Source organism: Erythrolamprus reginae, chromosome 3, assembly GCF_031021105.1.
Source record: "Erythrolamprus reginae isolate rEryReg1 chromosome 3, rEryReg1.hap1, whole genome shotgun sequence".
Taxonomy (NCBI): domain Eukaryota; kingdom Metazoa; phylum Chordata; class Lepidosauria; order Squamata; family Dipsadidae; genus Erythrolamprus; species Erythrolamprus reginae.
This window is the reverse complement of record NC_091952.1, coordinates 2,577,846-2,649,934: the sequence shown is the minus strand read 5'-3', so window position 1 is coordinate 2,649,934 and position 72,089 is coordinate 2,577,846. Positions and strand designations below refer to the sequence as shown.

The 72,089-nt window shown below is 43.7% G+C and overlaps 1 protein-coding gene across 2 annotated transcripts; it reads left to right on the top strand.

Moving 5' to 3' along the window:
• Positions 1–17,445: 17,445 nt before the first annotated feature.
• Positions 17,446–38,978, top strand: LOC139165544 (uncharacterized). Of its 2 annotated transcripts, XM_070748729.1 has the most exons (9): positions 17,446–17,523; positions 18,990–19,157; positions 23,166–23,207; positions 23,665–23,826; positions 27,935–28,008; positions 29,594–29,642; positions 32,106–32,163; positions 35,010–35,089; positions 37,951–38,978. In XM_070748729.1, exons 1-9 carry the CDS (start codon positions 17,467–17,469, stop codon positions 37,990–37,992), a joined length of 732 nt encoding a protein of 243 aa, XP_070604830.1. In that variant the 5' UTR covers positions 17,446–17,466; the 3' UTR covers positions 37,993–38,978. The 2 variants fall into 2 exon arrangements, with proteins under 2 accessions (XP_070604830.1, XP_070604831.1); XM_070748730.1 differs by lacking the exons at positions 17,446–17,523; positions 18,990–19,157 and adding an exon at positions 20,706–20,765.
• The last annotated feature ends 33,111 nt before the right edge of the window (positions 38,979–72,089 follow it).

Genomic DNA, 72,089 nt, shown 5'->3' with positions numbered 1-72,089 from the left:
GATTTCCTCTACAGTGAATTTCCTTTACAGTGAGAACAATTAATCAGTGGAACCACTTGCCACTAGAATTTTTTTTAAAATTAAATTTAATAATGTTTTTAAAATTTTTATTAACAAATATACAAAACATAAAATTCAAAACAAAAGACATTTAAGTCTTAGTATGTTATAACAATTTATAAACATAGAAGTTTATGTAAAGAGTGAAAAAGAATGGAATAAAAAAAGAGGGGAAAGGGTGGAAAGAATGAAGGAGATAGAGAAAATAGAAAAGGTAAGGAAAGTAAAGGGGTTGGCGAATATCCAAGGGAGCTGTATTGAAAACGGGAACCAATTCCTAATTTATTAGCTCATTCCCTAGTATCGGGTTAGTCATCTGGGTATTTAAGTGCAAGCGTTGAGTTTATCTAAACATAGAGATTATAAGATTTAGTAAAAAGTATTCTATTAACATATATCTAAAGTCTCTTATCACTATAGCCAAAAAAAATGAGAAAGCTATATATCGGATTTGTATCTGGTTGCGTTTATAACCATCATTTCAATTATGCAACGTGGTGTTCTCTTTTTTTCTCTAGCCAACTGTAGAAAGGATCCCAACAATTGTTGAATGAGGGTGTTGTTTCATTCCTAACTAGTATAGTTAGTTTTGTCATCTCTGCACAGTATTTAATTTTTTTAATTATTGCGTCTTTCGGAGGTATATCCTCGTTTTTCCACCACTGTGCAAAGGTTAGTCTGGCTGCTGTAACTAAGTGGACAATTAAATGTATTAGGATTTTAGGTAGATTTTGTCTAAGAATGCCTAGAAGAAAACATTCAGGGGTTTTTTCAATTTTCAAATTTAATATTTCATCGATCCAGAGTCCAATTATGTTCCAGTACTTCTGAGCTTTTGTGCATTGCCACCATAGGTGGAAATAGGTGCCTGTCTCTTGGTGACACTTCCAACAGTATGGTGAAAGTTTATTGTTTAATTTTGTTAGTTTTATCGGAGTAATGTGCCACCTGTAGAACATTTTAACTAGGTTCTCTTTGTAAGACGTGGCTATGGTTAGTTTGAAATTTCTGCTCCAGAGTAATTGCCATTCATCTTCTTGGATCTCTTTATTAAGGTCCAGATTCCACTGTTTTACATTAATTTTTGTATTGATATTATCCAATTCGTTAAAATTTAAGTAGGAATAAAATTTCTTGATTAATTGTTCCTGGGGTCCTGTACATAGTTTGTCTAATGGAGCATTTTTAACTATTCCAGGTTTACTTTTATCCTTGTTAAATTTAGTTTGGATCTGTAAGTATTCCCACCATTCCGTTTTCTGACCGAGATTTTCTAATTCTGTCCTAGATCTGATTTCACCATTGGGATTTATTATATCTTTGTACCTTATTATGTTATTTTTTTAATGAAAGTTGGGATGTACATATGCTTCTAATGGAGCGTACCATAGAGGGATTCCTTTGTACAGTTTTATCTTAATTTGTTTCCAAGTACATATTAACGATTTCCTAATCAGATGGTTAGTAAAGTATTTGTGGGTCTTGGGCTTTTCATCCCATAAATAATAGTGCCATCCTAAATGGAGATCGTGACCTTCTAGATTGAGTAGTCTGGTATTAGACAGGCTCATCCATTCTCTCATCCATGATAGGGATGCGGCAATATACTGTAGTAGTCTTTCCAGATTGGAAGTGCCAAGCCTCCTCCTTCTTTCCTATCCTGTAGATATTTTAAGCGAATTCTTGGGCGCTTGTTCTGCCAAATAAAATTACTGGTAATTTTGTTCAATTTTATAAAAAATTCTTGGTTCAATTGAATTGGAATCGTTTGGAATAGGAATAGTATTTTAGGCAGGATGTTAAGTTTTATGGCCGCTATTCTACCTAGCAAAGAGAGTTGTAGTTTCTTCCATTTTGTCAAATCGGATTGTATTTTGTCTATTAGTTTATTATAGTTATTTTCTTTTAGGCTAGATACTTTATTCGTCAAATTAATGCCAAGGTATTTAATTTTTTTTACTATCTGGATGTCTAGTTTGGCCTTTAAAATGGCTTTCTGTGGTTCTCTCATATTTTTGGTTAAAATTTGAGTTTTGGTTTTGTTTATTTTGAGTCCTGCTACCGTGCCATATTCTTCTAGGGTGGCAAGTAATTTAGGTCCTGATTCTAGTGGGTCCTCTAAAATAAATACAAGATCGTCCGCAAATGCCTGTAGTTTATAGATTTTTGCACTTTAGGCCTTTTATGTCTTCCTTTTTTCTAATGATTATTGTTAGGACTTCTAATGTTAAGGTGAAAAGTAGTGGAGACAATGGGCAACCTTGTCTAGTTCCTTTATGTAAAAAGATTTTTGTTGAAATGTCTCCATTGAGGATAATATAAGCTGATTGATAAGTATATATAGCTTTTATTGTGTTTATGAATTTAGGGCCGAATTCCATATATTCAAGTTGTTTAAGTATAAATTTCCAGGACACGTTATCGAAAGCCTTCTGGGCATCAAGGAATATAAATGCCACTTGTTTTTGAATGCTCCAACTCTGGCAGTTTTTAAGAATAATTTGGACAACCATTTGTCTGAAATGATGTAAGGTTTCCTGCCTAAGCAGAGGGTTGGACTAGAAGACCTCCAAGATCCCTTCCAACTCTGTTATTCCATTCTATTCATAGTTGTCCTCTCTCAACTCCAGTTCTGATGAAGTTTACTAAGCCGTTGCTCATTCTGCGCTGGCTTTCTTCTCCTCTCTAGTTTACCTGTCCTCCAAGGATCCTATGCAAACAGGGGTGGAAAATTACCTGAAGGGTTTGGGTTCCTTAACCGTGCCTTCACACTTCCTCAGGTGAGTACCACTGTGCTCCCCAAACGCCCAACTACAAAGGGGAGGGCCAAAGGTCAAAGGGCATTTCCATGTGGGGTGAATTTTGAAGTGGGCAGGATTGAATTGATATAAAAGTTACAACTTTCCTAAAGTTTTATACAGCGTGAAACTAATTTGATATTATTATTATTATTATTATTATTATTATTATTATTATTATTATTAGAATATTATTATTAATATTATTATTATTATTATTATTATTTATTCGACTTCTATGCTGCCCCATCCCGAAGGACTCAGGGCAGCTTACAACAATGATAAAATACAATAAAATAGATACAAACGATAAAAGATACAAATGATTTAGCTTTACTAGATAAATGGTCAAAGCAATGGAAACTGCAATTTAATGTTTCCAATTGTAAAATAATGCACTTGGGGAAAAGGAATCCTCAATCTGAGTATTGCATTGGCAGTTCTGTGTTAGCAGAAACTTCAAAAGAGAAGGATTTAGAGGTAGTGATTTCTGACAGTCTCAAAATGGGTGAGCAGTGTGGTCGGGCGGTAGGGAAAGCAAGTAGGATGCTTGGCTGCATAGCTAGAGGTATAACAAGCAGGAAGAGGGAGATTGTGATCCCCTTATATAGAGCGCTGGTGAGACCACATTTGGAATACTGTGTTCAATTCTGGAGACCTCACCTACAAAAAGATATTGACAAAATTGAACGGGTCCAAAGACTGGCTACAAGAATGGTGGAAGGTCTTAAGCATAAAACTTATCAAGAAAGACTTCATGAACTTAAATCTGTCTAGTCTGGAGGACAGAAGGGAAAGGGGGGACATGATCAAAACATTTAAATATGTTAAAGGGGTCAATAAGGTTCAGGAGGGAAGTGTTTTTAATAGGAAAGTGAACCCAAGAACAAGGAAGCACAATCTGAGGTCAGTTGGGGGAAAGATCAGAAGCAACATGAGAAAATATTATTTTACTGAAAGAGTAGTAGATGCTTGGAACAAGCTTCCAGCAGGCACGGTTGGTAAATCCACAGTAACTGAATTTAAACCTGCCTGGGATAAACATAGATCCATCCTAAGATAAAATACAGGAAATAGTATAAGGGCAGACTAGATGGACCATGAGGTCTTTTCCTGCCATTAATCTTCTATGTTTCTAAAGTTGAACATTTCTAAACTAAAACGTTATAAAATGAAAAACCCCATAAAGATAAAAACAGTCACAGTCATACACCATTCATAAATTTGCACACCATTCATAAAATAGTGCACACCATTCATAAAATTGGCCATCTAGAATGTAAAATTTATAGCCCCCAAGCCTGCCGACACAGCGAGGTCTTCAGGCCAGCAGCGTGGGGGTATTATGGACATTGGGTGGAAGCTGGTTCCAAAGAGCCGGGGTAGCCACAGAGAAGGCCCTCCACTGTGGTCCCGTCAACCTGCATTGCTTAGTCGAAGGGACTCGGAGGAGGACAACTCTGTGAGCTCTTATTAGTCTCAGGGAGGTATGCGGCAAGATATGGGTCAACTTTATAGGCTGCCTCTCTCGCTATCGAGCGACTTCCGGTGACTTACCCAAAAGACGAAAGCGACAATTTAAAACTCGTATTTGTTTTATTTAGAATTCTTTATTGGCCAAGTGTGATTGCACACACGTGGAATTTGTCTTTGGTGCAGATGCTCTTAGTGTACATAAAAAGAAAAAGATGCTTTTGTCAAGAATCGTGATGTGCAACACTTAATGATTTGTTATTGCAACATCCTTTTTTCCAGACATTTCATGAGCCAACTAGGTAACGTCATCAGTGCTAGAAAGGAATGACGTTTGCCCTCTTTATATACAAGTAGCTTATCTGAACAATATTGGTGGGAGAGTTCTTGATGGCTCCTTGATTAGGCCGTTGTGTACTTGTTTGACCGTGTGTCTAAGTTTGGTAGTTCCTTGGTTGTGGTATTATTTACTAGGGTTAATTAAGGTTTGTTGGTCTAGGGTTAATCTTGATGTCAATCTCTGGCAAGCAAATGTTTTGATTGTTTTGTTTCCCTTTTGATTGTTTCTGTTGAACAGTATGTCACTGTTGTTTATCTCCATGTGCCTGTTGATGGCTGCTTTGTCCGAGTGCCAGACTTCTAGGAATCCTCTAGTATTTTTGTCCTTGGTTTAGGAAACCTATTTATTTATTTATTTATTTATTTATTTATTTATTCATTCATTCATTCATTCATTCATTCATTCATTCATTCATTCATTCATTCACTTACTTACTTACTTACTTACTTACTTATTTACTTATTTATTTATTTACTTACTTACTTATTTATTTACTTACTTATTTACTTACTTACTTACTTACTTATTTATTTACTTACTTATTTACTTATTTACTTATTTACTTACTTACTTACTTACTTATTTATTTATTTCAACACACAATGAGGGTTTTAGTGGGATATATGTGTATATATCTATATACACATAGTAAAACACATGGTGAAGGTTATAGAGGAGATACTCATAATAAAATATATCTATGAAAGAATAGAAAAGAAGGTATAGTAATAGAACATATCAATGAAAGAATAGAAGAAAAGATATAGGAATAGAAGAAAGGTAGAGGAGATATAGGAGAGCAACAGGACAGGGGACGGAAGGCACTCTAGTGCACTTGTACTCACAATTGGAACTGTGACTTAATCTCTCTCTCTGTGTTGTGCAACGAAGGATTTTCGAACATGTTTATTTATTTGTTTTGTCACATATGTATTGGTCCATGTATTGGTCTGTATTTTATCCATCCTAAGATAAAATACAGAAAAATGTATAAGGGCAGACTAGATGGACCGTGAGGTCTTTTTCTGCCATCAGTCTTCTATGTTTCTATGGTGGTATGCAAAGATATACCGGTAATATTTATATACATGACACAGTGGTACCTCTACCTAAGAACGCCTCTACTTACAAACTTTTCTAGATAAGAACTGGGTGTTCAAGATTTTTTTGCCTCTTCTCAAGAACCATTTTCCACTTACAAAGCCGAGCCTCCAAAATTTGTAATTGGAAACGGCAGGGAGAAGCCTCCGTAGGGCCTCTCTAGGAATCTCCTGGGAGAAAACGGGACCGGAAAAGGTGGAGAGAAGCCTGCATGGGGCCTCTCTAGAAATCTCCTGGGAGGAAACAGGGTTGGAAAAGGTGGGGAGAAGCCTGGATGGGGCCTCTCTAGGAATCTCCTGGGAGGAAACAGGGTCGGAAAAGGCGGGGAGAAGCATACATGGGGCCTTTCTAGGAATATCCTGGAAGGAAACAGGGCCGGAAAAGGCGGGGAGAAGCCTCCATGATGCCTCTGTAGGAATCTCCTGGGAGGAAACAGGGCCTCCACCCTCTCTGTGGTTTTCCCAATCGAATGCATTATTTGCTTTCACATTGATTCCTATGGGAAAAAATTGCTTCTTGTTACAAACTTTTCTACTTAAAAACCTGGTCATGGAACGAATTAAGTTCGTAAGTAGAGGCACCACTGTACTACTAAAAGAGAAACATTAGGACAGGGGACGGAAGACACGCTGGTGCACTTATGCACGCCCCTTACTGACCTCTTAGGAATCGGGAGAGGTCAACAATGGAGAGTCTAAGGGTCAGGTTTTGGGGGTTTGGTGAAGATACTACAGAGTCTGCTAGGGAGTTCCATGCACCAACTACTCAGTTACTATAGTCGTATTTCCTGCAGTCAAGTTTCTGACTGCTGTTATCACTCTCACCCATGTTGGCAGGGCTAATCACCATATTTAAAAAAAAGAATAATCCCCTCTCCTTTCTAGCCAGATATGGGTTCTCCCTGGTTCTCACCGGCTGCTAGCAGTTTGGCAGATCGAATCTCAATAGGCTCCAGGTTGACTCAGCCTTCCATCTTTCCTCCCCCTCCCCCTCCTCCCCCTCCCCCTCCTCCTCTCCCTCCTTCTCTTTCTCCTTCCCCCTCCCCCTCCTCGTCCTCTTCCTCCTCCTCCTGTCTCCTTCCCCACCATACAAACGCCTATCCCCTTTAACACTGATGTTATGATCTATCTGGGTATTGAAACAAGAAAAAACAACGGAATTCAGAAACCACGAAGAAGCCCATCCTCCCATTCTGAACTACAAATATCCTCTTTTATTGGTGTTTTGGGTCAGATATGCCTTAGAAACATAGAAACATAGAAGACTGACGGCAGAAAAAGACCTCCTGGTCCATCTAATCTGCCCTTATACTATTTCCTGTGTTTTCTCTTAGGATGGATATATGTTTATCCCAGGCATGTTTCAATTCAGTTACTGTGGATTTACCAACCACGTCTGCTGGAAGTTTGTTCCAAGCATCTACTACTCTTTCAGTGAAATAACATTTTCTCATATTGCTTTTGATCTTTCCCCCAACTAACTTCAGATTGTGCCCCCTTGTTCTTGTGTTCACTTTTCTATTAAAAACACTTCCCCCCTGAACCTTATTTAACCCTTGAACATATTTAAATGTCTCAATCATGTCCCCCCTTTTCCTTCTGTCCTCCAGACTATACAGATTGAGTTCATGAAGTCTTTCCTGATACGTTTTATGCTTAAGACCTTCCACCATTCTTGTAGCCCGTCTTTGGACCCGTTCAATTTTGTAAATATCTTTTTGTAGGTGAGGTCTCCAGAACTGAACACAGTACTCCAAATGTGGTCTCACCAGCACTCTATATAAGGGGATCACAATCTCCCTCTTCCTGCTTGTTATACCTCTAGCTATGCAGCCAAGCATCCTACTTGCTTTTCCTACCGCCCGACCACACTGCTCACCCATTTGGAGACTGTCAGAAATCACGACCCCTAAATCCTTCTCTTCTGAAGTTTTTGCTAACACAGAACTGCCAATGCAATACTCAGATTGAGGATTCCTTTTCCCCAAGTGCATTATTTTACATTTGGAAACATTAAACTGCAGTTTCCATTGCTTTGACCATTTATCTAGTAAAGCTAAATCATTTACCATATTACAGACGCCTCCAGGAATATCAACCCTATTGCACACTTTAGAGTCATGGGCAAATAGGCAAACCTTCCCTACCAAACCTTCCCCTATGTCACTCACAAACATATTAAAAAGAATAGGACCCAGAACAGACCCTTGTGGCACACCGCTTGTAACCTGACTCTGCTCAGAATACTCGTCATTAACAATAACTCTGTGATGTCTACGCTTCAGCCAGCTGCAAATCCACTGAACTATCCAGGGATTAAGTCTAATCTTCACTAATTTACCTTCTCCAAAGCCCTCTTCCCCAGAACTAAGCTGGGCATCCCCAGGGCTGAGGAAGGGAGGGGGGGAGGATGCATGGAGGGCTGGAGGGCTGAAAAAGGTTTGGTTTTAAACTCCCAATTTCCACGTCTTGCAGGGTCTCCATCACCTCTGTGGGTTTGATCCGAGTGGGACTGACCGTGGTACCTGCTTTGGGCCTGCACGTTAACATCTGTGGATCAATTCATCTCCTTTGTGTGACGTGCGTATCCTTTCCAGGGTTTGTGGGTCCTGCGCAGCCTGGGTTTGGGACCCCCGTGGACCCCTGTGCCACATTGACCTGCAACCTGGGGTGGGGGTGGGGGAAAGGTGTCCGCTGAGTTTGGGCAACAACATTGTGGTGGGCATCCATGTGTGGTCCATCTAACAGGTCATCAGAGTTGGGAGGCACCTTGGAGGTCTTCTAGTCCAGTGGTTCTCAACCTGGGGGTTGGGACCCCTTTGGGGGGGTCGAACGACCATTTCACAGGGGTCACCTAAGACCACGAGAAATGAGAAATTTCCCACAGTGTTAGGAACATATTTTTACAATCTGACCAATAAGGGGTTTACAGTGGGGGTATCCCTCTGACCTTCCTGCCAATCAGCTTAAAGATCTTTTGGGAGAATTGGTGCTAGACTTATGGTTGAGGGTCACCACAACACGAGGAACTGTATTAAGGGGTCGGGGCATTAGAAAGGTTGAGTCCAATTCCTTGCTTCAAGAAGGAGACTCTGTCCCATAAAGATCTCCAGGGATATGGGGCACCTACCACGTCTGCAGGGAAGCTGCTTCATTCATTGCTTGTAACAGACTGAGTTCAAAGGGACCTTGGAGGTCATCTAGTCCAATGCTCTGCTCAAGCAGGAGACCTGATGCTGTTGCAGACCAGTGGCTGTCCTATCTCCTTCACTCCAGCAGTGAAGCACTCGGAATGTCTGGAGGAAAGCCGTTCCACATATTAATTGGAATAGAATAGAATAGAATTCTTTATTGGCCAAGTGTGATTGGACTCACAAGGAATTTGTCTTTGGTGCAGATGCTCTCAGTGTACATAAAAGAATAGAATAGGATAGGGTAGGGTAGGGTAGGGTAGGGTAGAGTAGAGTAGAGTAGAGTAGAGTAGAATAGTAGACTAGAATTGAATCGAATCAAATAGAATAGAACAGAATAGAATTCTTTATTGGCCAAGTGTGGGGGAGGAGGGGGAGGAGGGAGAGGAGGAGGGGGGAGGAGGGGGGAGAATAAAGAATAAAGAATAAAAAGAATAAAAATAAAGAATAAAAATAAAGAATAAAGAATAGAACATAGACAAAGTTAGAATAGAATAGAACTAATAGAATAAAGAATAGAATAGAATAGGATAGAATAGAATTCTTTATTGGCCAAGTGTGATTGCGCACACAAGAAATTATTATCTATCTATCTATCTATCTATCTATCTATCTATCTATCTATCTATCTATCTATCTATCATCTATCTATCTATCTATCTATCTATCTATCTATCTATCTATCTATCTATCTATCTATCTAATCTGTCACCTGTCCTACCTGTTCTATCTAATCTATCTATCTATCTATCTATCTATCTATCTATCTATCTATCTATCTATCTATCTATTTATCTATCTATCTATCTAACTATCTATCTATTTCTATCTATCTCTATCTATCTATCTATCTATCTATCTATCTATCTATCTATCTATCTATCTATCTATCTATCTATCTATTTCTCTCTCTCTCTCTCTTTCTCTCTCTCTCTCTATATCTATCTATCTATCTATCTATCTATCTATCTATCTATCTATCTATCTATCTATCTATCTATCTATCTATCATCTATCTATCTATCTATCTATCTATCTATCTATCTATCTATCTATCTATCTATCTATCTATATCTGTCACCTGTCCTACCTGTTCTATCTAATCTATTCTGCCTCACTTCCACTCCCGGAATGCAGGCTGGGCTCGCTGAGAGTGACTTTGATCGCCGACGTCTGCGTTACCATCAAACTGACAACTGCCCCTCTGGGGCTGCTCGTCGGTGAATGCAGCTCTGTTTTTGGAGACATCCGGCTCGATGGCGCCAGGTTGGTGGCCGTATTTTCTTCTTTCCGTACCTGCCATTGGCTGGTGGGACCCTGTGGATGGCTGAAGGGTGGGAGGGATGTACGAACCATCCTGGCGGACAGTTAGTGGACCCCTGAATGCGAAAGGAAGGGCGGACCACACCTAGAAGACTGCATCCCAAAAAAGAGGTCAAGACTCCAGAACAGACCTGGGCAAGGGATGGGCCGCGGGCTGTTTCTTAGAGTTTTACAGTGATCCCTCGATTAGCGCGGGGGTTACGTTCCAAGACCTCCCGCGCTAATCGATTTTCCGTGTTATAGTGGTGCGGAAGTAAAAACACCATCTGCGCATGCGCGCCCTTTTTTTCCCATGGCCGCACATGCGCAGATGGTGGAGTTTGCGTGTGGGCAGCGGGGAAGACCCAGGGAAGGTTCCTTTGGCCGCCCAACAGCTGATCTGCTACGCAGCGCGGAAGCAGCGAGGAGCCGAAGGTGGAGTTTCCCCGTTGCCCAGGCAAAGGGGAAACCCCATCTTCGGCTCCTCACTGCTGCCACGCTGCGGAGCAGATCAGCTGTTGGGCGGCCAAAGGAACCTTCCCTGGGTCTTCCTGCTGCCCAGGCAAAGGGGAAACCCCAAGAGAGCCAAAAGAGCACCGGGCCGGTTGGTTCCCAACCAAAAGAGTTTACCCTGATTGTCCTCGGTGGGGGAAAACAGCGCGTCGCCAGGCTCCCCATCTTCAAGAGAGGCGCGACGGCTAGCCAGGATCCACGCAGGGGAGAAAAGGCGCGCGCTCCCAGCCGCTGCGCCCCGCTTGGAGAGCAGCGGCGAGCAGAGCACAGAAGACGACGAGGCTTTCGAGGGCTCCAAGGCGGGCGGCGGCGCGTCCGTCGAGCACGCCGGCGGCGACCCCAAGCTGAAGGCGGCCACCACACACACACACGCCGCCGCCGCCATCCACCCCGGCGGGTTCCCCGCTTGCTACCTCTTCGCTTTCTCCCACCTCCGAGGCCGACCAGCCCAAGCCGCAACAGACACACACACACATACACGCACTCCCTCTCTCGCGCTCACACAGACGCACTCAGACAGAAAAGAAAAAAAAATCCCCAAAAGAGAGGGACAAGAGGCAGGCACAAAGCGGGGGCACAAGGGGAGCTGCCCGGCAGAGGTTGCTTTTTTTCTTCTCGTGGGCAAGTGGAGGGGGGGAGAGAGAAGGAAAGAGAGAGAAGGAAAGAAAGAGATGAGAGAGGGAGGAAGAGAGTGTGAGAGAGGAAGAAAGAGAGAGAGAAATGATAGAAAAAAGGGGAGAAAAAAAGAGAAATGAGAAAATGATTGAAGCAGAGAATGACAGGAAAGAAAGAGAAAGAGACAGAGAAGTGACTCTTGGTGATGACGTACGACGTCATCGGGTGGGAAAAACCGTGGTATAGCAAAAAAACCGTGGAGTATTTTTTAATTAATATTTTTTGAAAAACCGTGTTGTAGCGTTTCACACTAATCGAGACCGTGCTAATCGAGGGATCACTGTATATCAAAACATTTCCCAACACCAATCTCTTCCTGGCAAGGCCTGCTTGATTGAAACAAAACTGGTGCACCAGTTGCGAATCTATTTGGTCCGGGAGTCACTGCTCACGGTCACTCATGCCCTCATCACCTCGAGGCTCGACTATTGTAACGCTCTCTACATGGGGCTACCTTTGAAAAGTGTTCGGAAACTTCAGATCGTGCAGAATGCAGCTGCGAGAGCAATCATGGGCTTTCCCAAATATGCTCATGTTACACCAACACTCCGCAGTCTGCATTGGTTGCCGATCAGTTTCCGGTCACAATTCAAAGTGTTGGTTATGACCTATAAAGCCCTTCATGGCATCGGATCAGAATATCTCCGGGACCGCCTTCTGCTGCACGAATCCCAGCGACCAGTTAGGTCCCACAGAGTGGATCTTCTCCGAGTCCCGTCAACTAAACAATGTCATTTGGCGGGACCCAGAGGAAGAGCCTTCTCTGTGGTGGCCCCGGCCCTCTGGAACCAACTCCCCGCAGAGATTAGAATTTCCCCCACCCTCCTTGCCTTTCGAAAGCTCCTTAAAACCCACCTCTGCCACCAGGCATGGGGGAACTGAGATACCCTTTCCCCCTAGGCCGTTACAATTTTATGCATAGTATGTCTGTACGTATGTTTGGTTTTTATATAATGGGTTTATACTGCTTTATTGCTGTTGTTAGCCGCCCCGAGTCTGCAGAGAGGGGCGGCATACAAATCCAATAAATAAATAAATAAAATAAATAAATAAATAAAAAGTTCACAAGTTTAGAAATATAGAGACTTGTTTTTATATAGGCCCTATATTTTTCTAACACACAGGAAGCAAAAATGCTCTGAAATCTTGCGAGTGGATGCACATGTGTGCAGGATTTCAGCAAAACATCACTGCGATCGCTCTCTCTCTCACGCATTCCCTCACAAGATTTTGCTTCTGTGCATGCATGCAAAGGAAAAAATATGAAAAAAGATAGCGGTGTGCATAGGACTGCCACTGGAGCAGTCATGCGCAAATTGCGCAATCTGGCAGCCGCTACTGGCGCGCAGTCTGCTACCACACAGGTAACTCAGGTATCACCCGTGTCTCTCTTTCCTTCCAGCGTATCGATTGTGGTGCCCAGGGCTGCGCTGATTGCTGTTTTAGGTGGTCCGGTGAGTGTTACGAAGGGTTTCTACTTTCTACAGCAATATTTCTCCATTTTAACCACCGTAAGGCAGGCGGACTACAACTCCCAGAATTCCACGGCCAGCCATGTTAGGAAATGACTTCTGGGATTTTCTGAAAATTTTTATTTTTAAAAATATCTTTATTGGTTATTTACATATAAAAAAACAAACAAGCCAAGTAATTAATAATAATAATTTATTAGATTTGTATGCCGCCCCTCCCCGAGGACTCGGAGCGGCTCACAACAAAAGACAATGTCACAAATCCAATATATTAAAAGCACATTAAAAATCCATTATTAAAACCAAACAACTCAGACAAACCATACACAATTCTACCATAGCCTAGGGGCAACTCAGTTACCCCATGCCTGGTGACATAGGTGGGTTTTGAGTAGCTGACAAAAGCAAGGAGGGTGGGGATGGTTCTAATCTCCAGGGGGGAGTTTATTCCAGAGGGCTGGGGCCACCACAGAGAAGGCTCTTCCTCTGGGTCCCGCCAGATGACATTGTTTAGTCGACAGGACCCAGAGAAGGCCAACTCTGTGGGACCTTATTGGACACTGGGATTCATGTGGCAGAAGGTGGTCCCGGAAATATTCTGGCCCGATGCCATGTAGGGCTTTATAGGTCATTACCTATATTAGTCAAAAAGAAGCAAGAGAGACAAATACAAGCAGGGATAAAACAAAAAGGAAAGAGGAAAAAAAAGATAAAAGAAGGAAAGAATGAAAGACTGATAGATTGTTTAGGGAAAAATATATACACAAAACAACTTTAACACAGCGTATGGTGTGAGTAGTAATGGTAATGGACTGTTCAGACACAGAAACCAGTACAATAAATATATATTATATAAAGTAACAAGGTAGAATAATCTCTTTACACTTCTAATCACAAATACAACCTCAATATCCAATACAAACCAGTTAATATCCGCACACAGCTCTAGACATACAGTAACTATCAGGGAAAAGACTCCCACAAACAGGAACTCCATAGCTCCCTCTTATGGCCAACTATGGACCATCTCTTAAAGGTATATCATATAAACATACATTCATAGTTTATATGTGTTCTGCCTGACTGGCTCAGGCAATGCGTAATAGTCCAAGGAAAAGAAATCAAACACACACGTGCTCTGCTAAACAAAAAAGGGTTACTCAAAACAGTTCTTAGTGTCCGAAAACAATGAGAGTGCAAGGCTTACTTCAGCCGCATACAAAAACACAGGAAAAAACAAACAAAGACAACCTGGAATGAGCAAAGACGTTTCAGGAGTCCTTTTGAATCTTTGAAGCAAACAGCAAGTCCCAGAGTTTTCACCTCCCACTTGTCTGAAAAAGCTGGTTTGAAAATTCCAACGGCACGGAACAGAAACTTCAGAGCAGGAACCACAAAATAACACAGATAAACAGCCACAGTTTGCCTTGGCCTTTGTTCCCTTTTATCCATTTAGCCCTCATTAAGGGAACCACACCCAGCCCTCAGTATAAGAACCACACCCAGCCCAGGTGCTACTATGATGACTTGTAATACTCCTTCAGTTGATCCCTTCTCTGCATAGCTCTTCTGCTATGCAGATCAATATATTGAAGAACCCAGGGACGAAAGACTGTCTGAGGGACTGCATGCCAAATCCTGGGCTGTCTGCTGAATCCTGCATCCCAGTGGCCTTGTCCTCCTGGCTGTCTGCCACGTCTTCCTGGATGTCTGCCACATCTTTCTGGCTGTCAGCCAGGCTTTCACATTCCCTTTGTGCCTCGTCTCTCCCATCTGTGGGAGCAACGGCTGGCCCAGGCCCAAACACAACAATATGTATTGTAACCAGAGGTGGGCTGTCTCTGTGCATGATTTCACTCCCTGCCAGAGGTGAAGTTATAATAATAATAATAATAACAATAACAATAATATGCCGTCCCTCTCCAAAGACTCAAAAAAGAACAGTCAACTGATCTGTTGACTATCATTATTACACAGCCTTTAAGTAGCATTTGTAACAAAACAACAACAAATTATTATTATTATTATTATTATTATTATTATTATTATTATTATTAAGATTTATATGCCGCCCCTCTCCGAGGACTTGGGGGGGGGGCCCTCTCTGAGGACTAGTGACCAAAGTCACGACAACACTGAAAAGAAGTGAGTTAGGACCATTTTTCATATTTACGACCGTCACAGTGGGACTATGGTCGCGTAATTTACATTCAAAAGCTTGAAAATTGATTCACATTTCTGACGGACGCAGCCAGCTATGCTGAGGAATTCTGGGAGTTGAAGTCCGCCACTCTTAAAGGGACCAGGTCCTCTTTCCAACATTTGGAAAGTGTTTTCCTCCCTCCCAATTTGCAATGGTTTGATAAACTATTAACATTAAATAGGAAAAAAATGCAACCAAATTAAAATACAAGACCAATGATTCTGTTTTTTTAAAAACTTCTCACAATGAATTTTTTCTCTTTTTGTTTTTTTAAAGACTTACCTTCCTTCTTTCGTTTTACCTTATAATGAGGCTTTAATAAGAATTTTTATATTTTGCAAAGATTGTGTCGTTCGGTTTCTCCTTTTCGGCTTCTCCTGCAGATTTGCCAGGCACATACTGACGTGTGTAGGAGGCTGAATTACCCGTTCCAGGTTGACTTGGGTAAGCGATCCTCTTTTTTGCATCCAGACAAGCATTTCTATCTATTGATATACCTTGGTGGACACCTAATTCCCACAGTACCAAGGATAGCTCACCATTGGGGGCAGAACAAGGGGGCACAATCTGAGGTTAGTTGGGGGAAAGATCAGAAGCAACGTGAGAAAATATCATTTGACTGAAAGAGTAGTAGATGCTTGGAACAAACTCCCAGCAGACGTGGTTGGTAAATCCACAGAAACTGAATTGAAACATGCCTGGGATAAACATATATCCATCTTAAGATAAAATACAGGAAATAGTAGAAGGGCAGACTAGATGGAGCATGAGGTCTTTTTCTGCCGTCAGTCTTCTATGTTTCTATGTTTCTATGAATGAGGAAGGAAGGGAGGAAGGAAAGAAAGAGAAGGAAGGAAGGGAGGGAGGGAGGGAAAGAAGGAAGGAAGGAAGGGAAAGAAAGAAGAAAGGAAGGAAGAGAAAAAAGGAAGGAAGAATTCGCAGGAACTGAATGTAGAAACATAGAAACATAGAAACATAGAAGACTGACGGCAGAAAAAGACCTCTTGGTCCATCTAGTCTGCCCTTTTACTATTTCCTGTATTTTATCTTAGGATGGATATATGTTTATCCCAGGCATGTTTAAATTCAGTTACTGTGGATTTCCCAACCACGTCTGCTGGAAGTTTGTTCCAAGGATCTACTACTCTTTCAGTAAAATAATATTTTCTCATGTTGCCTTTGATCTTTCCCCCAACTAACTTCAGATTGTGTCCCCTTGTTCTTGTAATGTAAACATGCCTGGGATAAACATAGATCCATCCTAAGATAAAATACAGGAAATAGTAGAAGGGCAGACTAGATGGACCAGGAGATCTTTTTCCGCCATAAATCTTCTCTGTTTCTCTGTTTCTATTGTAGTAGGACTCTGTCACTGTTATCCTTTCGATCTTTTACTACGACCTTCTTCTATTGGTGTCTTATGGCTATCACAATGATGATTGTTTCTTATGATTTTTATTTTTTTAAATTTATCACTTTCTTGCTTGGATGTATACACACCGCATTTCGGACATAAACACTCGAGAAAATATCCAGAGATCCTTTACTAGAAGAGCCCTCCACTCCTCCACTCGCAACAGAATCCGCTACGCAACTAGACTCACAATCCTAGGTTTAGAAAGCTTAGAACTACATCGCCTTAAACACAACTTAAGCATAGCCCATAATATCATCTGCTACAATGTCCTTCCTGCCAACGACTCCTTCAGTTTCAACCACAACTACACATGAGCACACAACAGAGGGCAAACTTAATGTAAACCGCTCTAAACTCGACTGCAGGAAATACAACTTTAGTAACCGAGTAGTTGATGTCTGGAACTCACTACCTGACTCTGTAGTATCATCACCTAACTCCCAAAATTTTATCCTTAAACTATCCATTGTTGACCTCTCCCGATTCCTAAGAGGTCAGTATGGGGTGTGCATAAGTGCACCAGCGTGCCTTCTGTCCTCTGTCCTAATGTTTCTCTTTTACTAGTATCATGTATATAATATGTCTTTGTATACCACCAATATGTACTTGAAACCCCAACAAACAAACAAACAAACAAACAAACAAACAAACAAACAAACAAACAAACAAACAAACAATGTCCAATCACACTTGGTCAATAAAGAATATTCTACCCTCTTTTCTTCTGTTCTGTTCTGTTCCATTTTGTTCTGCACCTCTCTGCTCTACTCCATTCTGTTCTGTTCTGTTCCACTCCACTCTGTTATTCCATTCTATTTGGCCAGTGCAGATTGTGGTTGGTTTTAAACCAGGCTGCCACCATTATTTGCATTCATTTTTGTTGGTTTGCTTTGCAGCTCTGATTTCCTTGCCGACGGGCTGCATGTATACTCCGTTCTCTCCCAGGATCACAGCCCTGTCGCTCGAGTTGCCTTTTGTTGTGAGTGATTTGCTGTTTTTTGGGGGTAGGGTTTCCATCCAGCGGTTCCTCCTTGATGGGTGCAAAAGCCTGAAATGTAGGCCAGTGGGTGAGCAACAATGGCAACTTTACAACCTGTGGATTTCCACTCCAAGAATTCCTGAACCAGTGGGATTTAAGGTGGCTGGCTCAGGAATTCTGGGCGTCAAAACCCATCGGTTGCAAATTTCCCATTGTTGTACATCTTTCTCAGTGGGATGTGGGCGTGCTATCCTCTGCATGGACAACGGTGGTGTCCCCTTGTGCCTTTCTTGCATGCACGAGTACGTGTGGGTACGGTCAAGTACACAGAACCAGTAGAAATTTTTGGATTTTTTTTCTTTTTTTCCCTTCTGGGCTCTGGATATGTTTTTCCTATTGCAGTAAAGGAAGTTGAATATTTATAATTTTAGAAGAGCTGTGCACCCATGTGTGTGTACATACACATACATAGATATAGTAGATAAAACGTATCAGGAAATACTTTATGAACTCAATCTGTCTAGTCTGGAGGACAGAAGGGAAAGGGGGGACATGATTGAAACATTTAAATATGTTAAAGGGTTAAATAAAGTTCAGGAGGGAAGTGTTTTTAATAGGAAAGTGAACACAAGAACAAGGGGACACAATCTGAAGTTAGTTGGGGGAAAGATCAAAAGCAACGTGAGGAAATATTATTTCACTGAAAAAGTAGTAGATCCTTGGAACAAACTTCCAGCAGACGTGGTTGGTAAATCCACAGTAACTGAATTTAAACATGCCTGGGATAAACATAGATCCATCCTAAGATAAAACACAGGAAATAGTATAAGGGCAGACTAGATGGACCATGAGGTCTTTTTCTGCCGTCAGTCTTCTATGTTTCTATGTTTCTAGATAATGCATATTTTGGTGTGCCTGTGTGTAATATGTATGTACACATATGGCATATATAGGTAGAATTAAATACAGTAGTATATTTTGGATGTTCAGTAATAGTAAATAGAGAGGGAAAATATCTCTCTTTGAGGCAAACAGAGGCAAGGCACCCTAACCCTAACCCTTGATGTGAGTGACAGTCAAGTTGGCGACCTTTAAGCCAGTCACATGACCTTTAAGCCACCCTCCAGTCACATGATCCTCAAGCCACTCCCACATGGACACATGACTGGCAAGCCACACCTACAAAATAAACCACGCCCACAGTGTGGTAGTAAATTTTTTTCACTGTACAAGACTATTTGCCAAGTACAACAATCTACCAAGTCCACGCTATTTAATCGAGTGCAACAATACTACAAAGTCTATGTTGTACAGCCCTCGAAGGAGAAGAATGGCTTGTAATATTCTGCACACGTGTGTCAGGGAGGCTGACCAAACCTCGCCATGGATGGATGGATGGATGGGGCACTGTTTGCTCAGCCAATCTACACATTGCTGTGGTTTTCATGCCCTGTTGTGTCTTGCAGGCTGCCTGCGACGGGGTCTCCAAATCACAGCCCCCTCTTCTCAGCTGCGGCCACACATACCCTGGAACCCTGGATGACAACATTGTGTATTACACCAGCACAGACGACTGGACTTGTTTGTTGACCACTCTGCTGAACATGAAAGTCTTTGACAGGGAGATGACAATGGTGAGTAGCAAGCAAGCAAGCAATGCAAAATCCAATTCAAGGGGTCTGTTTCTGTGCCTCCAGCCCCCCAGCTGTATGTGTGGGGGGCTCTTGCCCATACTGGTGGGCCACCATTCCTGGTGCTGTAGTATTCCTTGTGTAGCTCAAAGGTCATATGGATGGGCATGCCCAGATGTGCTAGAAGCCTCACATGGGATACTTATTAGTTCACATTATGATGTTAGCATAAGTTAGCATGTATTTTGCTCAGGCTTTGCAATTATAGATTTCTGGGTAGGCCTGGAAAGTTCATGTTCTCAGGAACAGACAGTATTATGTGAGAAAAGATGGGAGTACTGGCTGGCACCATTAACACATTCTTTTACCTAGCTTCTCGCAAGTTTCCTGTAAATTTCTATCGCTATACCTGCAGCGTTATCTACGATGTTGGCAAGCTCATGAATTACAGCATCATGTAAAACTGTACATGTGTATTAGCTGCATTAGGTCATAGAGAACAGAGTATTATAAAAAGGTGCTGTGTTAAATAGGTTTAGGCTTAGTTAGGATAGTTTTAGGCTCAGCTAGCATAAGTTAGGATAAGTTTAGGATTAGTTAGGATAATTTCAGATAAGTTGTTTCTTCTGGTTCTTTTGGCTTCATGGCCTTTTCTACTAATAAAGTAAAACCTTTGGCTTTTTTCACCCTGCAATGATCTTTGTCTATTTCTGAATCTACTGCGATTCAACACAGCACTTCCAAAATGGACCAGGAGCATGGGAGCGGGCATGGGAGCATGTTGCCCAGCATGGGATTCATCTTTTGCACATGAGCAGAAGTTGAATCTCGCGTAAGGGTGTGCGTGCGAGAGATTTCTCAGTTTTTTTGCTTCCATGCCTACACGGAAGCAAAAAAGGCATGAAAATCGGCCAAAATAAAGTGACCACTGCCACTCATCTGCCACCCACCTGCTCAGCCACTGCGCCGCACAGAACCTGTCTGCTTGCCCACTCCACCATGCTGCATGCATGGAAACAAAAGACCCAGTAATTTTTACCGAAATCATGCTGGTTGCGTGTTCACATCTGGCGGTAATGGAGTTGTACATGCAACTCCATTTCTGCTACAGCATGCACAGAAGCAAAAACACACTGGGTCACATGCACGCATGCGCAGGAGAACAGAAGCTGTGCGCGCAACGCAACTTTCACTATTGGTCCTCATCCGTACTGGTCAGCAACCCAATACTGATTTATATGCTTTGCAATCCTCTGGTCATTAGTGTGGTACATACTCTTGATCAGTTGGAGCATGATGAAGATATTGAGGATAGTGTTTATGAAGTAGTGGGGGGCCCGGGGTTACAGGTAGTAGAACAGGTGGGAGGCCAGCCACAGGATGGGGCTATGAGTTCAGGATCTAGTGAGGGAGAATTAGAGGCACGCTGGGTTAATCCTAAATTCAGAAGAATTCAGAAACGTAGAGAGCAAAGGTCTGGAAGAAGATATTAAGGAGATGAATGGGTTAAATAATTGAGTGAGGTAATTGGTACTCATGGGACTAGTGAAGAAGGGTGGAGTTTCAATGTTGCCGAACAAAAAGATGTTGACTTTTTATGCCGCTCTCCAAGTAAGCCAAGAGAACTGTGTGATTAACTGTCTGTCTGCTGTTTTTTAGTGAGCATGCTTTTACAAAATAAATCTTGTCTAGCAGAACAGGAGAAGGAATGTAAGGAATGCAATTAAGAAAGATAACAGAGCCAGGAGAGGTACGCCAGTATGAAATGTGTGTGTAGCTGGAAGAGAAGAGAATAAAATGGAGTTTCTTTATTTATGAAATAATGTGTTTGATAAAAGTTATTTGTGCTTGCTGAATTTCTACCAGAAACCAGAACAATTAATATTCTTTCTGAGAGTCATTGAGGCCCCTTGGATACAGGGTACGGATATACTTCCCCCCCCCTTTGAACATATTTCTCTTCTTTTGCAAGAAGCTTCTTCAGTTCAGATTATGCTCAAGGAAAAAAACAAACAACCCCTCCAAAAAAACTCCACAAAATAGCAACAACAAAAAATAATCTAAGAAAGTCCAGTTTGTCAGTACTGCATACTGCACCGGTTGGGTTTGTCACTATATGAAGTAACCAGCAATGCATGTTTGGAGTAAATAGTATAACGTTACTTTAAGAGCTAGGGCTGCAATTAGCCATAAAAGGGAGACAGATGTGTTGCTCTCTATTTGGGTAGTATTGTATTGTGTTGTTGGTTGTTGTTGGTGGCTATTGCGGTAAGTCTTGTTATTACAGTGTGCTTAGATATTGCCATGTGCTTAATACTGCTGTGTGCTAAGATATTGCTGTTTGTTTAAATACTGCTGTGTGCTAAGATATTGCTGTGTACTAATATAGAGCTGTGTGCTTAATTCTGCTCTGTGTAAGATATTGCTGTGTACTTAAATATTGCTGTGTGTAAGATATTGCTGTTTGCTAAGATATTGAAGTGTACTAATATAGAGCTGTGTGCTTAATTCTGCTGTTAGCTAAGATATTGCTGTTTGTTTAAATACTGCTGTTTGCTAAGATATTGCTGTGTACTAATATAGAGCTGTGTGCTTAATTCTGCTGTGTGTAAGATATTGCTGTGTGCTAATATATTGCTGTGTGCCTAAATACTGCTGTGTGCTAAGATATTGAAGTGTACTAATATAGAGCTGTGTGCTTAATTCTGCTGTGTGTAAGATATTGCCATGTGCTTAATACTGCTGTGTGCTAAGATATTGCTGTTTGTTTAAATACTGCTGTTTGCTAAGATATTGAAGTGTACTAATATAGAGCTGTGTGCTTAATTCTGCTGTGTGTAAGATATTGCTGTGTGCTTAAATACTGCTGTGTGCTAAGATATTGAAGTGTACTAATATAGAGCTGTGTAATTAAATATTGCTGTGTGCTAAGATATTGAAGTGTACTAATATAGAGCTATGTGCTTAATTCTGCTGTGTGCTAAGATATTGCCGTGTGCTTAATTCTCCCTTATGCTAAGATATTACTGTCTGCTTAATACTACTGTGTGTTAATATATTGCTATGTGCTAAATATTGGTCCATGTATTATATTATTGTATGGAACTGTGTGTAATATTAATGGTTAGCTGCTGTGTGTTTAGAACTGTATATGACTGCTGGATTTGGATATGTATGTAGCTAACTGTTTACTGAATAATTTATTGTATACATTGTGAATAATATTTATACTCTACTTATATATTAGTTTGTGTTTCTGGCTGAACAACCACCACTTCCACATACACTCTGCTTCAAGTTCGGTATTCTAACATTGGTAAAAAGCCCAGTGTGGAATGCTAGCACCATCGCCTTTGGGAAAGCACCAGCAAAAGCTCACTGGGCAATTGGCTTCCTCCATGTTTGTTTCTTTGTCTGTCTGTCTGTCTGTCTGTCTGTCTGTCTGTCTGTCTGTCTGTCTGTCTGTCTGTCTGTCTGTCTGTCTAATCTATCTATCTATCTATCTATCTATCTATCTATCTATCTATCTATCTATCTATCTATCCATCCATCCATCCATCCATCCATCCATCCATCCATTTATTTATTTATTTATTGGATTTGTATGCCGCCCCTCCGCAGACTCGGGGCAGCTAACAACAGTGATTAAAAAACAGCATGTAACAATCCAATATTAAACAACTAAAAAAACCCTTATTATAAAACCAAACATACATACAAACATACCATGCGTAAATTGTAAAGCCTAGGGGGAAAGAATATCTCAGTTCCCCCATGCCTGACGGCAGAGGTGGGTTTTAAGAAGGTTAAGATTTATTTATTTATTAGATTTGTATGCTGCCCCTCTCCGAAGACTTGGGTCGGCTAACAACAATGAAAAAGACAATGTAAACAAATCTAATATTAAAAATAATCTAATAGTTATCCTGGTTTCCTCCCTTGGTGGGCCAAATCTCTTGATGGACTCTTGCAACCAAGACCAGAATAACGACCACGTTCCTTTCTTTGCAGGACAATGTGACCACAACCACCATCCTGGAGAACTTCCCAGAGGTACGTCCTCTTTTGGAGCCTTGGCAGGTCAGTTAGATGTTCCTTCTTGGGAAGCAAGCGATGGAGGCCTCCTAGCGTCAGGTCCCTCCCGGTGGTGGGAAAGGGGAAGGGTCTTCTTGTTGTTGAGCTGCCCTGAGTCTGAGGAGAAGGGGGGCATAGAAATACAGTAAGTAGGTAGGTAGGTAAGTAAGTAAGTAAGTAAGTAAGTAAGTAAGTAAGTAAGTAAGTGTCATAGGAAATTTAAAAAAAACAGAGAACAGGTTAGATAACAGAAGCCCAAATTTAAAACGCCCATCATCCTTAGGATGAAATAACCATAAAACAATATTTGTGGTTCACACCAAATTGTACTCCAAAGGGTCTTGGTACAGACCGATGGAACATCTTTGGGTGAGGTTATTTTTGAAGATGCTCAATTTTTACAATCTCCATCACGATTTCTCTCTATCTCCTGCAGGTGAGCTGTCCAAGGGGTTTTCCTGTCGTTGTTCGGATCGTGTGTACAAGCCTTGCAACTCAGATCAGGCCAACTGGTGTCTTTCTTGCTTTCGTCTTCCGGATCACATTTGGATACGTCCAACCAGGGGGAGGATATGTCCCTGTTCTGCATTTTGCTCTGGTAAGCAACGTAACTATTGTAGGATGTAGTGCAGAGCCATATTAACAGCCTCATCTGTCAATTTGTTTGCTCGGTATGCAAATTGCAGGGGGGGGTGTCTAATAGTGGGTCCATGATTTATTTATTTATTTGTTCATTGCATTTATATCCCGCTCACTCCAAAAGGACTCTGAGCGGCTAACAATAGGAAAAAATACAACAACAATAAAAACAGTTAAAACAGTTAAAATTAGCTTGACATCAGTTGTAGTTAAAATGATGGAGACTCTACTCAAAAAGAGGATAAATCAGCACCTAAAAAACAATAACTTATTGGACCCAAATCAGCATGGCTTTACTGAAGGCAAATCATGTCAGACTAATCTCATTGATTTCTTTGACTATGTCACAAAGGTGTTGGATGAAGGTGGTGCCGTGGATATTGCCTACCTGGACTTCAGCAAAGCCTTTGATACGGTTCTACATAAAGAGCTGATAGATAAATTAGGTTTAGGTTTAGGTTTATTGGATTTATATGCCGCCCCTCTCCGCAAACTCGGGGCGGCTCACAACAATAATAAAAAACAGTACAGTACACAATACCAAATCCAATGCCCACCCATCCAGTTCCAATTTAAATTAATAATCTTATAAAAAACAGTATATATAAAAAACAGGCACACAGTCAATCAATCAACAAGACAACATGGGCAAGGGGGAGGTGTTTTAGTTCCCCCATGCCTGACGGCAAAGGTGGGTCTTAAGGAGTTTACGAAAGGCAGGGAGGGTGGGGGCAATCCTAATCTCAGGGGGGAGCTGGTTCCAGAGGGTTGGGGCCCCCACAGAGAAGGCTCTTCCCCTGGGTCCCGCCAGACGACATTGTTTAGTCGACGGGACCCGGAGAAGGCCAACTCTGTGGGACCTAACCGGTCGCTGGGATTCATGCGGCAGGAGGCGGTCCCGAAGATATTCTGGTCCGGTGCCATGAAGGGCTTTATAGGTCATAACCAACACTTTGAATTGTGACCGGAAACTGATCGGCAGCCAATGCAGACTGCGGAGTGTTGGAGTGATATGGGCATACTTGGAGAAGCCCATAATTGCTCTCGCAGCTGCATTCTGTACGATCTGAAGTTTCCGAACACTTTTCAAAGGTATCCCCATGTAGAGAGCGTTACAGTAGTCGAGCCTCGAGGTGATGAGGGCATGAGTGACTGTGAGCAATGACTCCCGGTCCAAATAGGGCCGCAACTGGCGCACCAGGCGAACCTGGGCAAACGCCCCCCTCGCCACAGCTGAAAGGTGTTTTTCTAATGTGAGCTGTGGATCGAGGAGGACGCCCAAGTTGCGGACCCTCTCTGAGGGGGTCAATAATTCCCCCCCCAGGGTAATGGACGGACAGATAGAATTGTCCTTGGGAGGCAAAACCCACAGCCACTCCGTCTTGTCTGGGTTGAGTTTGAGTTTGTTGACACCCATCCAGGCCCCAACAGCCTCCAGGCACCGGCACATCACTTCCACTGCTTCGTTGAAGCAGTGGAAGTGAAGATTGGACTTAATCCCTGGATAGTTCAGTGCTTTTGCAGCTGGCTGAAGTGTAGACATCAGAGAGTTATTGTTAACGGCGAGTATTCTGAGCAGAGCCAGGTTACAAGCGGTGTGCCACAAGGGTCTGTTCTGGGTCCTATTCTTTTTAATATGTTTGTGAGTGACATAGGGGAAGGTTTGGTAGGGAAGGTTTGCCTATTTGTCAATGACACTAAAGTCTGCAATAGGGTTGATATTCCTGGAGGCGTCTGTAATATGGTAAATGATTTACCCTTACTAGATAAATGGTCAAAGCAATGGAAACTGCAGTTTAATGTTTCCAAATGTAAAATAATGTACTTGGGGAAAAGGAATCCTCAATCTGAGTATTGCATTGGCAGTTCTGTGTTAGCAAAAACTTCAGAAGAGAAGGATTTAGGGGTGGAGATTTCTGACAGTATCAAAATGGGTGAGCAGTGTGGTCGGGCAGTAGGAAAGGCAAGTAGGATGCTTGGCTGCAATTCTAGAATACAGCTCACCTGTATGGAACCGGCATTGCATATCAGACATTAATACAATCGAGAGAGTCCAGAAAATTTCACAAGAAGAGTCCTTCACTCCTCCATTCGCAACAAAATACCTTATTGCACCAGACTTGAAATACTGCGATTAGACAATTTACAACTACGTCACCTCTGATCTATTTAACTGTAGTTCATAAAATCATACACAGTGGTACCTCAAGATACGAACCCCTCGTCTTACGAACAACTCGTGATACGAACCCGGGGTTCAGAAAAATTTTGCCTCTTCTTACGAACTTTTTTCGAGTTACGAACCGGTGTTCGGAGACTGCTGGGAAGCCGCGCGGCTGTTTTAAAAGGTGACAGCCGGGCGGCGGGGCTTCCCAGAAGCCTCCCGAACGCTGGTTCGTAACTCGAAAAACGTTCGTAAGAAGAGGCAAATTTTTTCTGAACCCCGGGTTCGGTTCGGGAGGTTGCTGGGAAGCCCCCCAGGCCGGCTGTTACCTTTTAAAACAGCCGCGCCGCTTCCCAGCTGTCTCCCGAAGCCAAACGCCAAAGCCGAACTTCCGCATTCGGCTTCGGGAGACAGCTGGGAAGCGGCGCGGATTTTTTAAAAGGTCACAGCTGGCCTGGGGGGCTTCCCAGCACCCCCCCGAACCCGGAAGTTCGGCACAAGTTCGGGGTTCGGGGGGGGTGCTGGGAAGCCCCCCAGGCCGGCTGTGACCTTTTAAAACAGCCGCGCCGCTTCCCAGCAGTCGCGGAATGCCGGTTTTTTGCATTTTTTTTTTTGGTTGCACGGATTAATTGACTTTACATTGTTTCCTATGGGAAACAATGTTTCGTCTTACGAACCTTTCGACTTACAAACCTCCTCCTTGCACCAATTAAGTTCGTATCATGAGGTATTACTGTACCAAAATGTCCTTCCTGTTAATGACTACATCACCTTCAACCGCAACAACACATGAGCACGTAATAGATAGAAACTCAACGTAAACCACTCCACACCCTACTGCAGAAAATACAGCTTCCAGCAACCGAGTAATCAACACCTGGAGCACACTACCTGACTCTGTGGTTTCTTCTCCAAACCCCAAAATCTTCAACCTTAATTTATCTACTGTTGACCTCTCCCGTTTTCTAACAGGTCTGTAAGGGGCATGCATAAGCGCGCCATTGTGCCTACCGTCCCTGTCCTATTGTCTTTTTTTAAAAAATCATCACTCTACTTATGTTATGCTTATACAAACTACTATCCTATATAGTGATACCTCGTATTATGAACTTAATTGGTTCCGGGAGGAGGTTCATAAGGTGAAAAGTTCTTAAGACGAAACAATGTTTCCCATAGGAATCAATGGAAAAGTGATTAATGCGTGCAAGCCCAAAATTCACCCCTTTTCCCAGCCGAAGCGCCCATTTCTGTGCTGGTGGGATTCCCATGAGGCTCCCCTCCATTGGAAACCCCACCTCTGGACTTCCATGTTTTTGCGATGCTGCAATTTCGCTGAGGCTTCCCTCGCTGGGAAACCCCACCTCCAGACTTCCGTTGCCAGCGAAGCGCCCGTTTTTGCGATGCTGGGATTCCCCTGCTGGGATTCCCCTGCAGCATCACAAAAACACGGAAGTCTGGAGATGGTTTTTCCCATGGAGGGGAGTCTCATGGGAATCCCACCAGCACAAAAACGGGCACTTTTGCTGGCAACGGAAGTCCAGAAACAGGGCATCCCAGCGGTAGCGGTAGGTTCGTAAGGTGAAAATAGTTCAGAAGATGAGGCAAAAAAAAATCTTAAACCCTGGGTTCATATCTTGAAAAGTTCGTATGATGAGGGGTTCGTAAGATGAGGTATCACTGTACTTGTTCCACAAATAAATAAATAAACAAATAAATAAAAATAATAACTAAATGACTAAATAACTAAATATCTATATAACTAAGTGACTAAACAATTAAGTAGCTAAATAACCAACTAAACAATTAAATATAAATAAAAAAAAGATAAGTAAGCAAATAACTAAATTTCCTGATGCTTGATACACCAAATTGACTTTTTTTCTTTTTTCTTCTCCATTTTTAGACAGGAAGGGTTGGTATCCAGAGTAGTATTGACTGTCCAAGGAGAATAATCGTGGTCACAGTGGCTACATTAAGGTAATGGATCCAAACTTATCCGGAAGTTGGAGGCAAGAAGGAGGTTTGAGTCAGGAAGAGGGGCAGTAAAAATTTTGGCAGCCCATCACTGCTCAGAAGGTTTGTCCCTAGTTTCTCAGGCTATAAAGGAGACAATGGCAGATTTATAATTTCACACTTCCAAGATTCCATTAATGTCACTTTACAATCAAATAAAATTAGCTCGCCTCATTGTGTTTCCTGTATGGTTTCACTGAGGAGCCTGACAGCAAGAGAGATACAGTAATACCTTGTCTTACGAACCTAATTGGTTCCGGAAGGAGGTTCGTAAAGCGAAAAGTTTGTAACATGAAACAATGTTTCCCATAGGAAACAATGTAAAAGTGATTAATGCATGCAAGGGGGGAAAAAATTGCAAAATGGTGCTCCACTGGGCACCGCCGCCCGGCTGTCACCTTTTAAAACAGCCGGGGGGCTTCTCGGTGTTCTCCTGAACGCCGAACCCGGAAGATCGGCAAAAGTTTGGGTTCGGGTTCCGGAGGCCACCTAGACGTGCCCGACTGTTTCAGAAGGTTACAGCTGGGTGGCGGTGCCCGGCGGAGCGCCGTTTTTTTTCATCAACAGCGGTGTTTTGGGCCGATCTGGAGGCTGAAATGGAGGTGGGGAATCCGAATAGGGAATTCCATGGGCGGAGCTTTGATGTCACGAAGGCGTCCTTCCTAGAGGCCACGTTTCGGCCGACCAGGAAGGAGGTCTTCATGACGTCAAAGCTCCGCCCATGGAATTCCCTATTCGGATTCCCCACCTCTGTTTCAGCCTCCAGATCGGCCGAAAACGCCGCTGTCGATTGCAAAAACGGCGCTCTGCCGGGCACCGCCACCCAGCTGTAACCTTCTGAAACAGCCGGGCACTTCTCCCTGGCCTCCGGAACCCAAACCCAAACCCGAACCTTTGCCGAACTTCCGGGTTCGGCGTTCGGGAGAAAGCCGAGAAGCCCCCTAGCTTTTTCAGAAGGTGACAGCCAGGCGGCAGTGCTTCTCGGCGGCCTCCCACACCCGAAAATTTTGGGTTCGGGTTCGGGTTCAGGAGAACGCCGAGAAGCCCCCTGGCTGTTTTAAAAGGTGACAGCTGGGCGCCGGCGCCCAGCAGAGCGCCATTTTGTGATCTACGGTGGGTTCGTAAGTCGAAAAAAGTTTGTATGAAGAGGCAAAAAATTTCTGAACCCTCAGTTCATATCTTGAAATGTTCGTATCATGGGGGGTTCATATCACGAGGTACCAGGAGTCTCTAATCTTAGCAACTTTAAGACTTGTGGACTTCAACTCCCAGAATTAGCTTTCTGGGAGTTAAAGTCCACAAGTCTTAAAGTTGCCAAGGTTGGAGACCCCTGATCTAAACCACCTTGAATTTCTGAAGAAAACCTGGGGTAGAGAGCTGGATTTATTTATTTGGTTGGATTTCTATGCCGCCCTTCTCCGCAGACTCAGGGCAATAATAATAAATTAGATAATAAATTAGGCTGCAAGAATTCTCTGGGAAAAATTGTGAGCTGGTCTGGATAAGATGCCGGTTACATCTTGGGTCATGATGGCTTGTTTCTCTCCAGGTTGTTCAACATTGTGGGTTCCTGTGAAACGGGGTCATGCACCATTGATGTGAGTATGTGGCAAGAAGTAAACGAGGACAAAGAGAAGGAACTCATGATTCCCATTTTTAAAATATCAACAAAGTTTTTCCCCTAGAGCAGGGGTCGGTAAAGTTGGCTCTGCTATGACATGTGAACTTCAACTCCCAGAATTCCTGAGCTAGCATGATTGGCTCAGGAATTCTGGGAGTTCAAGATTAAAAGTCATAGAAGAGCCAACTTTGCCTAGCCCTGTCGTAGGGAATCAAAGGGGCTGTAGAATTGGTTAGGAGATCTTCACCTAAGAGCCAGTTTAGTATAATTGTTAAAGTGTTGGCTATGAAATAGAAGATTTACAGAGGGAGAGAATCAAGATCACGTGAAGGGTTAATACCACTTTATAAGCCCTTGGTAAGACCACACTTGGAATCCGGCATTCAGTTTTGGTCGCCACGATGCAAAAAGGATGTTGAGACTCTAGAAAAAGTGCAGAGAAGAGTGACAAGGAGGATTAGGAGACTGGAGGCTAAAACATATGAAGAATGGTGGAAGGTCTTAAGCATAAAACGTATCAGGAAAGACTTCATGAACTCAATCTGTCTAGTCTGGGGGACAGAAGGAAAAGGGGGGACATGATCGAAACATTTAAATATGTTAAAGGGTTAAATAAGGTCCGGGAGGGAAGTGTTTTTAATAGGAAAGTGAACACAAGAACAAGGGGGCACAATCTGAAGTTAGTTGGGGGAAAGATCAAAAGCAACATGAGAAAATATTATTTGACTGAAAGAGTAGTAGATCCTTGGAACAAACTTCCAGCAGACGTGGTAGATAAATCCACAGTAACTGAATGTAAACATTCCTGGGATAAACATAGATCCATTCTAAGATAAAAATACAGGAAACAGTATAAGGGCAGACTAGATGGACCATGAGGTCTTTTTCTGCCGTCTATGTTTCTATGTTTCTAAGAACAGTTGCAGGAACTGGGCATGGCTAGTTTGATGAAAAGAAGGACCAGGGGAGACATGATAGCAGCCTTCCAATATCTCAGGAGTTGCCACAAAGAAGAGGGAGTCAAGCTATTCTCCAAAGCACCTGAGGGTAGAAAAAGAAGCAATGGGTGGAAACTAAACAAGGAGAGAAGCAACTTAGAACTAAGGAGAAATTTCCTGACAGTCAGAATGGTTGATCAGTGGAACAGCTTGCCTCCAGAAATTGGGGGTGTCAAGGTTCTAGGAAGCATCCAAGCTACATCACAGTCCAAGTCAAAGTGCTCCTCAAAGTCCCAATTTATTTCCGGAGCCATCCTGACACCCACACTGGGAAACCTAGATCTGAGTTTCCCACCCAGTTGAAAGTTCACATCCCTCGTTCCCCCCGACCCACAAAGTTCCCACGTTGCCCACTCAGATTGGCCAACATGGCCAGTCCTCCTTCCGCTTCCGCCCAAGTGGGTGGGCCTAGGATGGCCTTGAACCACTCCAAAGAATGCTTTGTGGCTGCATCTGTTTTCTCCTGAAAATCCCCCCCTCCCAAGTTCCTGTTCTGTCGGGCTCTCTGGTAGAATCCTCCCAAAAATTCACAGGTACAAATTTCAGACACACAGACGTTTGAAAATTCAAAACAATGTTCTTTATAAGGAAAATTCACTTAAACCAAGCCCTCTTTTGGTATAGCAAAGAGCACTCGTCTCCAAACAAACTGGTAATTGGTACAAGTCCCTTATCAGTTCTGAGATACTTAGCTTGCAGCTGGGAGGCAATTCACAGTCCTTCTTCTGTCACAAAGTGACACACACTGTGCCCTGGTTTAGTTTCAAAGCGGGGGAAAATCAGCACACAAAAGGTCAAAGTCAGCAAAGCAGTCACGAAACACAACAATCAGACAATCCTCCACAATGGCCAAACCCACAGGCTGCTATTTATAGCAGCCTCACTAATGACCACAGCCCCACCCAACCACAGGTGGCCTCATTTTCTTTGATAATAATATCTCAGTTGTTGCTGGCTATTCATCGCTCTCTGCATGCGTGGCTGTATCATTAACTCTTGTTCTGAATCCAAGGAGGAGAGAGATAATTGATCTCCTTCTGAGCTGTCTGCCCCACTCTCCTCCTCCCTGTCACTCATGTCTTCTTGGTCAGAGGAGCTTTCATCAGCAGATTTCACCGGGGGCATAACAGGCCTGCAGCATGTGGATCTCTCCCCCACATCCACAGTCCTTGGGGCAGGAGCTGGGCCAGAGCTAACCACAACAGTTCCCATAAACAACAGGCCTCCTACAGATATTTTGGCAAGCCATTGATTTATCCCCAACTTCTGCACCGGTTTGATAGTGGGTGCTCCAACAGTGGAGGTTTTTAGAAAGACACTGGACAGCCATTTGTCTGAAATGCTATAGGGCCTCCTGCCTGAGCAAGGGTTGGACTAGAAGACCTCCAAGGTCCCTTACAACTGAGTTATTCTGTTATTCTTTTGTCTTCTTCTTTTTGCAGCATGCTGTAGCAGAAAGAGTCTTCCCGATGAGAACGTGGTGTGGGAATATATTGAGTGGTGGGTATTGCTGGCAGCAGTAGCGGGTTTATTTATTTTATTTATTTTATTTATTTGTTTCGCCAAGTACGTACTGGTGGGATGCAAAGATATAACAATGTTTACATACACGATACTAGTAAAAAAGAAACATTAGGACAGGGGACACGAGGCACACTGGTGCACTTATGCACGCCCCTTACTGACCTCTTAGGAATCGGGAGAGGTCAACAGTGGACAGTCTAAGGGTAAAGTTTTGGGGCTTAGGTGATGATACTACAGAGTCAGGTAGTGAGTTTCATGCATTAACTACTCGGTTACTAAAGTCATATTTCCTGCAGTCGAGTTTGGAGGGGTTTACTTTAAGTTTGTATCTGTTGTGTGCTCATGTGTTGTTGTGGTTGAAGCTGAAGTAGTTGCCGACAGGAAGGATGTTGTAGCAGATGATTTTATGGGCTATGCTTAGGTCGTGTTTAAGATGATGTAGTTCTAAGCTTTCCAAACCTATGATTGTAAGTCTAGTTGCATCGGGTATTCTGTTGTGAGTGGAGGAGTGGAGGGCTCTTCTAGTAAAGTATCTCTGGACATTTTATAGAGTGTTGATGTCCGAAATGTGGTGTGGGTTCCAGACAGATGAGCTGTATTCAAGGATTGGTCTGGAGAAAGTGTTGTATGCTCTCGCTAGTAGTGTGATATTAACGGAGAAGAAGCTACATAAGATTAGGTTAACAACTCTTGAAGCCTTTTTGGTGATGTTGTTGCAGTGGGCTTTGGCACTTCGGTCATTGGATAGGAGTATTCCAAGGTCTTTTATGGAGTGAGGGTTGTCTGCAAAAGTCTTGTTTGTTCAGCTTCTATTTGGTGTTCTGATTCTTTTTGCCAATGTGTAGGATGGAGCATTTTTTGGTTGAGATTTGGAATTCATTCATTCATTCATTCATTCATTCATTCATTCATTCATTCATTCATTCATTCATTCATTCATTCATTCATTCATTCATTTGACTTCTATGCTGCCCAATCCCGAAGAACTCAGGGTGGTTTACAATAATAAGATAAATACAAATAGATACAGAAACAATAAATAGAAGTCAAACCAGTGTTCCCTCTAATTTTTTTTTGGGGTGGGCGGAAAAGTATATTGTCTGAGCGGCAGTCCCTTCAGGACTGGGCAGCACTCTTTCCCTCTCACTCTTTCCTTCTCGGCTTCTGGGCAGGTTTGAAAAACTCTTGAGTTGATGATTTTTAAGTGAGCCATTGCTCACTGCCCAGCTTAGAGGGAACTATGAGTCAAACATAATATCTAAAACTATAAAACCTCACAATAACCTCCCCTCATTTGTTAAAACAGTCATGATCACATGCATATATAGCAGTCATACAATTTGACCATGTCAGTTGTTAGTTCATGCCCCCCCCAGGCCTGCCGGATTGCCAGATGTTTGACCATTCAGACACAAAGTCAAGGTCTTTTTGGAGGGTAGCTGTGTTATTGGTGGTGTTGAAAATTGTATGTATGTCTGTGACCTTTGCTTGGCTGCATAGCTAGAGGTATCACAAGCCGGAAAAGGGAGATTGTGATCCCGCTGTGTAGAGCACTGGTGAGACCCCATTTGGAATACTGTGTTCAGTTCTGGAGACCTCACCTACAAAAAGATATGGATGAAATTGAACGGGTCCAAAGACGGGCTACAAAAATGGTGGAAGGTCTATGTTCTGCCGGCGTGTCCCAACCACCCGTAATTACAGGGTAATTAGTCCAGAAAGACACACACCACACGATAGAAGGAAAACCAAAAGTCTTTATCAACAGAAAAGCAGAAAAAAAATCCCTTTTTAAATGTCAAAGGGATTTTCTGGTACGCACAAGGCACAGGTTAAATGCAATCCAATTTCTCACCCAATAACTGGAAAATTGAGTCCAAATTCCAAAGTCCAGAAAGTCCACACACAGTCTTGAACAGGGAAACAGCAAAACCACGATCTTGACGAACTATGAATCAGATAAAGTTCCACAAGGCTAAACCAGCACGCTGTTCTTTTTATCTGTAGCACTAATTACAGCAGCCCCACCCAACCACAGGTGGCCTCACTTATCTCCTTTAATAATCCTTCAGTTGTTCTCTCCTATGCATCACTCTACGCATGCGTGGATCTGTCATAAGTTCTTGTTCAGAATCCAGGGATGATAAGGATGATTGATCTTCTCCTGGGCTGTCTGCCAAACTCCCCCCTTCCCTGCTACTCACGCTTCCTTCAGCAGAGGAACCTTTGTTGGCAGATTCTATCGGAAGCAAAACAGACCTGTGGCATGTGGATGTTTCCTCCACCTCCACCTCCACATTCCTTGGGGCAGGAGCTGGGCCAGAGCCAACCACAACAATCTGAAACATAAAACTTACCAGGAAAGACTTCATGGTCTGGAGGACGGAAGGGGGGGGGGGACATGATCAAAACATTTAAATATGTTAAAGGGTTTAATAAGGTTCAGGAGGGAAGTGTTTTTAATAGGAAAGTGAACACAAGAACAAGGGGCCACAATCTGAAGTTAGTCAGGGGAAAGATCAGAAGCAACGTGAGAAAACATTATTTGACTGAAAGAGTAGTAGATGCTTGAAACAAACTTCCAGCAGACATGGTTGGTAAATCCACAGGAACTGAATTGAAACCTGCCTGGGATAAACATAGATCCATCCTAAGATAAAATACAGGAAATAGTATAAGGGCAGACTAGATGGACCAGGAGGTCTTTTCCTGCCGTCAGTCTTTTGTGTTTCTATGTTAAGTTAGTACCACTGCTTCTCCAGGGACTTTGCTCATCATGTTTGTGTCTGATGGTAGATCTCTTCCATTTTTTTTCTCTCTAGTTAACCTGAAAGAAAATTTTTACATATTGTTACCAACACATATTTCCTGTGATTCCTGCAGCACCGGCGTTTACCGACAGGTAAGAGAAAAACATCTACTTTTCAAGGGCTGGCTAGGTTTTATTTTAATCTGTTTATTCTTTTTTTTTTTTTTAAATCTTTATTAAGTATTTATTAGATTAGATTAGATTAGATTTATTGGATTTATATACCGCCCCTCTCCGCAGACTCGGGGCGGCTCACAACAATGGCAAAAACAGTACATAGTGACAAATCCAATACCCACCAATCCAATTACAATTTTAAGTTAAGAAAATTCATAAAACAATCCCAATATATATAAAAAACAAGCACACAATCAATCAAACACCAAAACAACATGGGCAAGGGGGAGATGTTTCAGTTCCCCCATGCCTGACAGCAGAGGTGGGTTTTGAGGAGTTTATGAAAGGCAAGGAGGGTGGGGGCAATCCTAAACTCAGGGGGGAGCTGGTTCCAGAGGGTCGGAGCCGCCACAGAGAAGGCTCTTCCCCTGGGTCCCGCCAGACGACATTGCTTAGTCGATGGGACCCAGAGAAGGCCAACTCTGTGGGACCTAACCGGTCGCTGGGATTTGTGCGGCAGAAGGCGGTCCCGAAGATATTCTGGTCTTAAGAAAGCCAAACAAACATACTACAGGACAAACAGGCACAAAACATTAAATATATACAGATCTACATCAAAGTATTTGAATATTAGAATTAGAGTTCTTTATTGGCCAAATGTGATTGCACACACAAGGAATTTGTCTTTAGTGCATATGCTCTCAGTGTACATAAAAGAAACATGTACATTTGTCAAGAATCATGAGGTACAACACTTAATTATTGAATATAAAACTTTTAACGTAGATGTCAACCGTTCTGTTGACTATAACTTCCTACAGCCTATTTGTAGCATGCTATGATTGTCCTAAGTGCATATATATATAAACAGCCATTGCAATCTCCGGAACATTTAAAATTGATTAAAAACTACTAAAATTAACTAAGGTTTCATTAGTCCCCTACTAATGTCATCAGAGTGCTAAAAGGATGCGAACGGGTCACAACTTTGAAGTTTTGTTTTCCCCCTTACCTGAGGCACAAAGTCCAAAACAGGTTTCCAAGTAGAAACAAAAATAATGGTGTGTTTTGTTTTTTAAATCAAAGCATTCAGAGTTTAGCCTTCTCTTCCAGTTTCATCAGTTTTTGCAGCCATTTGTCTATGGTGGGAATTGAAGTGTCCTTACATTTTCGTTGCAAAAAGTAACCTTGCTGACATCCACATATATAACATCAAAGTTTCGGATGGTTTATTGCAGAATGAGCAGTGCGGGTGATCAGTAGATCATGGACTGGCGGGGTAGGGTGGAAGGTTAGAGATGAGGGTCCTCATTCCGTTTCCCTCCAAGGGCAAAGTGGCGCACTGTAATGCGCTGCCTGAATGCGAAGGGCAGGAACGCTGCTGCAATGGGTGTCCAAGATACTGACTGAGGCACACAAAATCGACAGAGCCGGTGCCGCCCGAGAATTTCTTGACCATTTCGAGATTGAAGGAGAGGCTTTTCTCAACTGTAGAGTGACAGGAGATGAAACTTGGGCTTATCACCAGACTCCAGAGAGCAAACATCAATCAATGCAGTGGCGTCATGCCCATCCTCCTTCAGCCAAAACATTCAAAACTCAGCCATTGGTGAGAAAAATCTTGGGCCCCTATCGTGCACAAATCTTGGGCACCCATTGTTATAGCATATTACGACAGTGTATTATGGCAGCGTGTTACGGCACGCACTTCACCCTTGGAGGGAAATGGAATGAGGACGCTCGTCTCTAACCTTCACCACAACGCCAGTGGATGATCTACTGACCACTGGCACTGCTCATTCTCTTCCACTGGCTTCCCGCTACATGATAGTAACACCAACTTACCCCGCAAACATTCCCTGTGATAGCTATGTGCCTTCTAACCTTCCTTTCCGGGTAACCCTCGTAGAATAATAGAGCTGAAAGAGACCATGGAGGTCTTCTACTCCAATCCCTTGCTTAAGCAAGAAACTCTAAAACAGACCAAATACCTCAGAGCTGAAGAAGCTTCTTGGATGAGAAGCAAAAGGTCTTCAAAGAAAAAACAGAAAATCGAGGTATTTTGTATTTGTATTTGTATTTATTAGATTTGTATGCCGCCCTTCTCCGTAGACTCGGGGCGGCTCACAACAGTGATAAAAACGGTACATAGAGACAAATCTAATAATTAAAATCTAAAATAACAATTATACATATAAAAAATCTAAAAAACCCCAGTAAATAAAAACATACATAGTCATGTTGTGCACAGAAACTACATAGGCAAGGGGAAGATGTCTCAGTTCCCCCAAGCTTGATGACAAAGATGGGTTTTGAGGAGTTTACAAAAGGCAAGGAGGGTGGGGGCAATCCTAATTTCCGGGGGGAGATGATTCCAGAGGGTCGGGGCCGCCACAGAGAAGGCTCTCCCCCTGGGTCCCGCCAGGTGGCATTGTTTAGTCGACGGGATCCGGAGAAGACCAACTCTGTGGGACCTAACCGGTCGCTGGGATTCGTGCGGCAGAAGGCGGTCTCGTAGGTAATCTGGCCCGGTGCCATGAAGGACTTTATAGGTCATAACCAACACTTTGAATTGTGACCAGAAACTGATCGGCAACCAATGCAGACTGCGGAGTGTTGGAGTAATGTGGGCATATTTGGGGAAGCCCACAATTGCTCTCGCAGCTGCATTCTGCACGATCTGAAGTTTCCGAACATTCTTCAAAGGTAGCCCCATGTGGAGAGCATGCCTCTTGGGGAAAAAAAGGGTTTTAACAGAAAGAAACTTACCAGTTCTGTTTCCATGCAAGTTCAACTAAAATCAAGCCTGTCTCCTCTTCCTTCTTCTCATCCTTTAGGGTTGTGCCTACATCTCCTGCTCTCCCGTCATTGTCTGGTAGAAGTCGGACCGAAGAAAATCATCCCAAGAGCCCCCAAAGGCAGTTTGCCTACTGTCCTCTGGAGCCAGGAAGCAGGCAAGCAGGAATGAATGATAAAAGGCCTCGCCCAATAAATTTAGTGGTTATCTTATTCATGTCAAAAGTTTTATTCACTTTAATTGATATTGTTGAAAATAAGAAAAGTAGTCCCGGTAAGATATTCATCTTAATTAGTGCAATCCTACCCATCAAAGATAACTATAATGTTTTCCACTTTTCCAAGTCTTTTTCAATTTGTTTCTCCAGTTTAATATAATTCTCTTCCTTTAAAGTCGGAGATCTTGCTGTCAACCAAATTCCCAAGTATTTTGCCCTCTTCACAATTTGTATGTTCAAAAGTGTCTTTAAATTCATTTTTTTTAACATTTTCTGTCATGTTCTTTGCAATCAACTTTGTCTTTTCTTTGTTAATTTTAAGTCTTGTGACTTCTCCATAGTTCTCAATTTGATTTAGAAGCTTTGGGCCTGATACAAGTGGCTCTTGAAGAATAAAAACCAAATCATTTGCAAATGCTTGTAGTTTGTATTGTTCATCTCGAATTTAAGGCTACAATCTCTTTATCTGCTCTTACAATTCTATTTAATACTTCTAATGTCAAAATAAATAACAGTGATGATCATGGACATCCTTGTCTTGTTCCTTTAGTAATATCAATCTTATCTGTCATTTCTTCATTTACAATTATCCTCGCAGTCTGTTTATTGTAAATTGATTCTATAACATGAAGAAATCTTGCCCCAAATTTCATATATTGTAGCTGTCAATTTAAAAATCAACAGTTTAAATGATCAAAAGTCTTTTTGTGCATCCAAAAAGATCACTGTTATTTGCTTCTCAGGATGTTGTTTATAGTATATAGTATTTAAGATTATACGCATATTATCCTTTATTTGTCTTTTTGGAAGAAATCCATTCTGATCTATTTGAATAAATTCATTCAAATATCTTTTAAGTCTATTCGCAATTATTTTTCTTAAAGCATCTTTATGGGGTAGTTTGGCTCTTCTGTCTTTTAGGTTAAAAAGTGTGTGTGTGTGTGTTCTTGGGGTGCTTTGTGACCCAATTAGGGAACATAATCAGTGCTATGTTTATTTTTACGTGAAAGGATTGCCCTTTGCTTGCAGCGCCGCTGTGGTGTCCTTTTTCGTAAAAATAACAATGTTTATTTTTACGTGAAGACCTCCCTTTGAAGGAGCTGGGGAATCCCTCCCACGAAGAGATTCCGGGGGCAGAGCTTTGACGTCACTGGCAGGTTGCTAAGGACGCCAAAGTGATCACTTCCTGGATTCCATGGAATCCAGGAAGTGATCACCTTGGCGTCCTTAGCAACCTGCCAGTGATGTCAAAGCTCCACTCCCGGAATCTCTTCGTGGGAGGGATTCCCCGTTTGGGTTCAGGTTTGGGTTTGGTTCTGGTTTGGCCAAATTTTGCGTAAAGTTCATCCGAACTTGCCGAACCCGAACACCGTTGGATTCCCCCCTCGCTATTTATGTTAATTGGATTTAGATGTGTTTTATATACTGTGTTTTTTTTATTGAAATGTTTTGAGCCACCCCGAGTCCATGGAGAGGGGTGGCATATAAGTCAAATAAATAATTAAAAAAATAATAAATAAATAAATTGGAAAAACATACACAGAGCCCAGAAGGGAAAAAAAAATCAGAATTTTTCTACTGGTTCTGCATACCTGCCCATACCCGTAGGAGCCCATCACTGCTTCCAACTCTATTCTGATTGATTGATTTTATAGAAATGTATTAAGAGTTGTTTGCTTCGTGGCTTTATTTATGGCGAGATGCACCTCGGCATTTCTGATGGGTTTTAAAAAGTCTCTTTGCCTCCAATCTGTTTCTCCTTCGCGCCATGAATCACTCCTCGTTTTCAGCGAACGGGTCTGGTTTGGGTTGTAAAGTTTCCTATTAGTGTCAAGCCCCACTAAATAGCCGGCAGCATCCTTCTGCAGTTTTGTCATTCTGAACACTCGGTTTCCTTTAATGGAGGGGAACCAGAGGCGGGGGAACATTGCTGACCTATGGCGCTCAGGCGGAAGAGATGCGATTTAATGTGCAAGGCATTGGCTTAGCAAATTTGTAGCTACAGGGTAGAAACTGGTTTTCAGTGGAGTGGAAACCAGTGGCCTTTTCTGTGGCTGAGTGATGTGGCCTTTTGGTGGGTCACCAGCAAAGAAGTTGGCGTAGTAACTGAAGGTAAAATATGGCTTGTTAGGGCCATGCATATTTTCCAATGAGACAAACCGAGACAGGAATAATGAATAATGACGTTGGAAGGGATCTTGGAGGTCTTCTAGTCCAACCCCCTGCTTAGGCAGGAAACCCTACACCACTTCAGACCAATGGTTAGCCAACATCTTCTTAAAAACTTCCAGGGTTGGAGCATTCACAAGTTCCAGAGGCAAGCTGTTCCATGGATTAATTGTTCTAACTGTCAGGAAATTTCTCCTTAGTTCTAAGTTGCTTCTCTCCTTGATTAGTTTTCACCCATTGCTTGTTTTCTTGCCTTCAGGCGCTTTGGAGAATAGGTTGACCCCCTCTTCTTTGGTGGTGCAGTGGTTAGAGTGCAGTATTGCAAGCAACTTCTGCTGATCACTGGCTGCCAGCGGTTTGGCAGATCGAATCTCAGTAGGCTCCAGATTGACTCAGCTTCCGTCCTCCCAAGATTGGTAAAATGAGGACCCAGATTGTTGGGGGCAAGAGGCTGATTCTATAAACTGCTTAGAGAGGGCTGTAAAAACACTGTGAAGCGGTATATAAGTCTAAATGCTAAATGCTATCCTTCCTTCCTTCCTGAGTCAAATGAGGACCCAGATTGTTGAAAGCAAGAGGCTGATTCTGTAAACCGCTTAGAGAGGGCTGTAAAGTACTGCAAAGCGGTATATAAATCTAAATGCTATTGTTATTCCTTCCTTCCTTCCTTTCCTCCCTCCCTCCCTTCCGAGGTGGGTCAAATGAGGACCCAGATTGTTGAGGGCAAGAGGCTGATTCTGAAAACCGCTTAGAGAGGGCTGTAAATGACTGAGGAGCGGTATATAAATCTAAATCAGTGTTTCCCAACCGGTGTGCCGCGGCACACTGGTGTGCCGCGAGACATGGTCAGGTGTGCCGCAAAGAAATAAGCTCAGCTTCTGGTCTCGCAACTTTTTGCGAAGAGAAAAAAGTTGTGAGACTGGAAGCTGAGCTTGCTTCTTTGCGCCTTCCAAGTTTTCCAGCAGCTGCGGCGCCCCGCCCGGCTGGAGCTTCCCTATCAGCAGGTGAGCATTGGGGCTTGGTGGGAGGGCAGCGGCAGCGGGAGGGCAGCGCGCAGCAGGAGGGTGATGGCGGCAGCAGCGGCAGCGGGCAGGAGCCATGCCGTGGGGCGGTGGCAGGGTGGTCCCTCTCTCTCTCCCCCTCTCTTGCTTTCTCTTTCTCTCCCCCCTCTCTCCCTCTCTCTTTCTCCCAGTAGCCGTGGGGCGACGTCAGGGTGATCAGCTGTGAGGCGGAGCTCCGCAACAGAGGAACAGAGGCACCGACGGCGGCGGCTGGAAATGCTGGAATTGCGTGGCTGGCACTTGCCTGCTGGCTGGACCAGGATGGAGGCTCAAGCCCCACGTCCATGCCCAGCGCAACGCCAGAAATGTACGGCGTCTAGCCACCACCGTCTGTGCCTCCGTTCTGGAGCTCACAGCTGATCACCCTGCCGTCGCCCCACGGCTACTGGGAGAAAGAGAGAGGGAGGAGAGAAAGAGAAAGCAAGAGAGGGAGAGGGAGAAAGAGAGAGGAAGAGTGGGGGGAGAGAAAGAGAGAGAAAGATATAGCAAGAGAGGGAGAGAGAGAAAGAGAGGGAGAGAGGGGGGAGAGAAAGAGAGAGAAAGAGATAGCAAGAGAGGTAGAGAGAGAAAGAGAGAGGAAGAGAGGGGGGGATAGAAAGAGAGAGAAAGAGATAGCAAGAGAGGGAGAGAGAGGGAGGGAGAGAGGGGGGGGAGAGAGAAAGAGATAGCAAGAGAGGGAGAGAGAGAAAGAGAGAGGGAGAGAGGGGGAGAGAAAGAAGGAGAGAGAGGGGGTAGAAAAAGAGAGAAAGCAAAAGAGAGAAAGAGAAAGAGAGATAGCAAGAGAGAGGGAGAGAGAGGGGGGAGAGGAAGAGAGAAAGCAAAAGAGAGAGAGAGAAAGAGAGAGAGAAAGAGAGAGAAAGAGAGAGGGAGAGAGAGGGGAAAGAGAGAAAGACAGCAAGAGAGAGAAAGCAAGAGAGAGAGAGAAAGAGGGGGGAAGGAGGGTGAGGGAAAGACAGAGAGAGGGAAGGAGGGAGAGAGAAGGAGGGCAAAAAAGAGAGGAAGGAAGGGAGAAACAAAGAGAGATGGAGAGAGAGGGGAAAGAAAGAGGAGGGAAGGGAGAGAGAGAGAAAGAGGGAGAGAGAAAAATAGAGCGAAAGGGAGGAAGAGAGATATTTTTTGTCCAAACTTTTTTTTACACACACACACACACACCCCGCCCCCCCCGCTCAACGTTCCCCAGGATTTTGTAAATGTGAATAATGTGCCGCGGCTCAAAAAAGGTTGGGAAACACTGATCTAAATGCTATTGCTGTTCCTTCTTTCCTTCCTTCCTTCTTCCCATCAATCTTTCCGAGATGGATAAAATGAGGACCAGATTGTTGGGGGCAATAGGCTGACTCTTCCCTCCAAACGCAAAGTGTGCACTGCAATGCGCTACCTGAATGTGAAGGGCAACAACGCTGCTGCGATGGGTGCCCAAATTTTTTTGATTCTCCCATGAATGCTATTCCATCTTACTACCAGCAGGGTGCACTCACACCCAAGAGAAGCCACCAAAAACTCATTTCTTTTGAAGACCGGGTCTCTAAGTCTGCTAGCTGCCAGGATGCACCAAACCAGCCCTTTTCTCTAAAAATTGGATATTTCATGACTGCAATGCGAGGAGAGAAAAGGAGATTTTTAGCCCAAAGAGAGAGGAATAAACCAATTCAAGGGGGGCTCTCCCAGTGCATCCAATTCATAGAGTTTCAGAGTTTGGAATAATTATTTTTATTTTATTGTTTTGACAAGTACATATTGGTGGTATACAAAGATATAACAATGTTTATATACATGATACTAGTAAGAGAGAAACATTAGGACAGGGGACGGAAGGCTCGCTGGTGCACTTATGCACGCCCCTTACTGACCTCTTAGGAATCGGGAGAGGTCAACACTGGACAGTCTAAGGGTAAAGTTTTGGGGGTTAGGTGATGATACTACAGAGTCAGGTAGTGAGTTCCATGCATCAACTACTCAGTTACTAAAATCATATTTCCTGCAGTCGACTTTAGAGGGGTTTATGTTATATTTGTATCTGTTGTGTTCTTGTCTGTTCCTGTGGTTGAAGCTGAAATAGTCATTGTAGCAGATGATTTTATGGGCTATGCTTAGGTCGTGTTTGAAACAACATAGTTCTACGATTTCTTAACCTAGGATTGTAAGTCTAGTTGTGCAGGGTATTCTGTTGTGAGTAGAGGAGTGGAGGGCTCTTCTAGTAAAGTATCTCTGGACATTTTCTAGTGTGTTTATGTCCGAAATGCGGTGTGGGTTCCAGACAGATGAGCTGTATTCGAGGATTGGTCTGGTGAAAATTTTGTATGCTCTGGTTAGTAGTGAGAGACTACTGGAGCAGAAGCCACATAGGATTAGGTTGACAACTTTTTAATAATAATAGTTAAAAATAATTAATACTAATAATTATTATTAATAGTAAATCAAAATGAGCTGGAATGAATGGCCCCAAATGTTTAGGGTTATGCTTGCTTCATCATGATTTTATTTATTTATTTATTTATTTATTTATTAGATTTGTATGCCGCCCCTCTCTGTAGACTCGGGGCGGCATGATCCAGGGGTGGTGCAGTGTTTAGAGTGCAGCACTGTAGGCTCCTTCAGCTAACTCCTGGTTGTAGTTCAGCAGTTCAAATCTCACCACCGGCTCAAGGTGGACTCAGCCCTCTCTCCTTCTGAGGTGGGTCAAATGTTGGGGGCAAGAGGCTGATTCTGTAAACTGCTTAGAGAGGGCTGTAAAAACACTGTGAAGTGGTATATAAATCTAAATGCTTCCTTCTCTCATTCGTCCCTTCCTTTTCTCCTTCCTTCCTTCCTTCCTTCATTCGTCCCTTCCTTCTCTCATTCGTCCCTTCCTTTTCTCCTTCCTTCCTTCCTTCCCTCCCTCCCTTCCTATGTATCCATCCGTCCATCAATATGGTTTCTTGAACATGCAGTCTTTGTTCATTTAATAGTCTTATTTTATAACAAACTCCTGTGTTTTTTCTTCTCTTTCCCCAAGTAGAAGATAGCAATAGCGATAGCACTTAGACTTATATACAGCTTATGCTGTGCAAACTTTATTTATGTCTAGCATTGGTGATGTTACTTAGCTGGGGTTGTCAGTACCCTGTATGTATCGGTATTGGGTTACAATACATTTAAACTATGAATGTATGTTTAGACGATATACCTTTAAGAGATGGATCATAGATAGCCAAAAGTGGGAACCAACAGGGTTCCTGTTTGGGGGGGAGTTTTTTCCTGATAGTTACTTTATGTCTAGAGCTGTATGTGGATATTAACTGGTTTGTACTGTATATTGAATATTGAGATTTTATTTGTGATTGGAAGTGTAAAGAGATTACTCTACCTTGTTACTGTATATAATATATAGAAACATAGAAGTCTGACGGCAGAAAAAGACCTCCTGGTCCATCTAGTCTGCCCTTATACTATTTCCTGTATTTTATCTTAGAAAGGATCTATGTTTATCCCAGGCATGTTTAAATCCAGTTCCTGTGGATTTACCAACCACGTCTGCTGGAAGTTTGTTCCAAGCATCTATTACTCTTTCAGTAAAATAATATTTTCTCACATGTTGCTTCTGATCTTTTCCCCAACTTCCCCCAACTAAGCCCCCTTGTTCTTGTGTACACTTTCCTATTAAAAACACTTCCCTCCTGAACCTTATTTAACCCTTTAACATATTTAAATGTTTCGATCATGTCCCCCCTTTTCCTTCTGTCCTCCAGACTCTACAGATTGAGTTCATGGAGTCTTTCCTGACACGTTTTATACTTAAGACCTTCCACCATTCTTGCAGCCCGTCTTTGGACCCGTTCAATTTTATCAATATCTTTTTGTAGGTGAGGTCTCCAGAACTGAGCACAGTATTATTCCAAATGGGGTCTCACCAGCGCTCTATACAGCGGGATCACAATCTCCCTCTTCCTGCTTGTGATACCTCTAGCTATGCAGCCAAGCATCCTACTTGCTTTCCCTACCGCCTGACTGCACTGTTCACCCATTTTGAGACTGTCAGAAATCACTACCCCTAAATCCTTCTGTGTCTGAACAGTCCATTACTATTACTACTCCCACCATATGCTGTCTTAAAGTTGTTTTGTGGATATATTTTCCCCTAAACAATCTCTCAGGGGTGATGAAACATCTTCAAGGAAACCCACAAAGCTGAGAGAGCCCCCCCTCTATTCAAGCCTGACCTACAACTGAACTATTCTTACTGGGTTTGTCCGACACTCAAAACTTTAACACGGTGGTTGATTTGGGAAACGCATTAGTAGTTCGGAGGGGTTCAAAGTCAAGAATATTTCATTTCCCCACTTGAGTGGATCGGCGTGTCCTCCTCATTTCCCGGCGAAGCAAATCCTGACACGATGCCCGAGCCACTCGTGTCAGGCTGTCACAATTGATCAGTCCTCTGGCGGAGGAGAAGCCATTGAGGGCCACCGTCCACGGACTCAGCTGGTTCCATCAGGAGCTGTCTCTCTTTTGCAAACCGATTTATTAGCCTCCGCGCCAAGTAAATGGGATTTGGTTCATCGGTATTAATACGTCGTCGGACAAATTCATTCTCTCCCGCTTTTAAAGTTTCTTTTCTGACAGGCAACTGAGAACCCCGAGAAGAGTTTTTGCTGTTTTTCCTGGCAGGCCTTCAAACACAATATATCCCGTCCCTTTTGCAGCAAATCCTATTCTTTTGATCTAAACCATTAGGGAAATTTGCAAATGTTATGAACAGGCGATGCATTCCATCCAAGCGGGGAGGTAACATAAGAAGAGAGAACAGCTCTCACGTCATTTTGCAAAATTACTTTTTCCTTTTCTATACTCGGTGTTGTTGGGCTTTAATAACCATAAAGATTGACCCTGGAAGTGGGGTGCCCCAAATAATCCAGGCGTAGCATCAAGGAATTACCAACTCAGACAAACAGACTAACCATAAACAACAGCCTAATTATTATTATTATTATTATTATTATTATTATTATTATTATTAATTAAATTTGTATGCCGCCCCTCTCCGTAGACTCGGGGCTGCTCACTACAATAGTGGCAAAACAATGTAATACAAATCTAATAATTTGAACTAAAAACCCATAATTTAAAAACATGCACACAACACACCATACATAAACGATATAGGCCTGGGGAAGTTATTTCAGTTTCCCCATGCTTGACGGCAGAGGTGGGTTTTAAGGAGTTTACGAAAGGCAAGGAGGGTGGGGGCAATTCTAATCTCAGGGGGGAGCTGGTTCCAGAGGGCCGGGGCCGCCACAGAGAAGGCTCTTCCCCTGGGACCCGCCAGACGACATTGTTTAGTCGACGGGACCCGGAGAAGGCCAACTCTGTGGGATCTAATGAAGGAACTACCAAGAAGAAGACAGCCCGTACAGACAAGGCAAGCCACTAGTATATGAAATAGCAGCCAATCCCACTGCCTACTAGCCCTGATGTTGTTGCATAGTTGGCTTGTGAAATGTCTGTAAGAAAACCACCAAGTTCAGAGAGTAACAAAAACCCTTCCTCCTCCTCCTCTTCCTCCTCCTCTTGCTCCTCCTCCTCCTTTTTTTCTTCCTCCCCCCCTCCATCTCTCGGTAAACTCCTTTCTCTTTCAGAACTGATGATGTTCCCTAGTTGGGTCATAAAATGTCTACAAGAAAACATCCAGGTGCAGAGAGTACCAAGGAGCTCACAGTCCTCTTTCTCCTCCTCCTTCTGTCTCTATCTTCCTTCTCCTTCTCCTCCTCCTCTTCTTCCTCCTCCTCCTTCCCCCCTCCTCCTCTTCCTCCTCTTCCTCCTCCTCCTCTCCCTTTTAGAACTGATATTATCCTTCAGTTGGGTCATGAAACATCTGCAAGAAAACAACCAAGCTCAGAGAGCACCAGGGACCACCACCGCTACACCGCTAGCGCCCAAGACGGCAGGCCTTTGCTGCCCAGCACCATGAGCCTGGGAAACTCCATCGCCAGTCCAGCTACCACCTCTAGCAGTGCAGGCAGAGCCATTGTAATGCAGCTGGGAAGCAGGTACGTCACCAATAGACCCAACTGAACCCCTGAGTCCAACTTCAGGAGGAGAGACTCACACCCAACAATCTCTGGAGCAGGGATCTCACGAGGAAGACCATGAATTAACCACTATCATGGCCAAATTGCATGCATTTATGCTGGATAGTTAACTATAGGTTTTAATTAAGGTTTTGTAGTTTAGATTGCATATTTGACTTCTTTTTATTATTCTGTATTTTATATTATTGTAAGCTGCCCGGAGTCCTTCAAGATTGGTGGCATAGAAAACAAACAAACAAACAAACAAACAAACAAACAAACAAACAAACAAACAAACAAACAAACAAACAAACAAACAAGACACTTGCACCAGTGAAGGGCTGAATTTTTTTACTATCACAGTGTGGACGTGGCTTATTTTGTGGGTGTGGCTTGCCAGCCGTGTGACCAGGCGGGAATGGCTTGATGATCATGTGACCGGGGGATGGCTTAAAGGTCATGTGATTAGCTTAAAGGGGGCCAACTTGACGTCACTCACATCAAGGGTTTGGCCTCCCCTCGCCTCAAAGAGATGCAATTTCCCTATCTATTGACTATTCCTGAACATCCAAAATATACTATTTAATTCTATGTATAGATGCCATATGTGTACATACATATTATAAACAGGCACACAAAAGTATACATTATCTACTATATAAACTGTATGTGTATATACACACACACGCACGCACGCACGCACAGCTCTTCTAAAATTATACACATTCAACCTCATTTGCTGTGATAGGAAAACATACCCAGAGACCAGAAGGGAAAAAAAAGAGAAAAAAATTCAAAAATTTTCTACCGGTTCTGCATTCGTGACTGTACCCATAGGAGCCCATCAACGACTTGCATGCTACAATTGCCACTCCTCCAACCCTTCCCTGGGGTCGTGGCAGATGCCATATTTGAAACCCTAGGTAAAAAAACCCCTTCAACACACATAAAGTCTGGGAGGAACCCCATTTAGCAGTAGTGATTGTGAAAGGGATCTCGGAGTCTTAGTGGATAATCAGCTAAACATGAGCCAACAATGTGCAGCAACGGCTAAAAAGGCCAACACAACCCTAAACTGCATCAACAGGGGGATACACTCCAAGACCAGAGAGGTATTAATACCACTCTGTAATGCCCTGGTTAGACCACATCTGGAGTATTGTATTTAGTTCTGGTCACCACACTTCAAAAGCGACATAGAAACTCTGGAGAAGGTGCAGAAAAGAGCAACCAAAATGATTAGGGACTAGAAACCAAGACATACGAAGAGAGATTGCTGAAACTGGGCATGGATAGTTTAGCAAAAAAGGAGGGGCAGAGGGGACACGATAGCAATGTACAGGTACTTGAGGGGTTGCCACAGAGAGAAGGGGGTCACACTATTTTCCAGGGCGCCAGAGGGTTGGACGAGGAACAACGGATGGAAGCTGACAAAGGAGAGATTCAACCTGGAAATAAGGAAGAACTTCCTGATGGTCAGAGCGATCAACCAGTGGCACGGCCTGCCAGCGGAAGTTATGAACTCCCCAACTCTGGACATTTTCAAGAGGAGATCAGACTGTCATTTGGCTGGGGTGCTGTAGGATCTCCTGCTTAAGCAGGAGGTTGGACTGGATGACCTGCAAGGACTCTTTCAACTCTAATAAATAGGTCCCACAGAGTTGACCTTCTCCGGGTCCTGTCAATGAAACAATGTCGTCTGGCGGGACCCAGGGGAAGAGCCTTCTCTGTCGTGGGCCCGACCCTCTGGAATCAACTCCCCCCAGAGATTAGGACTGTCCCCACCCTCCTTGCCTTTCACAAACTCCCACCTCTGCCATCAGGCTGCTTGGCTGCATAGCTAGAGGTATAACAAGCAGGAAGAGGGAGATTGTGATCCCCTTATATAGAGCGCTGGTGAGACCACATTTGGAGTACTGTGTTTAGTTCTGGAGACCTCACCTACAAAAAGATATTGACAAAATTGAATGGGTCCAAAGACGGGCTACAAGAATGGTGGAAGGTCTTAAGCATAAAACGTATCAGGAAAGACTTCATGGACTCAATCTGTATAGTCTGGAGGGCAGAAGGAAAAGGGGGAAGATGATTGAAACATTTAAATATGTTAAAGGGTTAAATAAGGTCCAGGAGGGAAGTGTTTTTAATAGGAAAGTGAACACAAGAACAAGGGGACACAATCTGAAGTTAGTTGGGGGAAAGATCAAAAGCAACATGAGAAAATATTATTTTACTGAAAGAGTAGTAGATCCTTGGAACAAACTTCCAGCAGACGTGGTTGGTAAATCCACAGTAACTGAATGTAAACATGCCTGGGATAAACATAGATCCATTGTAAGATAAAATACAGGAAATAGTATAAGGGCAGACTAGATGGACCATGAGGTCTTTTCCTGCCGTCAGTCTTCTATGTTTCTATGTTTCTAGGCATGGGGAAATTGATTCCCCTGGGCTGTTTCCGTTTTACGCAAGGTTTGTCTGAGATGTATGATTGTTTTTATATTAAGGGTTTTAAATTATTTTTATCGTTAGATTTGTACCGTGTTTTGTGTTGTGAGCTGCTCCGAGTCTCTGGAGAGGGGCGGCATACAAATCTAATAAATAAATAAATAAATCTAATAAAATAAATAAATAAATATTTTCAAACCCGTCTGGGCAGTTACACATGCCAATTCGGCTGCCTCCTCCACGATTAAATCACGAAATCCTTCCTCCTTCCTTCCTCTTTTTAAGGCTTAACTTGGTGTTTATTTATCTACTTACCCACTCTTGACTCTTATCGCTTACGCACTCTTGAATTCTTATTGCATTTTCTACCTGGCGGCTAATCCCCTTTGGGGATTGGCAGTTGCTCTTTTATTTTCTTTTATTGTTCAGAAAGCTCTTTTTTCCATCAAAGGGAAAGCAGGGAAGCGAAGACAGGGGGAATAAAGAGAGGCAGAGAACAGGTTAGGCAAGGTTTTTTTTCCCAAGCTGCCCAAACCAACGTTGAGCTTGCAAACAGCTCAGGGCTAAAATGGGTGTGTAATAATTCAATCCCTGAAGCGGCTGCACTTTATGTACAAAGAAAAAAATATATTTGATGGGTGTCATTTGAGAAGACTGCAGCATGGAAAAGTGAGGGGGTCTGGGAAGGAGGGAGGGAATCGGTAGTCAATCATCTCAGAAGCCACTCTGATTTGTCTTTAGCCCGGGGTTGCCTTATGGGAAGGCCAAAATTCAACCTTGGGAAGACAAGATCATTATTAACAATGATCTTTAACAATCGAGTCGTCGACGCGTGGAACTCATTACCGGACTCTATAGTGTCTACTCCCAACCATAGTTCCCTCTAAGCTGAGCAGTGAGCAATTGCTCACTTAAAAATCATCATCAACTCAGAGTTTTCCAAACCTGCCCAGAAGCCGAGAGGGAAAGAGTGAGAGGGAAGGAGAGAGAGAGGAAGAGAGAGAAAAAGATAGAAAAAAGAGAGGAAGGAAAAGAGAAAGAAAAAGAATGGGAGTAAGGAAGAGAGAAAGAAAATCAAAATCTAGTTTGAAACTAGCTCAACTATTTAAGTGGCATTTTGATATTGATAGAGTTGCCCTATTATGAGCTCACTGTTATAGACACACAGTACAGTATTTTATTTTGAAATTCTCTGAGGCAAAACAGGGTGGGTTTTTTGTTTGTTTGTTTGTTTGTTTGTTTGTTTGTTTATTTATTTATTTATTTATTTATTTATTTATTTATTTATTTATTTATTTATTTATTTATTTATTTATTTATTTATTTATTTATTATTTCTGTGCCGCCCAGTCCCAAAGGGACTGCCGCTCAGACACTATACTTTTCTGCCCACCCCCCCAAAAAATTAGAGGGAACACTGCTCCCAAACCCCAACATTTCTCCCTTAGACTCTCCACGATTGACCTCTCCAGGTTCCTAAGAGGCCAGTAAGGGGCGTACATAAGTGCACTGGTGTGCCTTTCGTCCCCTGTCCAATTGTCTTTCCTTTTCTCATATATCTTATATATTCTCTCCCTCTCATCCACTCCTCTTCTTTTTTACTTACTATCCCTATGTATATTACTTAATGTCTATTTCATTCCATATGCATTGTATATTGGACAAAGAATAAATAAATAAATAAATAAATAATAATAATAATAATAATAATAATAATAATAATAATTATTTATTAGATTTGTATGCCGCCCCTCTCCGTAGACTCGGGGCAGCTCACAACAATAACAAAGACAATGTAAGAACAAATCTAATAATTTAAAAAACACTAAAAACCCCATTATTAAAAGCAAACATACACACAAACATACCGTGTAAAAACTGTATAGGCCCAGGGGAGATCATGGTAGATTCAGGAATTATTTACTTGTTTGCACATTTACTTGTTTGCAATTATTTACAAATTTGGAATACTGTGTCCAGTTCTGGAGACCTCACCTACAAAAAGAGATTGATAAAATTGAATGGGTCCAAAGACGGGCTACAAGAATGGTGGAAGGTCTTAAGCATAAAACGTATCAGGAAAGACTTCATGAACTCAATCTGTAGAGTCTGGAGGACAGAAGGAAAAGGGGGGACATGATCGAAACATTTAAATATGCTAAAGGGTTAAATAAGGTTCAGGAGGGAAGTGTTTTTAATAGGAAAGTGAACCCAAGAACAAGGGGCACAATCTGAGGTGAGTTGGGGGAAAGATCAGAAGCAATGTGAGAAAATATGATTTGACTGAAAGAGGAGTAGATGCTTGGAACAAACTTCCAGCAGATGTGGTTGGGAAATCCACAGGAATTTAATTTAAATGTGCCTGGGATAAACATATATCCATCCTAAGATAAAATACAGGGAATACAGTGGTCCCTCGACTTGCGCGTTCTCGATTAGCGTGAAACGCTGCAACGCGGTTTTTCAAAAAATATTATTTAAAAAAATAAAATATTAAAAAATAATTTTTTTTTTATTCTGTTCCCTGAATGGAGACCGCCGGCCGCTCAATCGGGCCGGCAGGGAACAGAATGGAGCCTTCCGCGGCGGGGCTGGTAAGGGGGGGAGCCGAGGGGGGAGCCGAGCCCAGCCCCGTGGCATTCGCTTTCCTCCCGCCGGCAGCCGACTGATCGTGGGCTCCTTCGCAACCTCGGAGAGCTTCCTGGTTTTCGTGAGCTTTCATGCCCCGGAAGCTCTCCGAGGTTGCGAAGGAGCCCACAATCAGTCTCGGCTGCGGGTGGGAGGAAGGCGAATCCCCCGTGGGCTCCGTTACATCTTCCGCTGCCAGCCAGGCCATGCTGGCGGCAGCGGAACAATCGCTGGCTATCAACTTTTCTTTTTAAAACTGGGCAGGAGCTGACTTGCCTCCCCAGTGCTAAAAAGAAAAGTTGACAGCCAGCGCTACGACTGACGGAATGCTGAGCCTCCCGGTGGAAGGCTGCCGCTTGGCCGGGGAGGCTCGGCCGAAAGGGGCTGGAGCGGCAGAGCCGAGCACGCCTTCCGCCCGGGAAGTCCTGCCCCTTCATCCCCACCCCTCGCCCCTGTGGTCGGCGGGGATGAAAGGGCAGGACTCCCTGGGTGGAAGGCGTGCTCGGCTCTGCCGCTCCAGCCCCTTTCGGCCGAGCCTCCCCGGCCAAGCAGCCAGGGAAGTCGAGCCAGGCATGGCGGCGGCAGCGCTGCTTCTCCGGTCGCCCGGTCCTCTCCTGCCTCCTGCGCCGATGTTCCCCGCTGCGACGGAAGGCAGTCGCTTGGCTAGGGAGGCTCAGCCGAAAGCGGCTGGAGCGGCAGAGCCGAGCACGCCTTCCACCCAGGGAGTCCTGCCCTTTCATCCCCGCCGACCACAGGGGCGAGGGGTGGGGATGAAGGGGCAGGACTTCCCGGGCAGAAGGCGTGCTCGGCTCTGCTGCTCCAGCCCCTTTCGGCCGAGCCTCCCTAGCCAAGCGACTGCCTTCCGTCGCAGCGGGGAACATCGGCGCAGGAGGCAGGAGAGGACCGGGCGACCGGAGAAGCAGCGCTGCCGCCGCCACGCCTGGCTCGACTTCCCTGGCTGCTTGGCCGGGGAGGCTCGGCCGAAAGGGGCTGGAGCGGCAGAGCCGAGCATGCCTTCCGCCCGGGAAGTCCTGCCCCTTCATCCCCACCCCTCGCCCCTGTGGCCGGCTCATCCAGGGGGGCGTGTGTGGACTGGCAAGCGGCAAGCGGGAAGACCAAGGGAAGGTTCCTTCAGCCGCCCAACACCTGATCCGCTCCGCAGCGCGGCAGCAGCGAGGAGCCGAAGATGGGGTTTCCCCTTTGCCTTTACCCCATCTTCGGCTCCTCGCTGCTTCCGCGCTGCGGAGCAGATCAGCTGTTGGGCGGCTGAAGGAATCTTCCCTTGGTCTTCCCCGCCCGCCCACACGCAAACTCCACCATCTGCGCATGTGCGGCCATGAAAAAAATGGCGCACATGCGCAGATGGTGGTTTTACTTCCGCATCCAATATAACGCGGAAATCGGTTAGCGCGGGAGGTCTTGGAACGTAACCCCCGCGCTAACCGAGAGATCACTGTAGTATAAGGGTAGACTAGATGGACCAGGAGGTCTTTTTCTGCTGTCAGACTTCTATGTTTCTATGTTTCTAAGAACAGTTGCAGGAACTTCTGTTTTTATGTTTCTATGTTGTGAAGTTTTCCATCCTTGTTTCACTTAAATATGAGCCAGCCGTGTGCAGCAGCTGCCAAAACAGCCAACCCAGTTCTAGGCTGCATTAACAGAGGAAGAGAATCAAGATTCTCTACACTACTTCAGAGAGTTATTGTTAATGGCGAGTATTCTGAGCAGAGTCAGGTTACAAGCGGTGTGCCACAAGGGTCTGTTCTGGGTCCTATTCTTTTTAATATGTTTGTGAGTGACATAGGGGAAGGTCTGGTAGGGGAGGTTTGCCTATTTGCCGATGACTCTAAAGTGTGCAATAGGGTTGATATTCCTGGAGGAGTCTGTAATATGGTAAATGATTTAGCTTTACTAGATAAATGGTCAAAGCAATGGAAACTGCAGTTTAATGTTTCCAAATGTAAAATAATGCACTTGGGGAAAAGGAATCCTCAATCTGAGTATTGCATTGGCAGTTCTGTGTTAGCAAAAACTTCAGAAGAGAAGGATTTAGGGGTAGTGATTTCTGACAGTCTCAAAATGGGTGAGCAGTGTGGTCGGGCGGTAGGAAAGGCAAGTAGGATGCTTGGCTGCATAGCTAGAGGTATAACAAGCAGGAAGAGGGAGATCGTGATCCCCTTATATAGAGCGCTGGTGAGACCACATTTGGAGTACTGTGTTCAGTTCTGGAGACCTCACCTACAAAAAGATATTGACAAAATTGAACGGGTCCAAAGACGGGCTACAAGAATGGTGGAAGGTCTTAAGTATAAAACGTATCAGGAAAGACTTAATGAACTCAATCTGTATAGTCTGGAAGACAGAAGGAAAAGGGGGGACATGATCGAAACATTTAAATATATTAAAGGGTTAAATAAGGTCCAGGAGGGAAGTGTTTTTAACAGGAAAGTGAACACAAGAACAAGGGGACACAATCTGAAGTTAGTTGGGGGAAAGATCAAAGGCAATATGAGAAAATATTATTTTACTGAAAGAGTAGTAGATCCTTGGAACAAACTTCCAGCAGACGTGGTTGGTAAATCCACAGTAACCGAATTTAAACATGCCTGGGATAAACATATATCCATTGTAAGATAAAATACAGGAAATAGTATAAGGGCAGACTAGATGGACCATGAGGTCTTTTTCTGCCGTCAGTCTTCTATGTTTCTATGTTTCTATGAGATCACATGAAGTATTAATACCACTTTATAAAGCCTTGGTAAGGTTACAATTGGAATACGCCATTCAGTTTTGGTCCAGTTAAATTTAATTTATTTATTTATTTTGTCCAATACATAATACACATTGAAGAGAAAGATATGTAATAATATAAGTAAAGAAAAGAATAGAAGAAAAGATATAAAAGTATAGGTGAACATATTTGAAAGGAAGAAAAGATAAATGAGATAAGGAGAGACAATTGGACAGGGGATGGAAGGCGTTTTTTCCCCCTTCTGAAATCTTTTGGCTTCTCATCCAAGAAGCTTCTCCAGTTCAGAAGATGAAGGAAAACTGAAGAAATTTCTTGGATGAAAAGCAAAAAAGATTTAAGAGTAAAAAACATATATTAGAATAGAATTCCATAGTTGGAAGGGACCTTGGAGGTCTTCTAGTGCAACCCCCTGTTTAGGCAGGAGACTCTACACTACTTCAGACAGATGGTTATCCAACTTCTTAAAAACTACCTGTGTTGGGGCATTCACAACTTCTGGAGGCAGGTAGTTCCATTGATTGATTGTTCTGACTGTCAGGAAAGTTGTGATTAGAAGACTTTGAGACATTTCAAGTGGGGAAAAAACTGTTGAAACCCCCAGGTCCTTTTTAATTAAATCACCCACCAGCTGTGAGGCTTTAAATACCGACCCCTCAGAGGTGGGTTTCAGCCAGTTCTGACCAGTTCATCACCAACTTTTGCACCAGTTTGATGCAGAAGTTGGTGATGAATTAGCGGCTTGCCACACTATCTATAGAAGGCCTGGTGTTGATGGGAACTTGGGAGGGGGGATTTAATGAAGTAGCAGTTGCAGCCACAAAGCCTTCTTTTGAGGGGTTCAAGGTCATCCTATGCTCACCCACCTGGGCGGAAGCGGAAGGAGGACTGACCAAGCTGGCACAACCCGAGTGGCCAACGTGACAAGTTTGTGGGTGGGGAACAAAGACTTATCTATCCACGGTTGACCTCTCCAGATTCCTAAGAGGTCAGTAAGGGGTGTACATAAGCACACTAGAGTGCCTTCCGTCCCCTGTCCTATAGTCTCTCCTATATCTCATATTTCTTCTCTCCTATATCCTCTATAACCTTCATTGTGTATTATTGTGTATTGGACAAAATAAATAAATAAAATAAAATAAATAATAATGTGATTTTTCAACTGGGTGGGAAACTCTGATTTAGTTTGGATGTTACCTGGAACCTTGACAATGGAGATCCGATAGAAGGAATTTTGTATAGTTTGGAAAACTGGGAAATACCACCTCTAACTGGCTCTGCCCCCATCTATTCTCTGCCTCCCCAGTCCCAGCTGATGGGGAGGAAATGGGGATATCGCAGTATCCTTCCCCTGCCACGCCCACCCAAGCCACACCCACCAAGCCACACCCACAGAACTGAGAGTAAAAAATATTGAATCCCACCTCCGCCACCCCTAGTGCCCAGGTCTATACTCCTTTTTATTTAGAAAGCAAAAACCAATCAGGAAAAAAACCAACTACTTTATTAGAGGAATTGCATGAATCAGAAACAGTTTGGACTCAAGTCAGAAACATGAAACAAGGAAAAGGCATCCGATGTTTGTCTCTGCTGGTCCCGCTTTTTCCCTCTGGTTCCGAAGGAGACCTCTGCACAGGATTGGTCCTCTGGTTCAGATACACAGGAGAAGACCGTTCTGAGCAAGGAAAGAGAAAAGGGGAGATGTATCCACTGAAGCAAGTAGTGTGTTTCGCTTACCTTTGGAACTGTGAGCGCAAGTGCGCAGAGATTTGGCGCATGAACAGATAATCCGTGATGACATCTGTTCTGTCCCAGCATTGAGCCCTCTAAGAAATAGGTCCACACACCCGGATTTTACAAGATTCAAGTATATAATTCTAATATTTTATGAAGCAGACAGGTTTTAAAATGCAGTGACCAAGCAAGGAATGTCTTCTCTGTGCCAGCTAATTATAGTCCGAAAACAGATATCAAGCTCATCTCTATTTCTCCTTTGATCACACAACTCTCATTTTCACTGACTCACTTTGAGTGGGCAGAAAGCCCTGTGATAACATTTTCCCTTTGTCTCGATTGGTAAATCACCATAATGAACTAAATCGTCCAAAGTCCAGATCTGATCAACCATCCCTCACATTAGAAAGTTGACTTCCTCACTGACTGGTCACAAGGCTCACCCTTATATAGCCACAAGGCATGGCCAATTGTTCTAGAGATCTACTCACACAGAGACTCCTCTTGCTTAACCACTCATACCTTCTGGCAACTCTGCGTACCCTAGCATCAAGAAGAGGCTCCTCCTCTTCTCCAGAGTCACTCATGGGCACCTCTGGAGGTGCAACAGGCCCTGGTTGGCTTTCAGCCTCTGACCCCACATCCTCTCTGACCGCCTTGCCATCAGATTCAGAATGTCTTCCCTGTGCCAGTTAGTCCGAGAACAGATATCAAGCTCATAGCATTTTCTCCCTTTGATCACACAACTCTCATTTACACTGATTTGGCAGGAAGCCCTGAGGTAAGAATTTCCCTTTGTCTCGATTGGTAAATCATCAAAATGAACTAAATAGTCCAAAATCCAGATTCAATCAGCCATCACTCACATTAGAAAGTTGACTTCCGCACTCGTTCGTCATGAGACTCACCCTTAAATAGACAAAAGGCGTGCCCAAGTGTTCTACAGATCGATTCACCCAGAGACCTCCTCCTGCTCAGCCACTCCTGCTTTCTGGCAACTCTGCGTACCCAAGCATCAAGTAGAGGCTCTCATGGGCAGCTCTGGAGGTGCAACAGGCCCTGGTTGGCTTTCAGCCTTTGACCCCACATCCTCTCTTACCTCCTTGCTAACCTACACCCATCTCTTGATCCTCAAAATCCATGATCAGCTGAGCAGGACGCGGACGGCCCACAACAACATTCAGTCAGGTGGGTGAAGCCACACACTACCACTGCTACCAGTTTGCTGAACAGGGCAAATTGGTAGCAACCCATCACTGAACTGAAGCATCTATTTTAAAAAAACCCACCATAGCAGCCAGGTTGTTGTGATAGAAACTCAGCTGGGAGTTGGTGAGTAGTTCGTACCAAAAAAAACCCCAGTTCTCTTTTGATCCCTTCTCACAGTTGCTGGAAAGCCATGGTTATCTTCTCGTGGTGGTCTGGAGGTTTTGGACCACAACTTGGAGACCTGCCTGAAACCATTTTTCTTTCTTGGGTGTATCCTAATCACAATCAAACAGAACATCTAATTCTTCCCTTAAACCGGAGGTGTCCAACTTTGGTCACTTTAAAACCTGTGGACTTACTTCAACTCCCAGAATTCCCCAGCCAACTAAGAATTCTGGGAGTTGAAGTCCACAGATCTTCCAATGGGTAAGGTTGCACACCCCAGCCTTAAAACACTTCCAAGGTGGATAAGGTTAGCCATGTTGTGTCCTATCAACTTCACTCCCCCCCCCTTTTTTTTGTTTGCAAATATTGTATGTGTTCACTTCTGCTCCTTGGCGGAGTTCACTTTTAGCCACATGCAAAATAATTTTTCCAAAGAAGCATTTGTGAATATTATTTTACCTAATATACATCCTTCTTTAATTTTTTTTTAAAATGCTACATTTTAATGCATCTTGGAGAGTTCATTTGGTACGTTTTTCTACAGATTTTTCATATGGAGGTGGTCTTCAACTTATGAATGGGGACTTTCCCAAAAGCAGTTATGGATCCAGTTCTGGAGGTAGCGTGGCCACTCCTTCTCTCTTCCAGTTGCACAAATGTATGTGGGGGCTCAACAACCAACCCCCCACTCGGATGGTTTGAGTGACTGTCTGGAGCTAGAACTAAATTCACACCCTGTTCTGTGCCTGGTGTGATCAAACTGGAAATGTTCTCTACTTACCAAACCTCTAGGCATGTCAGCATTTTAGGCGAAAGGCCTTTTTGAGCAGAAGTCAAGATTTTTTGAGCAGGTTTATTGGAGCACACTGAATTCAACCCCCATTATTGAAAAGTTGCAACTCCACAAAAAATGTACTCAGACTCCCACTCTGTTAAACTCTTTGTGATGAATCAGCAACTCTAGAGTTATACAGTACAGATTACTTCCTTTTCCTGTACAGTTTCTCCTGTCTACTCTGAAATCTTCTAAATCTAGCATCCAGCAGTGGGTCATTGTCTCTAACATCCCCTTCTTCCTCTTCCGACTTGGAAATAGTCTGCATTAACACCTCTATCTCCTCTTCACTCTCTGCATCGGTTGGCAAGGCCATGGGCCCAATGTACCCAGATGGAACTGGTTCATCCTCCTCCTCATCCGACATAATCAAAGTTGATCTAGGCTCACTCACAACATGCCAAGGAAAGCAAGCATCCCTTCCTCCTATGACCGGCGTAGAACTTACCTCAATAAACAGGACTGAAGCATTGTCCAATACAACAGTCAGGATGGAAAGCAGAGGAAATCCGACTTTGAGGGATGCTGAGGGGGAAAAGGATGAGTCAGACTGATAGGAAGAGAGGCAGTGGATGAACACAACAGCCATACCAGAGCTGGGTGGACTTCAACTCCCAGAATCCCCAAGTGGCAAAGCTGGGCGTTGACCATAAAGATTTAAGTGCCAAAGCCCACTGCAACAATATAGCCAAGAAGGCTTCAAGAGTTGTAAACTTAATCCTACGTAGCTTCTGCTCTGGCAATCTCACACTACTTACCAGAGCTTACAAAATTTTCGTCAGATCCATCCTCGAATACAGCTCATCTATTTGGAACCCATATCACATCTCAGACATTAACACCCTTGAAAATGTCCAAAGATACTTCACCAGAAGAGCCCTTCACACCTCCTCTCGAAACAGAACACCCTATGAGACTAGACTTTCAAACCTGGCCCTAGAAAGTCTAGAACTAAGATGCCTTAAACAAGATCTAAGTATTGCAATGTCCTGCCTGTCGGTGACTACTTCAGCTTCAACCACAACAGCACAAGAGCACACAACAGATTTAAACTTAATATTAACCGCTCCAAACTTGACTGTAAAAAATACGACTTCAGTAACCGAGTTGTCGAAGCGTGGAACTCATTACCGGACTCCATAGTGTCATCCCCAAACCCCCAACACTTTACCCTTAGATTGTCTATGGTTGACCTATCCAGATTCCTAAGAGGTCAGTAAGGGGCGAGTACAAGTGCACTAGAGTGCCTTCCGTCCCCTGTCCTATTGCTCTCCTATATCTCCTATACCTTTCTTCTATTCCTATATCTCTTCTTCTATTCTTTTATTGATATGTTCTATTACTATAACTTCTTTTCTATTATTTCTTAGATATATTTTACTATGAGTATCTCCTCTATAACCTTCATCATGTATTTTACTATGTGTATATAGATATATACCCACTAAAACCCTCATTGCGAATTGGACAAAATAAATGAATGAATGAATGGATAGATAGATAGATAGATAGATAGATAGATAGATAGATAGATAGGGTGCACTGAAGTGGATTGAGATCCAACCCATGAAAGTCATTCCTAATGCCATTTGCCAAGACTGCAGGAGCAAGTCACCAGTGCATAAACATAGAGTAAACCCCACTCCCTTCTAGCACTGATAATGTTCCCTAGCTGGGTCATGAAATGTCTGCAAAAAACCTCAGAGAGCACCAAGGACTCCACAGTTGTCTTCCTCCTTCTCTGACTCCTATTTCTTCCTAAGTGTTAAGGAGTGTGCAGAGTAATCTCTTAGTAGTCAAAGATACACATACACAGAGGAAACGTGGAGATTTTGCAGATATCCAGAGATACTAGTGATAATTCAGTAATACAATCCAGTTACATTTAGTGTATAAAATATTATTTACTTTTGGCAAATATCTTAGTCAAGAACAATCCTAGTCATAAACAATTACATCAGTCACTAACTCTCTCTACATATACAACACTTTAAGCCTTATTTGTTTAGCTTACAATTTTATTAATCCATCATTTGAACAGAGTTCTAACAGCTTAGTCACAAAGACCAACTAGCAGAGAATAGCCAGAGACAGAGAGAATCATGCTTTTGGCTCCCTCTTGTGGCAATCCATAGCACTAGCTCTTAAAGCAATAGTGTTCTATTACATGCAAACATACATTGTTGATTTATTTTATATATTGCCAAACCCAACTAGTTATGTACATAGTACTAACATTCCTCCTCCCTCCTCCTCCTCCTCCTCCTCATCATCATCATAATAATAATAATAATAATAATTATTATTATTATTTATTAGATTTGTATGCCACCCCTCTCCGAAGACTCGGGGCGGCATCCTCCTCCTCCTATTGCTACTCCTACACTGTGTCAATCACCTTCCTTTCTTAACACTGAGCACCAAGGACTCCACAGTCGTCTTGGTATTGTCCTCCTCCTCCTCCTCCTCCTCCTCCCTACCAACCGCCCTCCCTTCTAACACTGATGATGTCCCCTAGCTTGGTCATGAGATGTCTGCAAGAAAACATCCAAGCTCAGAGACCACCACTGTTCTTCTCCTCCTCCTCCTCCTCCTCTCCCCCTCCTCTCCCACTCTTTGGCAATTGCCCTTCCTTCTAGAATTGCTGATATTCCCTAGCTGGGTCACGAGACATTCTCCAGAAAGCCACCAGGCTCAGAGACCCCATAGAAAATTGCGTCCTCCAGATTTGACCCGTTGGCCATCAGATCTTGGCAGTGCCATCCTACAAAGTCCAAAGTGCAAACAGGACTCAGCCGGGGGTCCCATCTCAGCCCCCCAACCTTGATTCTGTGGAATATCTTACCATTGAGAGAAACCAAAAATATTTCGCCCAGCAGTTTGCCACAGTGAGGTTCAAGGGTGCTTACCTGAAAATAGAAGAGGAAAGGAAATCAGAAGGAAATTTGTGTTTTCAAAATAGGATTGTTTTGCATATTTAAGATTTCTTTTTGCATATAAAATTCCTTTTGCATATGAAAAGAGAGGGGGAAGTAAGGTGATACATCAACTAAAGGATAAAAGAGGGAGGTTGCAAAATAATGAAGAGGAAAATTAAAGATATTGCAGTAGAATTCTATGGAAGTCAGCAGACAAAAGAGAAGGGATTAATATTGCAAGAGAAATCCACTTACATCCGTAATGCCCAACGCTGAAGAAATCAACACTGCTTTATGGCTGAAAAAGCAGAAAAGAGAATTCGTTCAACTTCAAAGAAAGTCACCAAATTTCCTTCTAAATTTTGTCAAGGTCCTTCTGTATTTTGAACCTATCTTCTGGAGTCTTGACTATTCCTGCCAGTTAGATGTCATCTGCAAATTTGATAAGTTCCCCATCTATCCCTTCATCCAAGTCATTGGTGAAAATGTTGAAGAGTCCTGGGCCTAAAACAGAGCCTTGGGGTTCTCCACTGCATACTTCCTTCCAGGTAGATGCAATTTCATTGATCACTCTACGTTGAGTGCGGTTGGTTAGCCAGTTCTGAATCCATCTGGTGGTGTTGCTGTCTAACCCACATTTTCATATTTTGATACTTCACCTGATTTTGATTCTATGCCTCTGTTTCTGCAAATTCCACAATATCAGCCCAACAATGACTTTCCTTTTACAGAGATCAGTTTCTTAGCAGAGTCAGGGTGGAATTTTGCTTCCAGGTCAAAGAGTGGAAGCTCCATCTAATGGCTTGGTTCCTACAGCCCCTTGACTGGGCTAAAATAATGGTAAGAGGTTTGAGCTTACCCTCTTTTGAGGCAACCAACTTACCACAATAATCCATTGTGGTTTACGAGTGGCCTGTGGCAAGAAGGCCATCAAGGGTGGCTTACAGGATATGGTCCAACAGGTCAAGATGGAGATGATGCAAGACCATGAAAAACGGGCAGCAACAACTATACCATTGCCACATTGAACGTTTGGACCTTCTCAGTGGACACCCCTAGCAGCTATCATTGTGTCTACATGAGGGCAATGGGGCATTCTATACTATGCAAACCCAGTTGGTGGTTTCCCAAGGCAGGTGGGCAAGAGATCTTCTTCATAATGAAGGTCCCACAGAGCATCGGAGGTCTGATAAGAAGAGAACCAGGTCTCTCACCTTGAGATGGACAAGGAAGCATATAGATAGCCTTTGGTCACTGAGAAGGTTGCACTTAAGATAAGGCTCTGCAGAGAGACAATGGAGAAAGGAGAGATCCATTAGATCAGGGTTGTCCAACCTTAACCTTAAATTCTGTGGATTGCAACTCCCAGAATTGAATAGGCTCTAAACCAGGGATGTCCAACCTTGGCAACTTGAAGACATGTGGACTTTAACTCACAGAATTGAAGAGCATCTAAACCAGTGTGATCCAACCCTAGCCATGTTAAGATTTGTGCACTTCAACTCCCAGAAATGAAGAGCATCTAAACCAAGGATGTTGACCACTTGAAGACATGTGGACTTCAACTCCCAGAAATGAAGAGCATCTAAACCAGGATTGTCCAACCTTGGCAACCTGAACATGTGTGGACTTCAACTCCCAGAAATGAAGAGCATCTAAACCAAGGATGTTGACCACTTAAAGACATATGGACTTCAACTCCCAGAATTGAATTTGAAGACTTGCAAACTTCAACTTCTAAACTGAACAGGATCGAAACCAGAGATGTCCAGCTTTGGCAACTTGAAGGCTTGTGGTCTTCAACTTGGCTTCCAGTTGCCAAGATTGAAGACCCCAGCATTAGACAACCATAGTTAGAATTTTTCCTAAAGGTGAACGGTCATCTTGGGAAGCCAACCTGAGAATTTTGGGTCTTATTGGAGATGGTGGGGTTGACTGACCTCTTGCAGAATGACGATGGAAATTATTGAGCCATCCTGGTTCTTGACAAAGAACTCGATTTGGACCGAAATCTCGACAATAGCAATATTGTTTCCAAATCGAATCACAGGACTTGCTAAGAGGCTGATCCGGAAGTATAGTATTCCCTGGAGGAAAAAGGGGTGGTGAGAAGGAAGACATATGGATGGAGGGAAGCCCAAATATCATCCCCAACAAACCATGTTCTGGGCAGAGTCCTGCAGGGACGATACCTACCGAGGAGAGGAAGGGAGGTGGCTGTAGAGAAAGAGAAGGGAAATCTTAGTACCGCATTCAGAGGAAGGAAACATACAATAACAGAGTTGGAAGGAATCTTGGACTTCTTCTATCCAACCCCCTGCTTGAGCAGGAGAGCCCTTGTATCTCCAACCTTGTTAGGATTCTGTCCACAACTGTTGGGTGGCCAATATATTGGCTGCAGGTTTTGCAGACTGCCACAAGAGGGAGCTAGAGTTCATAGATTATTTTTGAGTCACCCTCTCTGTTTCTCCTTGTCTGGCTATTCACTGTTAATGGCCACTCACTGTATGTATGCTCTGCATTTTCTCTGTAATCTCTCTGTATTGTAGTCATGTATTTCAGTTAAAATGTGTTTAGGCTTGATATCTGAATTCCTCCCTCAGGAATTCACTGATTATGACAAAGACCACTGGTAAGAAAGACTATGTACTTGCTAATATTTGAATTGTTATTCTCACATTATTATTATTATTATGAATCCAGAGTATGATACCATGGTTAGTGATGGGCGAACCCAATGGTGTTCGGGTTCGGCAAGTTTGGACGAACTTTACGCAAAATTCGGCCGAACCCGAACTTGAACCCAAATGGGGAATCCCACCAAGAGATTCCGCGGGTGGAGCTTTGACGTCACGTATACTGGCTGGTTGCTAAGGACGCCAAAGTGATCACTTCCTGGATTCCATGGAATCCAGGAAGAGATCACCTTGGCATCCTTAGCAACCTGCCGGTGATGTCAAGGCTCCGCCCCCGGAATCTCTTCATGGGAGGGATTCCCCAGCTCCTTCAAAGGGAGGTCCTTTCACATAAAAATAAACATTGTTATTTTTATGTGAAAGGACCGCCCTTTGCTTGCAGCGCCGCTGCGGTGTCCTTTCACCTAAAAATAACAATGTTTATTTTTACATGAAGACCTCCTTTGAAGGAGCTGGGGAATCCCTCCCACGAAGAGATTCTGGGGGGCGGAGCTTTGACGTCACCATGGAATCCAGGAAGTGATCACCTTGGCATCCTTAGCAACCTGCCGGTGACGTCAAAGCTCTGAATGCCGAACACGACCCCGAACTTTGCCCGAAGTTTCAAAAAATTTCGTGTTCGTGTTCGGCGTACTGAACACCGCAAAATTCGGTACGGACCCGAATTGTGCGAGTTCGGTTCGCCCATCACTAACCATGGTCTTTCGAGACTGAAGGATGCCAATGCAATTCTGACTTATTATGTGTATGACTTTAGGCCATTTATATGAATATGTTATTTCTCAAAGTGAACTTTAATTCAAGTTAGTATATCTGTGTGTGGTGGAGTAGTTATTCACAACTAATCTCCATCTAAACATTTTCTGTCTCTACACAACCTTGGTAAACAAGGATTATTACTCTGCTCATACATTAACAAACCTGATCCATGCTAATCCATCTCAGCTAGTTGATCAGATTGGAAAGGGAGAGGACTTGGGAGGTCTTCTAGTCCAACCCCCTGCTTAGGCAGGAAACCCTACACTACTTCAGACAAATGGTTATCCAACATCTTCTTAAAAGGTTCCAGTGTTGGAGTATTCACAACCTCTGGAGACAACTTATAGTCCCCTGGTTAATTGTTCTAACTGTCAGGAAATTTCTCCTTAGTTCTAAGTTGCTTCTCTCCTTGATTAGTTTCCACCCATTACTTCTTGTTTCACCCTCAGGTGTTTTGGAGAATAGGTTGACTCCCTCTTTTTGGGGGCAAACCTCGAGATATTGAAAAAACTGCTATCAAGTCTCCCCTTGTCCTTCCTTTCATTAAATTACACATACCCAGTTCCTGCAAATGTTCTTCGTATGTTTTAGCCTCCAGTCCCCTAATCCAGTGTTTCCCAACCTTTTTTGAGGCGCGGCACATTATTCATATTTTCAAAATCCTGGGGAACACTGAATGGGGGGGGGGGGGCTAAAGAAAAGTTTTGACAAAAAAAACCTTCCTCCATTTCGCTCTATTTCTCCCTCACTCTTTCTCTCTCTTCCTTCCTTCCCTTCTTTCTCTCTCTCCATCCCTCTTTCTTTCTTCCTCTCTTTTTTGCTCTTTCTCTCTCCCTCCTTCCCTCCCTATATGTCTTTCTCTCTCCCTTGCTCTCTCTGCCTCTCTTGCTATCTCTCTTTCTTTCTCTCTCTCTCTTTCTTTCTCTCTCTTTCTCTCTCTCTTGCTATCTCTTTCTCTCCCTCTCTCTTTCTCTGTCTCTCTTTCTCTCTCTCTTGCTAGCTCTCTTTCTTTCTCTCTCTTTCTCTTTCTCTGTCTCTCTCTCTCTCTCTCTCTGCCTCTCTTGCTATGTCTCTCTTGCTCTCTCTCTCTCTCTCTCTCTGCCTCTCTTGCTATGTCTCTCTTGCTCTCTCTCTCTTTCTCTCTCTTCCTTTCTTCTCTGCGGAGGCCGGTGAAGGTTTTTCTTATTTTAAATGTTCCGGGTGGCAGGGGGATGCGGAGCCTGCACGCACACACCCCGACATTCCAAATCCTGCCTCAGCTGTGAGAAGAAAAAAGCGCTCGGTGAAGGGACTGCATGCAAGAGGGGCCGGGCGGGTGTTAGCAGCCCGATGAGGAGGACGAGAAGCCGCTGCAGCCACCCCCAATCCCCCCCCTTCCCTGGGTACCTTCCAAAGGCCCCTGGAAAAAGGCAGGAGGTAGCAACGAGGCGCGAGGACAAGCAGGCAGCTTGGCGGAGGGGAAGCGCTGACGGGCTCTCCTCCTTCCCCACCTCCGTGCTTCTCTCCCGCCCTGGCTTTTGCTTCACCCGCAGATTTCCCCGCAGTTCAAAAGGAGGCAAGAGGTGGCCTGGATGAAATTGCGGGGAAATCATGGGGCGAAGCGAAAGCCAGGGCAGACTCGCAAAGGCGGGCTCAGGCTGCATGAGGAGAAAGAGGCGGAGGGAAAGAAGGCAACGGCAGCGGGACCTGAAGCTCGGTGGGCATCTCCTCGTGGGATGGAATCCTCTCTTTCTCATGCTGCTCCCACCATGGCTGCGCGCGGTCCTGGTGCCCCTGGCTGAAGGTCGTCCTGTGGCTGGTCTTGGGCTTTACGGTTGCTTCCTGGTTCCCTCTCCTCCCTCCGCCTGTGTCTACCGCCAGCGCCTCATTCCTCGGAGCTGCCGCTTCCTTCCAGGCAGCCAAGCCACGCTGCCGTAGAAAGTGCAGAGGTTATTGCCGCCACCTCTGCCTCCACTCAGGGAGCCATCGTGGTTGAGCTGAGTGAGAGGAAAAGGCACGGTGACCACGGTGGCTCCCTGAGTGGAGGCAGAAGTGGTGGCAATAACCTCTGTGCTTTCTACGGCAGCATGGCTGAGCTGGACGGAGGGAAGCGGCAGCTCCCACTCAAGGAACGTACGGCAACGGGCGACGGCTTGGTGGGAGGCGACGGCGGGAGACACAGGCAGTGGGAGGAGAGGGAACCAGGAAGCGACTGTGAAGCCCAAGACCATCCACAGGACGACACTCAGGCAGGGACGCCGGCAGCGCCCCGCCCAGCTGGAGCTTCTCACGGCACACCTGGCCATGTCTCGCGGCACACTAGTGTGCCGCGGCACACCGGTTGGGAAATGCTGCCCTAATCCTCTTTATCACTCTCTGCACTCTTTCTAGAGTCTCAACGTCATTTCTTGTATCGTAGTGACCAGAACTGCAGTATTCCAAGTGTGTCTTATTAGTGCATTATAATGCGATATTTCCTGTGATTTGCATTTCTCTGTAATGTTCTCTCTTCACGCTGAAGTTCTGTTGTTCCTTAAGCCTGGTTGTTAGAAATGTTTGACAAGAAAATAGTTTTGAGTCATACTTACACTTGGAATCAAAGCAAAGATAGTGGCTCGCAGCTCGTCAGCTCCAGAAAACTGAAGAATGAAGAAAACAAGGAAAGAAGGGAGAGAGGGAGGGAGGGAGGGAGGAATTCAATTCAATTCTTGTGAATGAAAGGCATTCACCCACAAAAAAGCCCAGACGAGAATCCTTCGAAGAATTAAATGCATCAACAGACCTTATCAGTTCCTTGCGATAATTGCAAAGCCGTGAGCTCTCAGCCGAAAGGCTGTAAATTAAGTTCTGGCAAGCAGTCTTTGTGGCATGAAACACAATGAGTGAAATCTTCAGAAATACGAACTGCTGTCTCCTACGTCAACCACTCCCCTTTCCTTCTACTTATTCCCCAGCCAGGGAGGGGCCATTTGCCATCCACGTTTGCTTTGCTTCCTGAGTCTTCTTCTTAGCCTCCGTTGTTCACCTCTCCTAACCTTCTGCACATACGTGCATCTGGAACAGGCCCCAGCTGTTCTTCCTCCTCACTCTTCTCCACCTCCAAAGGCAACTGCCTCTCTGGTGGCTGGTAAATGTCAGATGGCCCTGGCTCTATCTCTGCATCCGACTCAGAGGATCCATCAGAGCCTTCTCCAGACTCCAGCACTGGCCCAAGTTCATTCATTAATTCATCAATTCATCAATTCATCAATTCATCAATTCATCAATTCATCAATTCATCAATTCATCAATTCATCAATTCATCAATTCATCAATTCATCAATTCATCAATTCATCAATTCATCAATTCACCAATTCACCAATTCACCAATTCACCAATTCACCAATTCATCAATTAATTAATTCAATTCATCAATTCATCAATTCATCAATTCATCAATTAATTCATCAATTAATTCATCAATTAATTCATCAATTAATTCATCAATTAATGCATCAATTAATGCATCAATTAATTCATCAATTCATCAATTAATTCATCAATTCATCAATTAATTAATTCATCAATTCATCAATTCATCCATTCATTCATCCATCCATTCATCCATCCATCCATCCATCCATCCATCCATCCATCCATCCATCCATCCATCCATTCATTCGACTTCTATGCCGCCCAATCTCGAGGGACTCAGGGTGGCTTATGACAGTATGAAATTACAAAAAAAAGTTTGTAAAAAAGTTCCTCACCAGCCTCCTCATTGTCCGAGTCCGCCGCCAGCTCCACAGGCAGCTGGCGGGCCACCACAAAACCTGTGTTTTCTTACCACATTGGGCGTGCAGCTGTACTCCTGAGGTTCTATCTTGAGCATCACTGAGAGGCAGAGGTTGATTACGGCAGCATGGAGACACTGGCAATGACCATATTTGTCCAGCGGGGGCAGGATTACATCGGGGGCTGAATCGGGGATGGAGAGGAGACCTTGGCCCTTGATGTCAAAGTCAACCTAGGAAGAAGCCAGAAGAGACCCTTCCCAGCGTCAGGAACAGAGCATGGGGTGGCTGGGTCGCCGGAGAAGCCAAAGCTTCTTTGGAGGGGGAGGGGACTGCTTAGGATACTTACAAAGACTCGTAACCAGAAGATGCTGTTGCCTACATCAGGCAATCCTGCCAATTGACACCTCTTGCTTCCAAAGGGCTCAAAGGGGATGACCACTGTAGGGGAAACCAGAGGCCCAAAGAAGAGAATGTTGGTTGCTTGGAGTTATTCCCCCAGGAATCTATCTATCTAGCTCAACCACCAGAACATAAAATGAGTGCAACTCCCACTCCCTCCTACCACTGAGGATGTTAATTAGCTGGGTCATGAAATGCCTGCAACGAAACCACCAAGCTCAGAGAGCATCTAGGACCCCACACTCCTCCTCCCCCTCCCTTTTGCAAACCCCACTCTCTTGCAGTACTCATGGTGTTACCTAGTTGTTTAAAGGGCAGTTGTTGCTGCTAGAGTTTGTAGAATAATTGGGCTGAAAGGAACCTCTGAAACCTTCTAACCCAACCCTTGTCTCAAGACAGGATCAAGTCTTATATCATCCCTTGCTTATCCAATCCAACTCTTCTTTTTTGGAACCTCTGATGTTTAATATCATCCATTATCTATCCAACCCAACCCATCCTCTTCACAACCTCTGAAGTCTTATACCATCCCTTATCTATCCAACCCAACCCATCCTCTTCACAACCTCTGAGGTCTTATACCATCCCTTATCTATCCAACCCAACCCATCCTCTTCAGAACCTCTTATATCATCCCTTGTCTATCCAACCCAACCCATCCTCTTCACAACCTCTGAAGTCTTATACCATCCCTTATCTATCCAACCCAACCCATTCTCTTCACAACCTCTGAAGTCTTATACCATCCCTTATCTATCCAACCCAACCAATTGTCTTCAGAACCTCTGAAATCTAATACCAACCCTTGTCTATTCAACCCAACCCATCCTCTTCAGAACCTCTGAAGTCTTCTAATCCAACCATCATCTCTTGTCTATCCAACCCAACCCACCAACCACCATCCACAGCCAACATCTCAGCCCTCCCTGACTTAAGGGAAGCATAAGATATTGTATTTTGATGGTTCTCAAGGAGAACGTCAATGAGGCGACAGGCTATGGAAGCTTACCATTCACCGTGTCCAAGAACCGATCTCTCACCCCGTCTGCGGAAATGGCCAGGATCTTGCAAATCTGCAGGGTGAAGACAGTTGAAGAATCAGTGAGTTTGAGGGCCATAGTCTCATTCTTGACTCAGTCTAAACATGACCGTATCACTGAGGAAACCAAGGGCCTGAAGGGTCATTGTCCACTCAATGTTCCCTATATCAATAGTCTTAAATGATCAACATCAGGGGTGTCAAACTGAATTTCATTGAGGGCCGCATCAGGGGTGGTTGATCTCCTGGGGGCTGGTGGGCATTACTGACTGGGTGGGTGTGGCCAGGTTCACGCCACTCCCCAAACTGCTGGCATGCTTCCTCCTCACATTGAGTAGACTGGGTCAAAGCAACACAGGCCAGGCCCTTATATTTCCCAGGACATGCCCTTGGGCAGAATCAGACCACAATTTGGGCTGGATTCCGGTCCACAGGCCTTGTGTTTAACACCCCAGATCAATTTATTTTATTTTATTTATTGATTGATTGGATTTTTATGCCGCCCCTCTCCGAAGGCTCGGGGCGGCTAACAGCAATCATAAAACAGCGTACAATAATAATCCAATACTAAAAACGAATTAAAAACCCATTAATATAAAAAACCAAACATACATACCATGCATAAAATTGTAAAGGCCTAGGGGGAAAGGGAATCTCAGTTTCCCCATGCCTGGTGGCAGAGGTGGGTTTTAAGTAGCTTACGAAAGGCAAGGAGGGTAGGGGCAATTCTAATCTCTGGGGGGAGTTGGTTCCAGAGGGCCAGGGCCGCCACAGAGAAGGCTCTTCCCCTGGGTCCCGCCAATATGATCAGAATGGCAGGAAACACAGAAGAAAGGCCCGTCGAAATGAATGCGCTTGTTTTCAATTAGAACAGACCCCAAATTAAATTCTACAGCAGCCCGCATGAAAAATGTGAAGAAAACTCATAAATGGGTGTGCTAAAATACATCATTCTGAAGAAATTAGAAGGCTAAACAACCACTGTTTATTCCATATGTAGTTCCTTGTGTGTTCTCCTTATAACTAGCTATCTTCAGAGACCTCTGATCTTCCCATTTAACAGAATAATAGACTTGGAAGGGACCTTGGAGGTCTCCAAGTCCAACCCCATGATGGCGATTAAGCCAAGCCATGATGATCTTTCCTAAACTACATTGATGTTTTCATCTTGTTGACTTTCCTATACTTTTTGATTGTTGGAGGAAGGCCTTACCTGTTGGTTGATGTTGCCCGTTATTGAGTTCTTAATGATGGTAAGGTCTGTGGGTGTAAGGTTCCTGCGAAATAAATGAAAAAGTACAGATCGACGAGAATATTTGTAGTCCAGAGTTGAGTTATTGTTGAACGGAC

What these genes read in the sequence shown, in the direction of transcription:
- LOC139165544 (XM_070748729.1), top strand. Translation starts at nt 17,467, where the DNA reads ATGTATACTCCGTTCTCTCCCAGGATCACAGCCCTGTCGCTCGAGTTG. An exon ending in CGCTCGAGTTGCCTTTTGTT is followed by an intron (nt 17,524 to 18,989) that starts GTGAGTGATTTG and finishes TGTGTCTTGCAG; the next exon opens with GCTGCCTGCGACGGGGTCTC. An exon ending in CGGGGTCATGCACCATTGAT is followed by an intron (nt 29,643 to 32,105) that starts GTGAGTATGTGG and finishes TTCTTTTTGCAG; the next exon opens with CATGCTGTAGCAGAAAGAGT.